General features: G+C 31.7%; 3 protein-coding genes across 5 annotated transcripts; 2 read left to right on the top strand and 1 right to left on the bottom strand.

The window, feature by feature from the left end:
- Nucleotides 1–12094: 12094 nt before the first annotated feature.
- Nucleotides 12095–15445, bottom strand: LOC115697453 (putative RNA methyltransferase At5g10620). Of its 3 annotated transcripts, none has more exons than XM_030624477.2 (8): nt 15292–15445; nt 15146–15177; nt 14923–15065; nt 14561–14627; nt 13964–14041; nt 13270–13415; nt 12544–12664; nt 12095–12474 (listed from the first exon to the last, which is right to left on the bottom strand). In XM_030624477.2, the coding sequence occupies exons 1-7, from the start codon at nt 15356–15358 to the stop codon at nt 12625–12627; spliced, it is 573 nt and encodes a 190-aa protein (XP_030480337.1). In that variant the 5' UTR covers nt 15359–15445; the 3' UTR covers nt 12095–12474; nt 12544–12624. The 3 variants fall into 3 exon arrangements, with proteins under 3 accessions (XP_030480337.1, XP_030480328.1, XP_030480345.1); XM_030624468.2 differs by having other exon boundaries at nt 12095–12357; XM_030624485.2 differs by having other exon boundaries at nt 12095–12357; nt 15165–15177.
- Nucleotides 15446–35638: 20193 nt separating this feature from the next.
- Nucleotides 35639–39139, top strand: LOC115697444 (probable plastid-lipid-associated protein 8, chloroplastic). The gene is made up of 4 exons (XM_030624458.2): nt 35639–35951; nt 36108–36231; nt 37142–37321; nt 38797–39139. Exons 1-4 carry the CDS (start codon nt 35733–35735, stop codon nt 38994–38996), a joined length of 723 nt encoding a protein of 240 aa, XP_030480318.2. The 5' UTR covers nt 35639–35732; the 3' UTR covers nt 38997–39139.
- Nucleotides 39140–40365: 1226 nt separating this feature from the next.
- On the top strand, nt 40366–42452 carry LOC115697437 (uncharacterized). The gene is made up of 4 exons (XM_030624446.2): nt 40366–40846; nt 41554–41650; nt 41752–41811; nt 42084–42452. Exons 1-4 carry the CDS (start codon nt 40620–40622, stop codon nt 42162–42164), a joined length of 465 nt encoding a protein of 154 aa, XP_030480306.1. The 5' UTR covers nt 40366–40619; the 3' UTR covers nt 42165–42452.
- The last annotated feature ends 29637 nt before the right edge of the window (nt 42453–72089 follow it).

Raw genomic sequence — 72089 nt, 5'->3', positions numbered from 1 at the left:
CTTGAGCTTACCAAAATCTATAAGAACAAAAGCAATAAAAAAAAATTTAACAAAAAAATGAAGGAAGAAAAAAGTGTCATAAACATTATTGAATAATAGCAATTGCCAACACAAGAATTTCAGCACAAAAAATTATATTTGACCCCTAAACAAGATTATCATCTTCCAATCCTAAAAATATAAATAATGAACAATACCTCATTAGTTATTCTAGGAGAATGATGCATGGTAATATCAAAAAATCATTGGATGATAATAATATTTCTCTAACAATGATAGCCTAAGTAAGTTAACCAAGAAGATTGTAGCTGCTTTTATTTTTAAGAGTATGAATAATATTAAGACAATTGATTCCACAATAAAGCTCTTATTCTCCTAATAAAAAAAACACATTAATATACATGTAAATGATTTTTAGTTTTACAATAATAAATTATTAATAAACTCACAATTTCATAAAATAATAAAGTAGTAATTTCAAACTATTAGTTGTAATTATTATTTCCAATTTTATAAAAAAATAAATATAATTTTTTTTTTAAATAATTGTTAGAAACTTGCCATAAAAAGTTATTAGATTGTTACCTTATTAATTTTTTGTAGTTCCCATCAATGGGTATTACCCATTAAGAAGTGTCCCATATATAAGGGTATGCTCTTAATGGGTATTACCCATGCATGGGTATTTTATTCTTGACCATTGGATCAAATATCTAATGGTTGATATTTATAATCATTAATTAAATATTAAAAAATTAATATTTCCTATTTTGTTATTCTCTATATTCCTAAAATAGATAAAACTATTAATAGAAATAAAAAATTTATAAATGGAATTGTTATTTAAAAAATAAAACACATTAAAAAAAACTAACAAACTATTTTTTTTAATAAAAATCATTCTAAAGATTAAGAAGAAAAAAAGTGTATATTTATCTAAACTAGAATTCTAAATTGCATTACTGAAAACAAAAAAATAATAATTTTAAGCTTTAAACTGTAATACATATAAAATGTATAAGATTTTTTCTAAAACTAAAATCTTTAATTTCATAATAATTAACAATTATTTATATGTTTTTATTTTTCAAAAAAAATACTTGAGCTTACCAAAATCTATAAGAACAAAAGCAATAAAAAAAAATTTAACAAAAAAAAAAATGAAGGAAGAAAAAAGTGTCATAAACATTATTGAATAATAAAGAATTGCCAACACAAGAATTTCAAAGACAAAAAATTATATTTGACCCTAAACAAGATTATCATCTTCCAATCCTAAAAATATAAATAATGAACAATACCTCATTAGTTATTCTAGGAGAATGATGCATGGTAATATCAAAAAATCATTGGATGATAATAATATTTCTCTAACAATGATACCTAAGTAAGTTAACTAAGATTAGCATTGTAGCTTTATTTTTAAGAGTATTTAATAATATTAAGACAATTGATTCCACAATAAAGCTCTTATTCTCCTAATAAAAAACACATTAATATACATGTAAATGATTTTTAGTTTTACAATAATAAATTATTAATAAACTCACAATTTCATAAAATAATAAAGTAGTAATTTCAAACTATTAGTTGTAATTATTATTTCCAATTTTATAAAAAAATAAATATAATTTTTTTTTTAAATAATTGTTAGAAACTTGCCATAAAAAGTTATTAGATTGTTACCTTATTAATTTTTTGTGTTCTATCAATGGGTATTACCCATTAAGAAGTGTCCCATATATAAGTGGTATGCTCTTAATGGGTATTACCGGTATTTTATTCTTGACCATTGGATCAAATATCTAATTGTTGATATTTTAATTAAATATTAAAAAATTAATATTTCCTATTTTGCCAATTTTATTATTTTCTATATTCTTAAAATAGATAAAACTATTAATAGAAATAAAAAATTTATAAATGGAATTGTTATTTAAAAATAAAACACATTAAAAAAAAACTAACAAACTATTTTTTTTAATAAAAATCATTCTAAAGATTAAGAAGAAAAAAGTGTATATTTATCTAAACTAGAATTCTAAATTCTATTACTGAAAACAAAAAAAAAAATAATAATTTTAAGCTTTAAACTGTAATACATATAAAATGTATAAGATTTTTTTCTAAACTTAAAATCTTTAATTTCATTATAATTAACAATTATTTATATGTTTTAATTTTTTAAAAAAAATACTTGAGCTTACCAAAATCTATAAGAACAAAAGCAATAAAAAAAAATTTAACAAAAAAAAAAATGAAGGAAGAAAAAAGTGTCATAAACATTATCAATAATAGCAATTGCCAACACAAGAATTTCAAAGACAAAAAATTATATTTGACCCCTAAACAAGATTATTATCATCTTCCAATCCTAAAAATATAAATAATGAACAATACCTCATTAGTTATTCTAGGAGAATGATGCATGGTAATATCAAAAAAATCATTGGATGATAATAATATTTCTCTAACAATGATAAATGCAAGTAAGAACTAAGAAGTATAGAACAGTGCTTATTTTTAAGAGTATGAATAATATTAAGACAATTGGATTCCACAATAAAGCTCTTATTCTCCTAATAAAAAAAACACATTAATATACATGTAAATGATTTTTAGTTTTACAATAATAAATTATTAATAAACTCACAATTTCATAAAATAATAAAGTAGTAATTTCAAACTATTAGTTGTAATTATTATTTCCAATTTTATAAAAAAATAAATATAATTTTTTTTTTAAATAATTGTTAGAAACTTGCCATAAAAAGTTATTAGATTGTTACCTTATTAATTTTTTGTAGTTCCCATCAATGGGTATTACCCATTAAGAAGTGTCCCATATATAAGGGTATGCTCTTAATGGGTATTACCCATGCATGGGTATTTTATTCTTGACCATTGGATCAAATATCTAATGGTTGATATTTATAATCATTAATTAAATATTAAAAAATTAATATTTCCTATTTTGTTATTCTCTATATTCCTAAAATAGATAAAACTATTAATAGAAATAAAAAATTTATAAATGGAATTGTTATTTAAAAAATAAAACACATTAAAAAAACTAACAAACTATTTTTTTTAATAAAAATCATTCTAAAGATTAAGAAGAAAAAAAGTGTATATTTATCTAAACTAGAATTCTAAATTGCATTACTGAAAACAAAAAAATAATAATTTTAAGCTTTAAACTGTAATACATATAAAATGTATAAGATTTTTTCTAAAACTAAAATCTTTAATTTCATAATAATTAACAATTATTTATATGTTTTTATTTTTCAAAAAAAATACTTGAGCTTACCAAAATCTATAAGAACAAAAGCAATGAAAAAAAATTTAACAAAAAAAAAATGAAGGAAGAAAAAAGTGTCATAAACATTATTGAATAATGGCAATTGCCAACACAAGAATTTCAGCACAAAAAATTATATTTGACCCCTAAACAAGATTATCATCTTCCAATCCTAAAAATATAAATAATGAACAATACCTCATTAGTTATTCTAGGAGAATGATGCATGGTAATATCAAAAAATCATTGGATGATAATAATATTTCTCTAACAATGATAGCCTAAGTAAGAACTAAGAAGTATTGTAGCGTTTTATTTTTAAGAGTATGAATAATATTAAGACAATTGGATTCCACAATAAAGCTCTTATTCTCCTAATAAAAAAAACACATTAATATACATGTAAATGATTTTTAGTTTTACAATAATAAATTATTAATAAACTCACAATTTCATAAAATAATAAAGTAGTAATTTCAAACTATTAGTTGTAATTATTATTTCCAATTTTATAAAAAAATAAATATAATTTTTTTTTTAAATAATTGTTAGAAACTTGCCATAAAAAGTTATTAGATTGTTACCTTATTAATTTTTGTAGTTCCCATCAATGGGTATTACCCATTAAGAAGTGTCCCATATATAAGGGTATGCTCTTAATGGGTATTACCCATGCATGGGTATTTTATTCTTGACCATTGGATCAAATATCTAATGGTTGATATTTATAATCATTAATTAAATATTAAAAAATTAATATTTCCTATTTTGTTATTCTCTATATTCCTAAAATAGATAAAACTATTAATAGAAATAAAAAATTTATAAATGGAATTGTTATTTAAAAAATAAAACACATTAAAAAAAACTAACAAACTATTTTTTTTAATAAAAATCATTCTAAAGATTAAGAAGAAAAAAAGTGTATATTTATCTAAACTAGAATTCTAAATTGCATTACTGAAAACAAAAAAATAATAATTTTAAGCTTTAAACCGTAATACATATAAAATGTATAAGATTTTTTCTAAAACTAAAATCTTTAATTTCATAATAATTAACAATTATTTATATGTTTTTATTTTTCAAAAAAAATACTTGAGCTTACCAAAATCTATAAGAACAAAAGCAATAAAAAAAAATTTAACAAAAAAAAAAATGAAGGAAGAAAAAAGTGTCATAAACATTATTGAATAATAGCAATTGCCAACACAAGAATTTCAGCACAAAAAATTATATTTGACCCCTAAACAAGATTATCATCTTCCAATCCTAAAAATATAAATAATGAACAATACCTCATTAGTTATTCTAGGAGAATGATGCATGGTAATATCAAAAAATCATTGGATGATAATAATATTTCTCTAACAATGATAGCCTAAGTAAGAACTAAAGATTGTTTTGCTTTTATTTTTAAGAGTATGAATAATATTAAGACAATTGGATTCCACAATAAAGCTCTTATTCTCCTAATAAAAAAAACACATTAATATACATGTAAATGATTTTTAGTTTTACAATAATAAATTATTAATAAACTCACAATTTCATAAAATAATAAAGTAGTAATTTCAAACTATTAGTTGTAATTATTATTTCCAATTTTATAAAAAAATAAATATAATTTTTTTTTTAAATAATTGTTAGAAACTTGCCATAAAAAGTTATTAGATTGTTACCTTATTAATTTTTTGTAGTTCCCATCAATGGGTATTACCCATTAAGAAGTGTCCCATATATAAGGGTATGCTCTTAATGGGTATTACCCATGCATGGGTATTTTATTCTTGACCATTGGATCAAATATCTAATGGTTGATATTTATAATCATTAATTAAATATTAAAAAATTAATATTTCCTATTTTGTTATTCTCTATATTCCTAAAATAGATAAAACTATTAATAGAAATAAAAAATTTATAAATGGAATTGTTATTTAAAAAATAAAACACATTAAAAAAACTAACAAACTATTTTTTTTAATAAAAATCATTCTAAAGATTAAGAAGAAAAAAAGTGTATATTTATCTAAACTAGAATTCTAAATTGCATTACTGAAAACAAAAAAATAATAATTTTAAGCTTTAAACTGTAATACATATAAAATGTATAAGATTTTTTCTAAAACTAAAATCTTTAATTTCATAATAATTAACAATTATTTATATGTTTTTATTTTTTAAAAAAATACTTGAGCTTACCAAAATCTATAAGAACAAAACCAATAAAAAAAATTTAACAAAAAAATGAAGGAAGAAAAAAGTGTCATAAACATTATTGAATAATAGCAATTGCCAACACAAGAATTTCAGCACAAAAAATTATATTTGACCCCTAAACAAGATTATCATCTTCCAATCCTAAAAATATAAATAATGAACAATACCTCATTAGTTATTCTAGGAGAATGATGCATGGTAATATCAAAAAATCATTGGATGATAATAATATTTCTCTAACAATGATAGCCTAAGTAAGAACTAAGAAGTATTGTAGGCGTTTTATTTTTAAGAGTATGAATAATATTACATAATTGGATTCCACAATAAAGCTCTTATTCTCCTAATAAAAAAAACACATTAATATACATGTAAATGATTTTTAGTTTTACAATAATAAATTATTAATAAACTCACAATTTCATAAAATAATAAAGTAGTAATTTCAAACTATTAGTTGTAATTATTATTTCCAATTTTATAAAAAAATAAATATAATTTTTTTTTTAAATAATTGTTAGAAACTTGCCATAAAAAGTTATTAGATTGTTACCTATTAATTTTTGTAGTTCTATCAATGGGTATTACCCATTAAGAAGTGTCCCATATATAAGGGTATGCTCTTAATGGGTATTACCCATGCATGGGTATTTTATTCTTGACCATTGGATCAAATATCTAATGGTTGATATTTATAATCATTAATTAAATATTAAAAAATTAATATTTCCTATTTTGTTATTCTCTATATTCCTAAAATAGATAAAACTATTAATAGAAATAAAAAATTTATAAATGGAATTGTTATTTAAAAAATAAAACACATTAAAAAAACTAACAAACTATTTTTTTAATAAAAATCATTCTAAAGATTAAGAAGAAAAAAAGTGTATATTTATCTAAACTAGAATTCTAAATTGCATTACTGAAAACAAAAAAATAATAATTTTAAGCTTTAAACTGTAATACATATAAAATGTATAAGATTTTTTCTAAAACTAAAATCTTTAATTTCATAATAATTAACAATTATTTATATGTTTTTATTTTTCAAACAAAATACTTGAGCTTACCAAAATCTATAAGAACAAAAGCAATAAAAAAAAATTTAACAAAAAAAAAATGAAGGAAGAGTAAAAGTGTCATAAACATTATTGAATAATAGCAATTGCCAACACAAGAATTTCAGCACAAAAAATTATATTTGACCCCTAAACAAGATTATCATCTTCCAATCCTAAAAATATAAATAATGAACAATACCTCATTAGTTATTCTAGGAGAATGATGCATGGTAATATCAAAAAATCATTGGATGATAATAATATTTCTCTAACAATGATAGCCTAAGTAAGAACTAAGAAGTATTGTAGCGTTTTATTTTTAAGAGTATGAATAATATTAAGACAATTGGATTCCACAATAAAGCTCTTATTCTCCTAATAAAAAAAACACATTAATATACATGTAAATGATTTTTAGTTTTACAATAATAAATTATTAATAAACTCACAATTTCATAAAATAATAAAGTAGTAATTTCAAACTATTAGTTGTAATTATTATTTCCAATTTTATAAAAAAATAAATATAATTTTTTTTTTAAATAATTGTTAGAAACTTGCCATAAAAAGTTATTAGATTGTTACCTTATTAATTTTTTGTAGTTCCCATCAATGGGTATTACCCATTAAGAAGTGTCCCATATATAAGGGTATGCTCTTAATGGGTATTACCCATGCATGGGTATTTTATTCTTGACCATTGGATCAAATATCTAATGGTTGATATTTATAATCATTAATTAAATATTAAAAAATTAATATTTCCTATTTTGTTATTCTCTATATTCCTAAAATAGATAAAACTATTAATAGAAATAAAAAATTTATAAATGGAATTGTTATTTAAAAAATAAAACACATTAAAAAAAACTAACAAACTATTTTTTTTAATAAAAATCATTCTAAAGATTAAGAAGAAAAAAAGTGTATATTTATCTAAACTAGAATTCTAAATTGCATTACTGAAAACAAAAAAATAATAATTTTAAGCTTTAAACTGTAATACATATAAAATGTATAAGATTTTTTCTAAAACTAAAATCTTTAATTTCATAATAATTAACAATTATTTATATGTTTTTATTTTTCAAAAAAAATACTTGAGCTTACCAAAATCTATAAGAACAAAAGCAATAAAAAAAAATTTAACAAAAAAAAAAATGAAGGAAGAAAAAAGTGTCATAAACATTATTGAATAATAGCAATTGCCAACACAAGAATTTCAGCACAAAAAATTATATTTGACCCCTAAACAAGATTATCATCTTCCAATCCTAAAAATATAAATAATGAACAATACCTCATTAGTTATTCTAGGAGAATGATGCATGGTAATATCAAAAAATCATTGGATGATAATAATATTTCTCTAACAATGATAGCCTAAGTAAGAACTAAGAAGTATTGTAGCGTTTTATTTTTAAGAGTATGAATAATATTAAGACAATTGGATTCCACAATAAAGCTCTTATTCTCCTAATAAAAAAAACACATTAATATACATGTAAATGATTTTTAGTTTTACAATAATAAATTATTAATAAACTCACAATTTCATAAAATAATAAAGTAGTAATTTCAAACTATTAGTTGTAATTATTATTTTCAATTTTATAAAAAAATAAATATAATTTTTTTTTTAAATAATTGTTAGAAACTTGCCATAAAAAGTTATTAGATTGTTACCTTATTAATTTTTTGTAGTTCCCATCAATGGGTATTACCCATTAAGAAGTGTCCCATATATATAAATATATATAAATAAAATACATGTAAGTAAGACCTGTTTAGTACGCATAATTAGACTAGATTGGACTGAAAATGATTAGACTGGATTATGCTCAAAGTAATCGTGTGTTTAGTTTAAGAATAGACTAAATTATTTTATTTATTTCCTTTAAAAAAAAAGCTTAAATTAAAATAAAAATATATAATATTAAATTAAAATTAAAATATATAATAATAGATAAATAAAAATAAAAAATAATTAAATTATAAAATAAAATAAAATAATATATCCTACAAGTATATATCAAAAATATATAATAAAATAGTTTATCATATTTTTTATTTAATAAATAATTAAAATAGTAAAATAAAAATACTTGAATAATATAAAATTGTTTATGTTAAACATTAATTTAATCACTAATTTAATATAAATATTAAAATATTAAAATATTTATATAAATTTTCTAGTAATTTAAAAATAATATATAATTTTATTGTTATATTGTTTCTCTTAGAATCAATTTAAGTAACTATTGTTTAATTAATAATATTTTAAAATTTGAAAACTTATGTATAATAATTTAAAATTATACATTTTCACTAATTTTAATGAATAAGTTTTTTATAAAAAAAAATTATAAATAAATGTGTGATAATTCTTTTATTTAAATTCTTATTAAATTTAAAATATATTAATAAAATCAAAATTAAAAAACGATAAGAAAAAAATCTCACCTGCACGAGATTATTTATCCCACCCTGCTGGATGGGATAAATAATCCTAGACGGATAAGATTAGCTAGACTAGTTATCCAGACTTCTAACATGCCCAAACACTGGATTGGACAAATTAGCCTGTCTAATCCAATCCAGTCCTGCGTACCAAACAGGCCCGTATTGTTATATGGTATTAAGTAGGATGTTCATCCAATCCAATCCGCACTATTTTGCTCATAGTGCATCCGATCCGCACTAAGTGCAGATTTCATTTTTTGGATCCAATCCAATCCGCACAATAGCTCCAGTCCAATCCAATCCGTAAAAGTGCGAATTGGATCAGTTATTTTGGATTAGTTACTTTTTAATATTAAATTATTTCATATATATGAAAAAAAAATATTTTTTTTTCACAGAACTAGCAACAAAATAAAATAAATTATAATTATTTTATGTCTCCAACAACACATTAAAATAAATAAAATAACAAATAACAAATTCAAAAGAAGAAAAAAAATTATATGTATAAAAAATATTTAATTTTATATTAAATTGTATGTAGAAAAATATATGGAAGAGGTTTCAATGGTTACATTTTTATTGTAACCATCATGGTTACATTTTTTTAAGCCATTGGATTACTATTGAATGGTTGTGGTTAATTTAGAAATTAAATAAAAATAAATAATAAATAACTTGTAACCTGAAAGTAACCTAATAATTTATTTCCTTATAAAAATTTAATTAAGATTAATTATATTTTAAAATTAAATTAATTATAATTATTAATTAATTTTTTGCAATTTATTACTATATAAGGATCTTTCAGCAATTTATTTTTTTGCACTTAAATTATTTAAAATTTTATAGCAAAATTTTTTATAATTTAAATTATACACATATAATTTCATACTTTAAATTTTATTATACTTGTAATCTTAATTTTAAATTATTACACTTAATTATTTAATTTTTTTATTTAAATATTTAAAAAGTAAAAAGTAAAATAAGTTGAAGAATTTTTGTTAAAAAAATGGCTACACTTGTTATCGATTGACTAGCTAGAGGTCTCCTACTTAGTTCATCTAATTGTAACAAAATAATTAATTATTTAAAAATTTATTATAAGGAGAATTTTAATTTGTGTAAAAAGAAGTTTAATTTTTGTAAAAAAATAAATTTTATTATAAATATTATAATTAAATAGCTTAATTGTTAAAATAATTAGAGTAAGGATTTAAATATAAATAAAAAAATATTTATAAATATTAATTGTTAAAAGAGGTTTTGTTAAATATTTAATTAAATATTTTAAGGAAATAGTTAATAATAATTAATTAAGTCTAAAAAAGAAATGTTTACCTATTAGTAACCTGCTATTACAGGTAAAAGAAAAATATAACCATGATGGTTACAATAAAAATGTAACCATTGAATAGTCACCTAAAATATATATAAGAATAAAATATATATTTGATCTATTAAGTTTTACAATATAATTGTATTATATGCATTAGACTTTTAAATTACTATTTTCTTTACATTAAAATGTTATTTATATATAATTTTTTCATTTTTTTATAAATAAGTGTGGATTGGATTGAATCACTTACTTTTACATGTCAATCAACATCCAATCCGCACAAGTGCAGATTTGAATTTTCCAATTCAATCTAATCCGCACAAGTGCGAATATCTACACTTTACGGATTAGATTGGATTAGATCGTGCGGATTAGATTGGATCGGCTATTTTATGAACAACCCTAGTATTAAAGTACTTACTCCTTTCCTTTTTTTAAAAAAAGTACTTACTACTTTTAAAACATAATATTTTATAATTAGTTAGTAATTTTTTATATAATTTTTATTAAATTAAAATAATTGATATTAAATTACACCAATAATAATATCATATTTCACAAGAGTATCAGACACTATAAATAACATTTATCATAAAATATGAGTGCTACCTTTTTAATATATATATTTTTTTAAAAGGAGCTTTAATACTTTTTAAGCTATGATTTTTTCTAATATATTAACTAAATATAATACGTTGAAATTCTATTTATATTTCATCAGTCTTCAACCCATTTATATATGTTCATATATGCTACAGACTTACAGTTGTGAACAACATCCTTTTTTCTTTTTTACTCCTTGCCTAGAGGAAGAGGAAAAGAAAAGAATAGAATATCCACCTTTCTTGAGAAGCAAACATTTTTATCTTCCTTTTCCCTCTTGCTTTTGAAAGATTCTAAATCTTGGTCTTGGGTAAAAATTTCCTTTTTCTTTCTTTGTTTCTTCTTTTCTTTCAAGCCAAATGAACTGGCTTTAATTGGTAAATTTTCAATAAATGGCTCAAAGTGAGAGGATTATACCCTTATTTGAATGTAATTCTTTCACGTGTCAAATTCTTTAGGCTAAATCAATCTTAAAAAAAGGCTGAAGCAAATATGATGATGAAGTGTTATAGAAAGGTGAGGTTCCTATCTCTTATTCATGTATTGAATGGGTAGTCTTTAATCGATATACTGTTTATTAAATAAATAATAATAAAAAAAAATTAAACATCACTAAAGAACCATCTCAACCCAAACAAATGAATACAAATAGTCAAAGACAATCAATTGGAGCTAACAAACATCAAAAAAATTAATAAAATCCAGAGAGATAGAACAAAATATGAGACTAAACTAAACAAAAAACAAAAATTGAACCCTAAACCTGTGTCTCTGATACCAACGTTGCCAAGCTCCATCGCTTGTTGTGAAGCAACTTTGATGCATCACGCAACTCCTCACCCACAACTACTATCGCACAACTCTGGTACCACCTAACTCCATCGTCGATGATCACACGATGTCGCTCCCTCTATATTCCTTACACTGTCTCACAAATTTTTGTCAAACTCTCTTACTTTTTAATCTCTCTCCATCTCATTTTTATTTTATTTTAATTTAAGTTTCTTTATTTCATTTTGTTTAACTGTGGTTTTATGTTTTGTTTAAAAGATTAGATTAGTGCAGGGTGGCAAACAACAGCAGCCTTCACAACATCTACACAATCTTCAAAACATGACAAAAATTCATTATCTCTCATGATTTAAACTCCCTATCAGCCATCAATTCAAATTCTTTCTTGGGAAAAGATTGCACAAACTGAACACAATGTTATCAACAACTAAAATTACAATCTATAAAATTGTTGTCTGTGATCTCAACAGGCTGCTAAAACTGCTTGGCTCGGTATCAAAAATTTCTGAGAAGCTTCAACTGCTCCAACTCTTATACCGTATAAGATAGAACTTCAAAAGCTGTTATACAAGAATAGAGTGAATCTGTAAGCAGCCATATTTAATCTAATTCTATTGTTACCCTCTACAGGTCACTATTTCCAGCCTTTGCATTGTTTGATCCAGTGATAAAATCACCTAAAAAAAATTAATCTATGTAAATAGCGAGCTACAAAAGCCAAAAAAATAGCATATGTTACACCCTACCTGTAGCTTCGTGGTGAGCTTCACAAAACAAGGAAGGAGTGCCCTGCCCATCTGTTACTGTGGTGCTGTGAACGAAAAATCCTAATGATGGTACTTCTGTCCTTTTAGAATGGTCCATGACCTGAAGTTGAAGTCAAACACAAAAATCATGTATTGATTTAAGTAATTAAATGAAGAGAAAATGAAGAAAGCATGATAAAACCGTTTGTTTCTGGATAGTAAGTTGTAACAGCTGAAAGGATGCAATACTATTCTGCTTCTTCCTTAAGATGATACATTCTTCTAGCCATTCACCAAAGATGTAAAGTAATTTAAATACTCAGCCCTACCGTACATGAAACATGTTTTTACCCTAGCCTTATGAATTAATAAGCAGCATTTAACAATAATCTGCTAGCTTTAGGTAGGTAACAAACTCTCATCTCTCTTCCCCTTATAATTCCAAGATTCAAGTCTGACATCATGTTTTCAAGATAAGCAGATGCCACAAACCCTCTTGGAAAGGTCATTTATTTTTGCAAAGAGATGATCAGTTGTTCATGACTTCATGCTAACTGACAATAGTTGTTTAAGAATAATGTCCCATTTTTCATACTAGGAGCCACCAACAAAAAAATGGCATACATAAAAAGTATCATCAATCTCTAACAAACATACCACAAATACCAAGTAGGCAAGTAAACACCGTTGGAGAGCTCAATTTTGAAAGGAGATGAAAGTTTGTACCTATAAAGCTGCTCCACAAGAACAAGTAAAGCAATCTGATGATTAAAGACCATGGATGATAACTTTATACATAAGTTGGCACGTTCCCTCAATCGTTGACCATGGCCATAAGGTCCACCAATGCAAAAAGATAATCCCGAAGCTCCCTACAAAGTGTATTAAATAATAATAATAATTTTTAATATTATAATGACCACACAAGTTTCAGCATGCAGTAAACAAAATATCCATGGCTTTATAATTTGGTACTCTTGACATTTAGTCAGAAGTATCTAATTTTTATAGTAATTTTTAAATTTAGAAGCTAGTTGCCATAATAGCTAGATGGAAATTATCAAGTCAATCTTTGATCCTGTTGGTTCAAAACAAACTCCAAGATATTAGCTTCATAGATGCAAAGCCACAGTTTATACCTTAACAGCTTAAATGAATACAGTACACCACCACTATCAAGATATAAATATGCCATCCCATCATGATAACCAATGAGGTAGCCATTGTGAAAGTCAGATAGATGTTACATGGTTATCTCAACGATAGAAATGCAAGCTGTTACCAGACACAACAAAGAAAGAACAAGAGGAACCAAGCATTTCAAGTAATTGATATATTTTGACAAGGACAAAAATGAAGCTGTTTCTTTTATTATCATGAAAGAAAAGGAGATAGTATTTAGAATGATAATAGTTCGTACTGTATTCCCTGCATCTCCCAATAAGTCTGCCATCTCCTCGGACCCCAAATCTCGGCCACGCTCATCTAACAGCACAACCTACACACGCACGTATAACAATATAGGATGTGTAGCAACAAGATGTAGTTCTTCTTCAATATATAGCAACTATCTATCCATGAAACCAAACGACAGATAAAAGCCCACACATTAAATGTGGAGCAAAGCACTAATGACGACAGTGCCACACACATTATTGTATTAGTTGTATTGTTAAGATGATGTCCCATTGCAATTCTCATTAGCTAAATAGCTTTAAATTAATTGTTTGGTGATTAATGAAGTTTCCAATCAGCAAGATGTTTAAAGTAACCAACAAGTTGCAATTCTTCCTTAATACATAGTTTAAATTAAAGTAGATTCAACTATCTATCCATGAAAAAACAAATGACAGATATCTGCACACACATGTTTTTATTAATTGCAGTACAAAGCACCATGATGATGGTGCCACACACATTTTTGTATTAGTTGTATTTCAAAGATGATGTACTTAACTACCCATAGCAATTCTCAGTGGCTAAATATCTCGATTTGGTGAATAAAGTAAGTTTATACCCAATCATTAGGCCTGATAAGATTCATGACAGCATTGTCTTCATCCTCAACCTGAACCTTCCAATCACTACAAAGCACAACATTTATAACGACATCAATTCTAACCTATACAAACGCGCATATACATAGATACATGGTTAAACATTATTTAGGGCCACCCTGGTCCTAAGTTGATTAACGCATAATCCAATCTAACGTAGACTAAATTCACAGAGAGTTTTCAAAGCTATTTACACGAATTCCAGTCCTTTGCCATACTTACACATACCGAGTTTAGAGAAGAAGCTTAATAAAAATCTAAACTTTAAAATATCATTTAACAGCAATATCAGTATATTCTGAACATTTCAATCATAAATTACCGTGAATTTTTAGGATTTGATCGTATCTGAACTTCATTGACAGTGCAATAAAGCTTGATCTTTTCAAAATACTCATCAAAAACCAGTTGTGCTCCTTGTGATCTCTTTTTGCCAACCCATAATATCCGTATAGGAAGTGCCCGCTGCCCAAAAAACATAAAAAAATCCTCGTAAAATTACCAAGATTGGGAAAATACGAAACAGAAAGAAGGGAATAGCTTACAACTGACTGGCCTACGTACTTGCACCGTTTGCCTGAAAAGTTTGAACAATATATATTAAGTTCGAAGATTTTAACAGAGTAAAGATTGGTACATTGCAAGCCATAATTCAGTTTTTCTTTTTCTAGGGTTCTGAGTGTGTAAGAACCTGAAGAAGAGGAGGGAGAAGTATCTGAACATAATATGCGAAAGCTGGGAGCGAGAGAGGTAGCCATTTCAGATAATAATGGCGTTTCAATTTTGTGCCCCTGCTATGCGAGCGGAAATTTGAGGATATTGTTATTTATAGGGGGAGTTTATTTGCAGAAAAATTACATAAAAAAATAAAATAACATATATAAAATAAGGGCTTTTATATAAAGCCTCACTTTTTTTTTTTAGATAAATATAAAGCCTCACTTGAGTTTGAGGTTTTTAGTACAAAGTGGTCTTAGATAATATTGTATTGTATAGTATTATATTAAATTATATTTTATATAATATTTTTATGTAAAACTATATATAGCATTAATTTTTATGGACAACTAAATATATAATATTTTAATATAAATTAAAATTTAACAAAATATAAAAATATGATATATAATCCAATTTACTATAAGTATTTATAAAAATTTATTTAATTAAAATTTTTACTTATACACTTCTGTATTGATACTTTCCTCCATATATATTTTATATAAACTATATGTATTTTTCTTTTTACGAAAAAAAAGTATATGTATTCTTCTTTTTTTAGAAAAAAAAAAATTATTTAGTGTTATTCTTTAATTTTATTATTAATTATTTGTAAAATTCAAACGAAACCATAAATTTGATGGCAAACAAAAAGAGAAATTAATTATAAAAATTATATATATATTTAATCACATTAACGTAGTATTTATCTAATAATATAAATAATTTTTAACTATATAAATTATAGAAAATAATTGTAAAAAATAATTATTGATTATATAAATTTGAATATACAATTTATTATTATTTAAGTATGTATCCTCTAACCACTTGAGGTTAGCTCAAGTGGCCATAAGTGGGTGTGTGTGTCTTGGAGGTCTTGGGTTCGAGTCCCAAGTAAAACATAATTGTAATATATAAACGTTTAAATAAAAAAAAAAAATATGTATCCTCTAATTATTAGTAATCACTAATATAATAAAATATAAAATGTGAAATTGATACATATATTATCAAGAAAATAGAAAATAAATTTATATTATGAATGTTATATTACACTACTTTTTTTAACAAATTATATTATATTACGTAATTAATCATAATTTTGATGATATAATTTATGGGGAATTTTTAAATATATACATAAAACTAATAATATTTATGTATATAACGTCAACTATTTTAATAACTCAGGTAACGTCCTTAGTTTACCGAAAGTATAAATTAATCTATACTCATCCACTTCCATTCTTATTCACTTCCCGTTTTACTCATCATATCATTTTTTTTTTCTTTTTCATTTTTTTCTCTTTCTTTGTAGCCTAGCCAACTATTTTTTATTTTATTGTTTAATAAAACACAAACACAAGATAATATGCCAACAAATTGTTTTAATGTTTTTCTATCATTATTTATTTATGTATTTATATTTCTCTCCTTTATAAATATGAACATCTCTATATGTACAATTTCATAAAACTTTTTAGTTTCTTTTTATATACTATATGCTATAATTAGAAAATAAACCACTAACACAAATATTTTTTTTTTAATAAGTGTTCCTTTATAATTATATTATTTCATATAATTTTCGTTATTTAATGAAACTAAATAATGGTTTAATTTCAAAAAGAAAAAAAAAAACTAAATAATGACTTTTTTTAACAAATTAAATAATATCTTAAACATTACAAAAATTTATTTTAAGTAACAATATACTATCTTATTATTTCTTTTACATTATTTTTCTTTCTAGCACTATTTCAGTTATACCTTCAAAAACCTATTCAAGAATTTAATAAGGTACAGTAAAAAATAAGTATTTACCACATATCTCTTATTAGTAAAGTTATTAAATATAATAGTTTTTATAATATAGTTAGTTCTATAATATTTAAAATACTATCTAGTTACAGAAAAAAAATATTTGTTTTAGTCCAATTCAAATATTAATGGACAAGATATCTCAGATCCTCTTTTGGATTGGACTGAAAACTCGATTATGAGGTGAGTTTCTTTTTTGTTTTGAATTAAATCTTTCATTCTTTTTAGATATTATATGAGTTATGAATTTTAGAAATATCTTTTCGAACCCAAAATCTTTAATATCCTAAATTTTCTTGGCCCGTGAGACCCCAATTTCTCCATAGGAGACGGATTTCTAAAACATAGTAACACTATTCCTCTAGTTTATATTATTTTATTTTTCATTTTTGTGCCACAGATTGTATATACATACAGTATGTGAATCTAGATAACACTAGTCCTTTAGTTTTAGATTCATTAAGATTGTCTGTAGTTGGTTTGTTTGAGAATTTATGCTTGTTTCTTTTTGAGTTAGTGAAAGACTTATAGATTTTAGAATTTTTGCTTAAATGTTTGCACAGTGCGATGAAGTTTTTGAATTAAATTTTTTAAATTTAGTTTTGAGCCTGGGAGATCTCAGTCAGTGTCGTGTTGGGTTGAAGGCTGAAATGGTGGATAATTGATTTCATCTTGTTGTTTGTTATTGATTTTGTTCTTTTTTGGGTGAGCTGATATAATAGGATATAGTGGTAATTTTGTTTGTTTGTTTTGTATTGATTTTGTTCTATTTTGTGCCATTATTTATGGCTTTGGCGCCTTACAAGGCTTTAGCACCTATTATATGGTTGGGCCCCTAATTATTTAAGGTAGTTTGTTTAAATTTTCACGTTTTCCAGTATTGAATGTATAAGAAAATTTTGACAGAATAATATTTTAAAGTTAAAATTATGCACTATACAGATTTATTAGTCGGACTAAAAGGATTATTTGGGTTAAGGTATGAATTAAAGAATATTTTAAACTGAAATAAGGTTTAAGAGGGTTTACTTTAAATGCTAATTCCTATTAGCTATATTTTGGTTTATATTTTTTAGGAATTTTCGTGTTTGAAATTTTAGTATTCAGATTTTAATATTATAATTAATTAAATAAATTGAAGAATAATAATCTTGAGGATCTTGTAATAAAGGGAGGTGGTAATACCAATGGTCTAATGAGAATATATTGCTTCAGATATATTTGGAAAGTCAAATTATTATGGAATTTTGGTTTGTTATCAATATTATGGGAATGCACCAAAATTATTACATTATTTGTATTTTTAAATAATTTCTGGATGAGTGGTATTAGTTTTTTTATGGAAGAAATAGAAGTACAAATTTGATGGATGAGCTGCGCCATTATTATGGCTTTGGTGCCTTTTAAGGTTTTCACCCTTGATTTATGGTTGGCCCCTAATTATTTAGGGTAATTTGGTTCAAATTACAAGATATCATTAATTATAAAAATATTATAAAATTTAATAGCTAACAATTATGGTATGTAATTATGAGATTATTGCCTTATTAGTTTATTATGGATAAAATAATATTAATTTTGTCTAGATAAATTATAAATATGAGTTTATTATAGATAACATAATATTATAAATAACATAATATTAATTTTGGTATATAAATTATAAATGTGGGATTTTGTAATTAATTGGAGGTAGGAACATTTATTGTGAATTGAGAATATTTTGTTTTATTTTATTTTTATTTTTGGAAAGATATTGAAATTAATGGGAAGTAAATGCTAATGAAGTATTGAGATTATTGCCTTATTAGTTGTATAGGAAGATACTAATATTAATGATTTTTATAATAATTTGAATGGTATAATAATTAGAAGGTTATCTTTTTAAAAAATAAATAAGGAAGCATTATGTCATAATACCGAATTCGATTAATTAATATTAATTTAATATTATTAATTAAATGTATGATTAAGAGGTATTAGGAAAAACGTATTTTTGAATGTGAAGAGTACAAACTTAAGTTTTAAGGATATTAATACAATTTTGGTTTAATTTAGGTTGAATAAAGATTATAGATACCATGTTTTACGCTATAAATAAAATAATAAACAATTTGACTTATGGTTGAGGTTTCAATGGTTACATTTTTATTGTAACCATCATGGTTACATTTTTTTAAGCCATTGGATTACTATTAAATGGTTGTGATTAATTTGGAAATTAAATAAAAATAAATAATAAATAACTTGTAACCTGAAAGTAACCTAATCATTTATTTTATTATAAACTTTAATTAAGATTAATTATATTTTAAAATTAAATTAATTATAATTATTAATTAATTTTTTTAAATTTATTACTATATAAGGATCTTTTAGCAATTTATTTTTTATACTTAAATTATTTAAAATTTTAAAGCAAAACTTTTTATAATTTAAAATTATACACATATAATTTCATAATTTAAATTTTATTATACTTGTAATCTTAATTTTAAATTATTACACTTAATTATTTAATTTTTTATTTAAATATTTAAAAAGTAAAAAATGAAATAAGTTGAAGGATTTTTTAGAAAAAAATGGCTGCACTTGTTATCGATTGATTAGCTTGAGACCTCATACTTAATTCATATAATTGTAACAAAATAATTAAATATCATTTAAAAATAATTAATTATTTGAAAATTTATTATAAGAAGAGAATTTTAATTTGTGTCAAAAGAAGTTTAATTTTGTAAAAAAAAAAAATTTATTGTAAATATTATAATTAAATAGCTTAATTATTAAAATAATTTAAGTAAAGATTTAAATATAAATATTAATTGTTAAAATAGGTCTTGTTAAATATTTAATTAATTATTTTAAGAAAATAGTTAATTATAATTAAATAATTCTAAAAAATGAATGTCTATTTAATTAATTATTTTAAGAAAATAGTTAATTATAATTAATTAAATCTAAAAAAAGAAAGTCTACCTATTAGTAACCTGCTATTACAGGTTAAAGAAAAATGTAACTATATGGTTACAATAAAAATGTAACCATTGAATAGTCACCCTTGACTTATTAAGAATTTTGACATGTTTTAGTCTAAAAATAAGTAATACTTTTAAGAAATAAATGAAAGAATTAGTATATAATATTTTGAATATTTAAGTAATAATGGGTATTAAAAGGAAAATTTTATTTATGTTTGTTTTTAAAAGGGTAAAGGTAATTTTCAAAAAAAAAAAAAAGGGTAAAGGTAAGGAATAGGGATCCTATGAAGGTTATGAAGTAGAATGCTATAATTTAGTTATTACTAGCCAAAGGGTACTCCCTTTGGCTAGTTCTAGTATTTTATAGGGAGATCTAGTTGCTTAGTCTTGGTGGTTAGTTGATTCTATTCAGTTTGAATAATTTTATACTTAAAGTTTTATTCTATTTTTTGATATTTTTCAGGTGGAACTTCAGTTTTATTGAGTTGAGAGCGTTGTTGGAAGATGTTATAGCTTTATTGTCTAAATTTTCGGGGGCAGTTTTGTCCCATGGGGCTCGTTCTAAGTTTTTAGCGGCCTATGGTTGGCAAAGCATGCTCTGCGGTTAGACGATGAGCTATCCTGGTTCGAGGAGGTTCCAGCGCCGGTGGCGGACGTGGGCGTCGTAAATTCATGAGTGATTTTAATCACTTTGTCAAAAAAAAAAAATACTATCTAGTTACTTTATAAGTTTTTTTTTAAGAAATATATTAAAATAGATATTAAGCAGACTTATTCTAAATATATTATTTGGTAACTTTTAAATATAAAATATAAAAATTATAGAGTAATTTATAATGTTGGTTTTTATATTGAATTTTAATATACTATGTGCTTTTCTTATATAAAAAATAAGATTCTAGTAACTTTTATTAATTCACAAAATTTGTTGCTATATTAAATTTTGTTTCAGTTTGATTGTTAGCTAAGTAGAAAATATATTTTAAAAATTTATCTACATTGGCTCATAGCAGTAACTTTCAAATATTAAATAAAAAAATAATTAATAAAATTAGTTGGTATATTTTATTTTATTTAAATTTAAATTTTTGTATTTTTTTTGGTTAATTAAATCAAAAGAAACAAAATGGTTACCTTTGATTTCGATTATTTTTTTAGGTGACGGTAAAGAAATATATGTTTTTCACACATCAAAATAATAATATTGAAGAGTAGTGATACAATTCTGATGGCCAAACGATTACCAGTATAGTTGAAAAGTATTTTTAAAATTATTTTTTTAATAAAAAAAATATCTAAAACTATTAAAAGAAAAAAATTTATAAAAATATAAATATTTGATAAATGTCCCATCAGAAAAGAATTATTATAAGGAAAATAAAATGTAGCAAGTATATGAGTTAGATAAAAACAAGGAATAATAGATAGATATTCAAGAAAAAAAAATTAGTATATCATCATAATAATACAAGAGAAAGAGGAGAAAAACAAAATAATATATGTAGAGTAAAGCAAAATAGGTTGGTACGTATACAATTGTCCAAACAAAATTAAAAAACTTAACGGTATATGCTATAATTAAATAAGCAGTGTTAATTGTGATATTTATTTCAAAATTAAGTTACTAAGTGTAAATTTCTCATAATTTATTGATGATTTTATGCACTGTTACATATTTATCAATTTATAATAAATATTTATTGAATAAATATAAATATCATTTTAATTAGCAGTTTTTATAATAATATAAATCATCATATATATAAGTTTAAAGACCGCGCGAAGCACGATTTCGTTCTCTAGTTTATAATCATATAATATATAGATTAAATATGTGTAATAAACTAATAATATGTAAATATGATAATGTATATTAGTTATCATCTTCTTATAATTTTTGAGAAGTTACTTGTTACTATGAGTAACCTCCACTATTATCACCAACATTAAGAGTGTAAAAAGATATTACACATTTTAATTTGAAATTCTTAATGCTATAGGAGTTATGGTGTGTGTAGGAGTTACATTTGAGTCCATAACATCTATGGAGTTTATGAGTTTAAATTTTAAATTGTGATATCCTAAACATTATATATAGAGATCTAATGTGCTCATTTTGAAGAGAAGTTTTTTTTTATCAAAAAAGCACTTTGCTAGAAAATCCTAAAAGGCTTGATAATTCCCAAAGCTATTTCCTAGAGAGTTCCCTTAGGGTATGTTTGTTTTATAGGAATATGAATTGTAATGGTAATCAACATGTCCATTACTTTGTTTGCTTTCCTTTTTTACATTTTGTAATCCATTACATTGTAATGGTTATTACATTGTATGAAGTAATGGTCATTACAATGAAAAACCATTGTAATGGTCATTACAATTACAAATCATTACAAAATTAATATAATATTATAATAAAAATATAATAAAAGAAATTAAAAAGTCTATTTTACCTTTTATTTAATAATTTTATAATTATAAAAAATAAAAGTAATAGGGATATTTCGGTCAATATACATTTTATTCCATTACATTCCTATACCAAACCAAACACAATAATTCTAATTACAATACTCATTCCAACAACAAACCAAACATTGTAATTAATTACCCTTACGATTCCTATTCCATTACATTACTATTACCATTACCATTACATTTCTATTACACCAAACCAAACATCACCTTAGTGCTTAGAGATAGGGGGAAATAAGCTTTTGGATAAAAATGTAATACTTTGTTCAAGTCATGGTGATCCCCACTAATCTACACTCAAGGTTGTGAGTGTGTGTATATATATATATATATTATTCTCTTGCTATATGTATATATATATATATATATATATTATATTACACGTGTTGCCCCTGATTTTGTCCAAAATGCGTGGACCAACCGGATGATGACACGTGGGTAGAAAGGGTTTGGCGTTTATATAATTCAGCTAAGTCTTCTTAAGCGCAGGGATCAACCTTAGACATGCCTCCCGGAAAAGGCATGTAAGTCTCACATACTCCCGGAGAGCAAGACTGCAGCAAAGCATCTCCGGGAGGTGTCAGATCCTATCTGAACAGTCATCTCGCATTTAATGCCGCATGGGAGGAGGCGTATTGAAACTGCCATATGTATTAAAGTCTGACGGCACAACCCCCACTCTGCACCTACTAGGCTATGATCAATAAAGTCTAGTGACGGCTACTCTGTGAGGAATCACATCAGTCAAAAAGGATAAAGGACTACATCCATAAAATCCCTACAAAGCCTAGGGATTAGACCGTGCATTTCCTATGATTTATTCATTGGGAATGTGTGGCTTTACTGATAGATACAGAAAGACATGTACCTCAATTCTAGGGATCACCCCACATAAACACTATAAATACCCCCCAAACTCATAAAAGAGGGGGTCGAAAATTCTGGGTTTCATAAAAACTAGAAGAGGAAAAATCCACCAAGAACATTCTCTGTAATAAATACTATCATAAATATATAGACTCGTGGACTAAGGCTCATTAACGCCCCAACCACGTAAAAATCTCTCTCTTAATTCCTTAAAGCTCTCTTAATTATTATTATATTGGTTGCCGAAAACCTCGGTCAACATTTTGGTGCTTTCATTGAGAGCTGAAGGAAGCGTCTGAAAGTAGACAGTACACAACAACAAAACAACAATGGTGGAGACTCAAAGCACACGTCAACCTCGCCCTCTTCAAGATGCTCAAGATCCAAATGATGAGGACGTGGCCTCAAGAGCAAATGTGGGTTCTGAGGAAGAAGAAGGAACCCCCGATGACGAGTATGAAGGAAACTTCAGCGAGTACGACGCCTATGACGAAGGCAGCTACTCAGAGCTGGTACTCTTAAGACAAAAGGCTGTCGATCATGAGGCTGAAATCGCAGCCCAAAAAGAGCAAAACCAAAAGATGCAAGAGGTGATGCTGGCCATGCAAAAAGCCATGGAGGTAGCAGGAATCCACGTGCATCCTAAAGCCATCCCTGATGGACTTGGAAAGGAACCAAAAGAATCCTCACCAAGAGCCCAATATCAGAAGTCTAGGGAACCTAGCCCTATAAGGTATCCCTCTGAAGGGAACCAAAAGAAAAACCCTGCCTCCACTCCCGGGAGAAAGAAAAAGGCGCAGGATCTGCGAAAGGTCCGCTCAGATTTCCCTAAAGGGAAAGGTTCGCAGAGGGGCAAACTCCAAAAAGGGAGTCTTGGCCCTCAGGATCGAGGGGACCGAAAGAGCGTTTCCGTGCACCAAGAGCCCGAAGGGAGAGGAAGAAGGGGCCAGAAATGCCCTCCCATCGATCTGAGAAATCAGATTAATGGGAACCATGGTGATCTTCGGGATCACCTGGACCAAAAGAAGTACGGACCCGCGATCTCTACGGGAACGTTAAACGAAGGTATCATGGCAGAACTTGCCATACTCCGAAAGGACATCGCCCGAGTTTCCCGGAGACAGAAAGGCGATGACTCCGACTCTGATTGTGAGGACCGGGAGCCGTGTCCCAAACACATCCTGGAAGCAGAGCTCCCCAAAAATTTTAAGATGCCCGAAATGGCAGTTTACACCGGGAACTCGGATCCAAGCGATCACCTGTCACGATTCAATCGAGTCATGACAGTCATGAGGGTCAGCAATGACGCCAAATGTTTGTGCTTCCCGCTTACTCTAAGCGGATCCGCGGAAGAATGGTTCAAGAAGCTAGAACCAGGATCCATGGATTGCTGGAATAAGTTGCAAACCAGCTTTCAGAGACAATTTGTCGCCGCAAGGAAGGTCAATCTGGAGGTCAGCGCCTTGACTAACACAAGCAGCTGCCTACGGAGACATTAAAGAATTTCATAAAGAGATTCAGGGAAGAAGCCTCAAAAACCAAGAAAGTAGATCACGGACAACAGCTTGCTCTTCTCCAAGCAGGCATCCGCACAGGGACCCCATTCTGGAACGAGTTACAGCAAGAAGGAGCTTCCAACCTTCAAGATTTCCAGAGAAGAGTCCAGAAATATATCAACCTGGAAGAGGCCCAAATAGTGGCCTATGGGGGATAATATCCTACCGGGATAGCAGGATACGCACCCGGAGCTCAGCTCCCAGGTACTTTGCCAACAACAACTCCACCCTTGAGCGGCATACAGTTTTCTGCCACTCCCGGATATAGTCAAGGCCAAGCCTTGGCCCCAGCATCTTCCCATTTTGGAAATCCCTCGGGGATAAGTGGACAAGCCCCGACCCACTCCGCTCCGGCCGCAAGTTTAGCCGGTCCTTCTCAAGGCTCTCGGAGCAAAAGGTCCTCTAAAGGCAGCAACCGGACGGAGGATAAGCGGCAGAAAAGGGGGTCTACTCCCCAATATACCCAATACACGGAGTTAACAGACTCCCAAGAACGTGTATATTTTGCTACTAGGCAAAATACGCACTACCGGAGGCCGCCTCCCCTGTACAAAGACAGCTCCCGGAGGGATCCCAATAAGAGATGCGAGTACCACAATGACATTGGGCACAACACCAATGAATGCAAAAATCTCAAAGACGAGATCGAAAACTTGATCCGATTGGGACATCTATACGAGTGGATCAAGAACCAGTTGCCCTATCTCAACTTGGGTCAGGCGACTGGAGTTTTGCCTCAAGGAGCGGCAGGGGGTGCAGCAGGAGCATTAGCCCCCGTTGCTCCCCCCGGAGATGCCCAGCATATTCCCGCCCTGCCACCAAGACCCAATGGAAGAGTGGCTATGATCTCGGGAGGACCCCACATCGGAGGAACTACTCGCAAGGAGCTCAAACGGTACGCAGGGGCCGTGAAACATGATGAGGTCTGGGAGGTTACTCAACTCCCAGCTCAAAGGCCCCGGCTAATGGATCAGCCCATTACGTTCACGGAAGAAGATGCTAAAACAGTGCATTTCCCTCACCATGACCCTTTGGTCATAGAGACTCCCATTGTCAATAAGATCGTGGCCAGAGTCCTGATCGACAACGGGAGTTCCGTGAATCTATTATTCAAGGAGGCCTTCACCGAAATAGGCCTAACGGACCGAGATCTCTCACCAAGTGGTTCCCAACTCACAAGGTTTAATGGAACTACGCTTATCCCAATGGGAAAAGTGAGGCTCCCAGTCACCTTGTGCCCGAACACACCCCAAAACACTTTCAAGTATTGCACCTTTGTGGTGGTGGACTGTCCAACAGCTTATAACGCAATCCTCGGCCGACCGGCCTTGGTAGATTTTGGTGCGGTCACATCAATACGGCACTTGTGCCTGAAATTCCCCACCCAAGAAGCTGGGGTAGGGACGGTGAGGGGAAACCAAGGGGAGGCCAGGCAGTGTTATAACGTTGCTGCCCACCTGCCCGTCTTGATGGTCCGAGAAGTTATTGAGCCAGAAATGGCAGAAGAGGATGAGTTGGATCCGAAAAAATTGTAGAACCAATGGAGGACGTCAAGGAAGTGTCGGTGTGCGACCTCGACTCCACCAAAGTCCTCCGGCTAGGAAAGAGCCTAGAGCCGGAGGAAAAAGAAAAAATAATAAAGACACTGAGGGGCGCCACAGATATTTTTGCTTGGTGCCAGGAAGACATGACCGGCATAAGTCCCCACGTCATCACCCATGTCCTCAATGTCAATCCAGACATGCCCTCGATCCAGCAGAAGCGACCTCCCCTCGACTCAATAAAGGCGGAAGCCTTAGAAAAAGAGGTGGACAAACTGCTAACGAGTGGCATGATTCGAGATGTCTACTACCCGGAATGGCTAGCCAATCCGGTACTGGTGCCAAAGCCCAACGGGACCTGGCGGGTTTGTATAGACTTCACCGATCTAAACAAAGCCTGCCAAAGGATTGTTTCCCTTTGCCAAGGATCGACCAAATGGTGGACGCCACCTCCGGATTCAAACTACTATCCTTCATGGACGCATAGTCGGTTATAACCAAATTAAGATGCACGTAGCAGATCAAGAATGCACTAGCTTCAGGACCGATAAGGGGGTATACTGTTACCTAGTCATGCCTTTCGGACTAAAAAATGCTGGTGCAACTTATCAAAGGATGGTGAACCGGATGTTCAAAGGCTTGCTGGGGCGAAACATGGAGGTATACGTGGACAACATGTTAGTCAAGTCAAAGGCGTGCACTAGCCACGCGAACAATTTAGAAGAATGCTTTGAAGTGGTCTGAAGATACGGAATGAAACTCAACCCGAAGAAGTGCACTTTTGGGGTTAAGTCAGGAAAGTTTCTGGGCTTCATCGTCAGTCAGAGGGGAATTGAGGCAAATCCAGAAAAAATTCAAGCTCTCCTGAGCATGCCTTCCCCAAAGAAACACAAAGACGTGCAGAGCCTACCCGGAAAGGTTGCTGCCCTGAGCCGTTTTATCTCCCGGTCCACAGACAAATGCATTCCCTTCTTCAACATTTTGAAGAAGTGTCAGAAATTTGAATGGTCCGACGAGTGCGAGGAGGCATTCAAGAAACTAAAAGAGCACATGGCTAAGCCACCAATCCTATCCAAACCCGTTCTCGGAGAAGACTTGTTCCTATACTTGGCCGTCTCCGAGAATGCGGTCAGCACAGCCTTAGTTCGGGAAGAAGAGAAAACTCAGTATCCCGTATACTATGTCAGCAAGCGCATGATAGGAGCAGAGACGCGATACCCAGTGATTAAAAAACTAGTTTTTTGCCTCCTGATGGCCTCAAGAAAGTTGAGACCCTACTTCCAAGCTCACCCAATCAAGGTATTGACCAATCATCCACTCCGGCAAGTCCTACAAAAGCCAGAAGCGTCCGGAAGACTCCTCAAATGGGCAATGGAGTTAAGCCAATTTGAACTGCACTACATCCCTCTCATTTCCATAAAGGGACAGGCGTTAGCAGGCTTCATCACGGAGTGCAATGGGGTCGAAGCTACCGCAAACATACCCACACCATCAGTCCCAGCGTGGAAAGTATTTGTAGACGGAGCCTCCAACGAGAATGGATCCGGGGCAGGGGTCGCAATGATATTTCCAAGCGGACTTCGACTCCAAGCAGCCCTACGATTTGACTTCTCAGCTTCTAACAATGAAGCCGAATACGAAGCCTTGATAGCAGGGCTGAGATTAGCAAAAACTGTGGGGGCTAAAAGAGTAGAAGTCTACAACGATTCCCAACTGGTAGTAAACCAGGTGTCGGGAGAATATCAGACACGCGGAGAAAGAATGGCCACATATGTGGCGGTAGTCCGGGAACTGCTCCACGAGTTCGCGGACTATAAAGTGGAAAGAATCTCCAGAGAAAAGAATGCCCACGCGGACTGTCTGGCTAAGTTAGCTTTAGACAGCGAAATCGAGAAACTGGGGGTGGTACCTGTGGAACGCTTGGTAGAGCCAAGCATCAAAATAAAAGAAGCCATAACAACGGTTGGGCAAGAACCCAACTAGATGGTCCCCAACGTCGACTACATAACAAAAGGTGAGTTGCCCCAAGAAAAGGCACTGTCCAGAAGGATTCAGTATCAAGCTCACTGTTATGTGATGATGGACGAAATTCTTTATCGAAGAGGACTCAACATGCCTTATATAAGGTGTGTATCGGACCCTGAAGCTAAGCATATCATGCTAGAGGTCCATGAAGGGTTCTGTGGAGATCATACAGGAGGACCAAGTCTCTCAAAGAAAATATTGAGACAAGTGTACTTCTGGCCAACAATGAAAAAAGATTGTATAGACTACGTTCATAAATGTAATTCGTGCCAAAGGTTCGCGAACATACCGAGAGCTCCTCCCAATGAGATTACCCTGATGACTAGTCCCTGGCCCTTTGCGGTCTGGGGAATAGATCTTATTGGGTCCCTGCCAACAGGAAAGGAAGGAGTAAAGTATGCAATAGTAGCAGTAGACTACTTCACCAAGTGGACGGAGGCCAAGCCAATGAAGAATATAACTGCTAAAAAAGCACTAGACTTTGTTATTAAAAACATAGTGTGTCGATATGGCTTGCCTCACAAAATAGTCTCTGACAATGGAAAACAATTTGATTGCGAAGAGTTCACTGACTTCTGCAACCAACACGGAGTCGTTAAAAGCTTCTTCGTGGTGGCAAGGCCGCAGACAAACGGACAAGCAGAAGCAGTCAACAAAATCCTGAAGGTCACCCTAAAGAAAAAGCTGCTGGCCCGCAAAAACAATTGGCCTGAAGAATTGCCAAGAGTGTTATGGGCCTACCGGACGACCCCAAGAACTACGACCGGCCACTCGCCTTTTTCAATGGCGTACGGTTGTGAAGCAATGGTCCCAGTGAAAACGTTATTCCCGTCCCACAGGAGAACAACTTATGATCCAGCTACGAACCAAGCCTTATTACAGGAAGCGTTGGATCAGGTTGAAGAGCTCTGGGACGAGTCTCAAATACGAATGGCAGCTTATCAAAAGAAGGTGACTAAGTATTTTAACTTTAAAGTTAAAAATAGAAAATTCACTATTGGGGATATGGTCCTAAGAAGAGTCTTCCCAGCCACTCAAGAACCCGGAGTGGGGGTACTTGGGCCAAATTGGGAAGGGCCATATGAGATTGAGGATGGACGGAACCATTGTGCCAAGGGCTTAGAATGCTGATCATCTCCGGAAGTATTTCCAATAGTCCAAATATATTAACTTAGGATTTGTTTAAAGAATTTGTACAGTCAAAGTGTATGTAACCTCTAAATTTTAAATAAAACTGAGTGCCTTAAAAACAAAGTTTTCATGCCACTCAGGGGGGTACTAAGGCATACCACACGGACAGATGTAAAACAGGCCAAAAGTAAAAACATAGTCAAGAGAAATATGTATCAAAGCGAGCATATATATATATTTAAAATATCCTGACCCAAAGGACAGGTCCAAAAAGAAAAAATACAAAAGGCCTGGGGACGGGCCATAATAACTGTCTCCTCTTAAAAAAAAATATAAACAACTAAATTAAAAATTGTCTTAAAGAAAAGAAAAATAGCTGTAAATAAAGAAAAAAGAGAGAGATAATTATGATGAAATGGGTTGGACTCCGCGGCCTAATCAATGCGAGGAGGAAGACGAGGGTCCCGGCGCGCCTCAAGCAAAGCATCTAGCCTTTTCTTCTTCTCCCGAAATTTAGCAAGAGCCTCTTCAGGCTTGGGATAGAAGTCAAGTTTGATGCTCTGGCCGTTCGACTGCCCGACCATATAGACGCCGTCGTCGAAGCGTTTGGCACAATGCTTGCAGGAGACGGGGGTTAGGAGTTCTTCTTTTTTGGCCTTTTTCAAGGCCTGATCTTTGAAGTCCCTCAACTCCTTCACCTCCACGGTCAGGTTGGCCGTAGACTGCAAATCTGCCTGGTGCAATTCCTCTAAGGACTTTACCTTGGCAGCCATCTCGTCCATAGCTTCCCTGGCCTCTTGAAGCTCACGCCTAGCCTTGGCAGCTGCCTAACCCTTCGCCTTCAGCGCCTCCCGGTACCTCGCCTCCGTCTCAACCTCCCTCCGCTTGGCCTCCTCTCGGAGCTTCGCCTCCACTTGGGCTTCCCTCTGTTTAGCTTCCTCCTTGAGCTTCGCCTCCGCGAGGGCCTCCCTTCGATCAGCCTCCTCCTGGATGGCCCGCCTTTTGGCAAACAAGTCCCGCAGGATCCTCACGGCCTCGTCTATGCCCCCAAATTCGGACATGACGAAGCCATGGTTAATTAAGGTCTTGGAAAGGCGGATGGTCTCCGCAGTAATCTGAAAAAGGAGATGAGAGTGAGATCGGATGCCTTAGACAAAATATCAAGGGAAGGAATAAATTACAAGTACCTACCGCAGCCATGGCAGAGCTGATGTCTTGAACCTGGTAGATGGAGTTCAGGGAGGCACAAGCGGCATATCTTTTAGGCGGGAACTGAGTCAGATGGGAGACAAACCCGCTAGTCATCTCCGAGGCAAAGGGAGCTAAGGTGGGCCCGAGGAAGCGATTGAACCAATCCGTCAGTGGATCCATGTTCAGGTCTCACGGATTCCGGAATGCCTCCTCGTTGAGAGTGTTTTGCTGCTCCTCCCGTAAGATTCTCTTCAAGGCCTCCACCTCCGCATGCCCCCGACTATACTCGTCAAGGGCGTAGTTATGCTTGGCCACACAGAGATTTTGCCTCTCCTCATCCGCAGAGACCGGGGTCAACACTATGCCGTGCAACACAGTGTATTCTTCCGCCTCGGAAGGAATTCCAGAGTCATGGCTCAGCGGCGGGGCTGGAGTGTCCCCCCTCCGGGTCCGCTTGGAAGGCTCTGCCTCCACCATCTTGCCCTTTCGCTTATGCTCAAGGGCAGCCGGGTCCTCCACTTCACCTTCTTCAACTTCCTCTTCCTTGTCCACCAGGACAATGGTGCTTGAAGGAGCATCAGAGGAGGACCTCCCGGGAGTAGTTAACTGGGAGACAGCCGGAGGTATAGAAGCGTCCGGACTGTAGGCCTCAGCAGGAGTTGCCAGGAGATCGTCCATGGGCCTGGCTGCTGCAATAAAGAAATAAGTGTTAGGACATTAATGAAAACAAACTACACTTAGCAAAAAGGCAATAAAACTAGTCCTACACTGACTCTCTAATTTGGCCCTAGCAAAGTCTCGAATCATGGCACTGGCTTCATCATCCCCGAGATAACTGTCCGAGGGAAGAAACCAGCTGGAAGATAGGTAGGCCGAGTGATCCAAAGGAATAGGCGCCGGAGGTCCCGAACCCATCCGGGACCGACTTAAATAATGGCCTGAGTGGGAAAGGTAATACTCCTTGGCATGATCCCCCCACTGGGAAGAAGACATTCTAAACCTACGGAAATGCTCGTCGAACGCTATAGGCCTAAGACGGGTATACTCACGGACGGGAGGAACATAATGTAATGATAAAGGGGACTTACCCGAACCCGAAGTGCTGGCATCGGGAGCTCCGGTATTTGGGACTGGGACCACTGGCTTGGGCCTACGGGTCCTCTGCTCCGGTGGAGCTTCCAGGCGAAGAGTCCTCCCGGCGGTCGCTTGGGTCTTGATGTAGGCCAGCTCTCGTTCCCTCCTGAAGAGGTACTTCTGATACTTGTCCTCCGCCGTGGCAATGATGTCGTCTCGGAACACCTTTTCTGCGGCCGAAGCCCTCACGTTCGGACAGATGACTTTAGAGAGATTGAAGTCATCCATCAACTGATGCCGCAAAATCAACTTGGCCTTCCGACAGTTCTCTGTCGTGACCAACTCCCCGACATCGAGGGCCTTCTTGTCGTAAGTGGCAAAAGTCTTGGCCCGTTGAAGAAATATTTGGGTAGGCTCAGTCCGCTGATAAGGAGGGATCCTAACCCACTCCGTGAGAAGCTCTGGGCGGTCCATGGCTTGGAAACTAGAGGAGAAGAAGAAGCGGTGACGATACTCCTTCACGTGCTTCTGCTGGTTAAAAGGGACTGGGCCCTCATTCAAAGGATGGGCCCGGAGGCCATAAAAACCGTCCTTAAGTTTGTCTCCCTTTTTAAGAATAGAGATGAGTTCGTAAAAATACAAATTTTTTGCCGGACTGGGCGAGCCCCAGCTTCGGGCAGCATAGAAAATAAAAAGGCCTGAAAGCAGGCGGTAAGCTTGGGGAATGAGTTGGTATAGTGCAAGGCCGACAAATACAAGGAAATTAATAAAGTAGTCTTGGAGGGGGAGCATAGCCCCGACCATCACATGCGTCTGGCTCCAGGCTCCGAAGCCCCCGTAGTTATGGTTGGGCGTCTCCTCGTCCCGTGGCAGTCGATGATAGGTCCCGAAGGTCGAGGGCTTGATGCCTGCCACCACCACGATCTTCTCCACCTGGTGGGCGCAGGTCAAAGTAGAATGGAGCTCAGTCGCTTCCCACCCGTTGGCACGGGACTTGTACCCTTCCTGGGCCACAGGACCCTTCATGACCTCCTCCAGGGTAGCCAAACGTACCTCTCCCTTCTTTGAAGACTTGGAACCGGATGCGGAAGTGGACATTTTTTGGTTTTGAAAAAGATCGAAAAAATCCAGCAGTTAGGCCCCAAACCAAACCATAATTCAAAAAGGGAATGGGGGTCCCCTAACCGCTGGAAAGATGCCCGCTCTGGACACTTGCCAAATAAGAAAAGCCCCAAAAGGTTTTCCTTGGCAAGGATCGGGTGCAAGAATCCCACAGGTAGTGACATTGCAAAAAAGTAAAGAGAAAATAAAAAGGGTAAAACCGAAAAGGCAAGGTTTACTCTAAGCCCTAAAGTGGTCATTACATGGAATAAAGATGGGTCCTCAACAATAACGCAGTAAGAAGAAGTGATCTAAATGCAAAAAGGGGGAATTTAATACATCGTACAGAAACTCACACAAAACCATTCCCAGAAAAAATAAATAAACAGTAAAGCATGCTATGTGAACAAACAGTTAACTAGTATACGAGATATGAAGAACTTACGTGAAGTTCGAAGACTGGAGGTTGGTGTTGATCGCCGGTAAAACGTAGACTGGCAGCGCCGAAGGAATAAGAGCAGGAAATCAATGGTGTTTGAAGTTTCTTTTCTCTCTGGAAAACTTTGAGAAATTTTGGTGAAATGCTGAAAGTTAACCAAATGAAGTAAGAAGGCTGACTTTTATAGGCCAAAACAGGCGTAGGACAGCTGTAATCAACCACCATTGAACGGTTAAGATGGCCATCGATTCGAATTCTACAGATCCAACAGTTGGATTAAATTATCATCAAGGCGGTAGAAAACGTTTGAGTGCCCATCTGACACCCATTTAATGCGCCGTATCAATTAATGGACAAGAAACGAATCGACGCCTGCAAAAAGCAAATAACTACAGTAATGGTCATTAATATATCCCCACACGCCCAAAGCACGTGCCAGGAAGCTAATAAGGCAACCGGAGGCACCTAAGCAAGCCTTGTTCACTTCATCACCAAACAAGGCTTGGGGGGTAAATGTTGCCCCTGATTTTGTCCAAAATGCGTGGACCAACCGGATGATGACACGTAGGTAGAAAGGGTTTGGCGTTTATATAATTCAGCTAAGTCTTCTTAAGCGCAGGGATCAACCTTAGACATGCCTCCCGGAAAAGGCATGTAAGTCTCACATACTCCCGGAGAGCAAGACTGCAGCAAAGCATCTCCGGGAGGTGTCAGATCCTATCTGAACAGTCATCTCGCATTTAATGCCGCATGGGAGGAGGCGTATTGAAACTGCCATATGTATTAAAGTCTGACGGCACAATCCCCACTTTGCATCTACTAGGCTATGATCAATAAAGTCTAGTGACGGCTACTCTGTGATGAATCACATCAGTCAAAAAGGATAAAAGACTACATCCATAAAATCCCTACAAAGCCTAGGGATTAGACCGTGCATTTCCTATGATTTATTCATTGGGAATGTGTGGCTTTACTGATAGATACAGAAAGACATGTACCTCAATTCTAGGGATCACCCCACATAAACACTATAAATACCCCCCAAACTCATAAAAGAGGGGGTCGAAAATTCTGGGTTTCATAAAAACTAGAAGAGGAAAAATCCACCAAGAACATTCTCTGTAATAAATACTATCATAAATATACAGACTCGTGGACTAAGGCTCATTAACGCCCCAACCACGTAAAAACCTCTCTCTTAATTCCTTAAAGCTCTCTTAATTATTATTATTATATTGGTTGCCAAAAACCTCGGTCAACAACATGTGTTGTAATCTTCTCTTCTATATATATGCAATATATATAGTGTATATATGTGTATTGTGTAACATATATTTAATCAATATTTTTATTGTCCTTGTATTATTTTTACAATTGAGTTGTATATATCTTGATTTATCTTCCATTGTAATAATATCTCTAACACTATGATATGTAATATCAATATATAATTTATAGTAAATATTATTTTGGATTTTTATTTTGCAAAAATTATTAATTGAATTTTTTATTTTGTTAAATGATAAAACAGATCATATATTTTCTAAAATAGTAAAAATAGAATTATGAGTTGAATTTTCAACAATTTTATTTTTTAATATAACTAACTTTAAGACAATTTATAACACGAACAAATATAGAAAATGTAACTAGTTTTGTCATTTGTACGATTTATAAATCAGTTTAGGATTTTATTTGTACAATTTTAGAAAATACAATGTCCATTTTATCATTTAACAAAACAGAAAATATTTTTACAAAACACAAATTTTAAAATAGTATTTACCTTATAACTTAATATCCACTCTCATATATTTTATTTTAATAAAAATTAAAAAAAACTCCTAATTAATTATAGAGGAATACCTCATAATAGTTAAGGCACCTTAAGGTCTACTAATTATCCATTTCCAAAAATAAAAAAGGGAAAACACTACTAATTAGTGCAAATATATAGAAGGGATAGATAAGGCTATGAAATTAAAATCTGATCACGTGGAATACTTACAGCCAATAGCCAAACAATAAGGGGGTCCAACGTTGATTTAGTATCCACGTGGCATCATCCTCCAATTATCTGATGTATATATTTTTTTTTAAAAATAATAAAAAAAATGCTGATTTCTATTATCCATCACCAGACACAGCACCAGCAACAACCATTTTTTTCTCTTTTTTTTCAGGTTCTCTGTAAATCTAACCTCATTTCCATGGCTTCTGCTTCTTCTTTTGCACTACTACCCTCCAAGTTTGGAGGGGTTTCTGAGATCCCAAGATCCAATTTTTTTGAGTTTCGCCCAAATTTAACCTCATCTCATCACCCTCGTTTTCGTCAGAGCAAGACATTGAGAGTCTCAGCTTCGGTCTCGGCCCCTAACCTGGAGCTCCGAACCGGTCCCGATGATCTTGTTTCCTCCATACTTTCCAAGGTACGCCAAATATCTCTCATTATTATTATCAAGCTCCTTTTAGTTTTAGTTTAGAATGTTTGTATTTGTTAATGAGATAGATGGGTTTGTTAATGTTCTATAATGATTTTTTATTTTTGAAAATATTAAGAATTAAATATTTGGAATTCGGACCAGGTTACAGAATCTGACAGAGGTGTTTTGCTTAAAAAAGAGGAGCACATGAATGTAGCTGAAGTGGCTCAAGAGTTGCAGAAATATTGTGTCAATGAGCCAGTGAAATGCCCTCTTATTTTTGGAGGTTAAGTACTCAAATCCGAAGACTTGAGATTTTTAATTAAATTATTACAAACCCAATACTAATTTGGATAAATATATTATGCTTACACCTATTTATCAGCTACTCTAGGAGACCAGAGAAATCTGATAGTGCAGGGAGAGAATTAGTCAGAGGGGGGACTTTATTAGAGTGTGGCTGGGTTTATGGGTTTATGCTACACCTTAAGTACTAATAGAATAGATAGAGAGCAGAGGGTTCATTTGTCGTGTGGACTGTGGACAATTAATTTGTATTGAGCAGTAGTATTGGGTCTCACGAATACCCAACACTTGTTCTTGTTCACTTCTTTTATCAATTAATAGAGAAAATTCCTATCAAAACCTGATGTAAACAATTGTATATCTGAGGTGGCAGTCTTATTAGTGAGCTGTCCCGTTAGTGCTGATGTGTTAGTTAATAATGCTGATATGTTAGTTAAAGACATTAAGTGTTAGTTAATATAAATAGGAAGGGTGATTTGATTGTTCTAATTGAGTAAAACTTACTCAGAGAGACCTCCAAGCTTCACCAAGTGCTTGGGAACTTTTGTAATTCTTGTGATAGCAATAAAGATTCAGGTCTCTAATTCTTTCAAGAAACCAGTTTGTACTGTTGTGTATCGAGTGGTTTTTTTTTCTTCTTCAGTAAGGTTATGTTTGGATTTTAGTGGGGAAAGAAAGAAGTAAGGAAAATATTGGGTAAAAAAAGTGAAAAAAAATAATCACTTGCTCATGTTGATGTGAAAAAAAGTTGATTCAACCAAAATTTTCATATCAAACATGAAAAATTGATTTTTCTTTTTAATTTTTTAGACACTTTTTTCTTTCCACAGAATTCCAACTTCCAAACATAGCCTAAGAGTTAACAAAAGTAGCTTTTTCTTCGTCTTCAGATTGGGATGTGGTGTACTGCTCGGTGCCAACATCACCTGGGGGTGGGTACAGAAGTGCATTGGGTCGCATTTTTTTTAAAACCAAAGAAATGATTCAGGGTATAGAATCTCCTGACATTGTCAAAAACTTAGTGACCTTTTCTTTTTTTGGATTCCTGGAGGGAGAGGTCTCTTTGAAAGGTTTGTCTTAAATCACAATCTCTCCTCTATCTATCTATCTACATGTATATATATATGTTTTATACTGTCTGCCACCAGTTTTACTTTCTGTTTATTATTCTATGGCTTTTGCCACACAGAAATTTGACCATCCATGCATTGCATTCTAATTAGTTTCCTACAATTTTAAATAAAGTTGTCACTCTCACTCTCTCTCTCAAACCGTTCATCTCTCTTTCTATCTAAACATCCATTGATTCTCAACCACCCTCACAAATTTGATCACGATTCCTTTCTTCATCGTTGAAGCGCTCACCAAAATATTCACTTGAAATACTTATTTATGAGTTTTGAACATTTTTGTACAAGGTTTAATTAGTTTTGTTTACGTTTCAATTTTGAACAAAACAATGCTGAAGCTATGCTCCAATGAAAACTGGATTTTTGAGGTCAAAACAATATACTTGTGACGTTACAACGCTGAAAACTTAATTTTTGAAACAAAAAACGATACTCGCATAAAAACTTGATCTTTGACGTCAAAACGATTCATCTGCGATGATACAACGATAATCTCATAAAAACTTAATTTGAGCATCATTTTTTCTTCAAAAATCAAGTTTATATGAGATTATTGTTGTAGCATCACAAATGCATCATTTTGACCTCAAAATTCATGTTTTCATGGAAAACATCATTTTTTTTTGCCTTAGAAAGTCAAGTTTTGAAGGAAGCATCACTAATGATTGTTTTGACCTCAGAAATCAAGTATGTTTGGGTGCATCGTTTTGAGACGAAGTGCCAAAAAAAGAAAAAAACAAATCCATATACTTAAAGGATTAAAATTAGTGAATTAGTATCTTTAAGTGAATATTTTAGAATTAAGTTTGAATTAAAATTTTAATTGTTAAATGATGAAAGTAAAAAAAAATCAGATTGAATTTGTGAGGGTGGATGGTTAGAGATAGAGAGGAAGGAAGGAGAGTGTTTGAATTGAGAGAAAGAGAGAAATGAAATTGGTTGATTCATCACCAAAAGGCAGTGGTCCCAAAAGTTTGGTATGCACCCTGGCCCTGCAGTACCAATCATTAGGAAATATTCCGTTGGTTGTAATTTGTATATAATTGCTAGAATATTCTGTGATGAATCTGATGATGTGTAATAATTTGCTGTAAGAGCCTCTCGTGTACCCTAAATAGAAAAGTTCTCACTCACCCTATCTTGAGCTCAGCATAGCATTTTCTTCCTCTTCTCTGTTTTCAAACTAGACATAATTTGCTTTTAATCTTTACAATTAATTAACAATGTCACATTTAAACAAAATGCACTAACATGTGGTTTGCTCTTAGACAAAGATTCAAATTCCTATCATTATGATAACTCTAATTTTCTAATTATTCTCTTGGAGACTTAAAGTTACAAACTTGTTTAAAATTAGAATTGTAATATGAGTATTTCTCTCTATCATCATCTATCTATTCCATTTTCATGGGCAGGAAAGCTGATAGCACTAGATGAAGAATGGGTCCAAGTGATATTTGAGCCACCTGAATTGAAGGTTGGAGCTTTGGAATTCCGGTACGGTGGTGAAAGTGAGGTGAAACTTCGGATCACATATGTTGATGACAAAATCCGGTTGGGGAAGGGGTCCAAAGGTTCTCTATTTGTTTTCCAAAGACGCAATACTTCTGTGTGAAAAAAAATAAAAGATTAATCATCATATTAATTGTTGGTAAATTATAAGTAGACCAAGACAGTTCTGTTCTGTGTCCCCTCCCTATATGTACAATAAGTTTCATCTATAGTTAATTAATGTGTAGCAATCATCAGTAAGTACAACTCTCTCTCTCTCTCTCTCTCTCTCTATATATATATAAAAATTTAAAGCAATTTAAGAATTCTCTTCTAGTTTGATCAGTTGATTTTGAATTAAATTAAAAAGGATCAAAGCAAGTTATATGGAATTCTCCTTTTTTTTTTTTGTTTTGCTGGGGTGCAACTTCTTTTGTATAATTTGCCAGTATAATGCCTCACTTAAAAATAAAATAAAAAATTGTAATGAGAAAAGACAGGAGGTTTCAAATTACAATAGCTAACACATACTTAATTTTATTACAATTTCATTCGATAGTAGAACATAGAAATACTAGTTCGAATATTAACATGTAGCATATCAGTTAGTAATGGACTGTATTTAGCATGTGACATGTACCGCGGCTAAACTAACCATGGGCCATGAACCATTTTGTATAGCCGAAGAGCCTATGAAGATAATGCTCATGACTTCATTAAAGGCTAGGCTAAATTTGGTTCAAAGACTTTCCTTCAAATGGTTTTCTGGTTTGTAATTAAGAATATATGTTGATTTTGGTTTCTGTAATTTCGAATAATGACCAATATTAAATAAAATATTAAGTGAAAGTAGTTTGTAGGCAAGGCCCGACTATAACTGCGCTCAAGGCCAGACAAGTCCTCCTCGGAGCTAAAGTGAACAACGACTACAAAAATAAGGGAAAACCCTAGTAACCCAAGAGAAAGAAAGCAATATTATAAATTATAATTAAATATAAAATATATTAGCAATTTAGGTTTCTCATCAATTTAGAGAAACCAGAGATAAAAAGTATATTGGGACTTTTTTTAATTTTTTGTTTTCCACTCATTATTTTTTTTGTTAATATAATTACACAAAACAAAATATTTATTCAATTACAAAACCCTATTTCCCACTCATTATTAAGCATTGTCTTTTGCTCTTACACCACACATGCATTTTCTTTTTCTCTCATAAATCATTTTTTCAGATTTCTCTTTCTATGTTTTGTTTTTAGAAATGTTAAAAGACACTAATATTGTGAAACACCTATTAGGTCCCACACATTAATTTAATAATAAGTATTAATGCTTAATATGAATGTTTTTTTTTTTTTCTTATACATACCAAACAATTTAATGCAAATTTTGTGTTGATTTTCGAGTGTGATTTTTTTATACCCCAAAAATTGTTAAATAAAATCAAAAGGTTAGTGAATGATCGAATTATTATGTATTTATTTAAAAGAAAAAGAAAAAAGAAAGAGGATTTGCCAGCTCTTTAGATAATGAAAGGGTTTGGGGGGAGTAGTCTAATCATACACCTACACAAGAAAAGAGCGGGAACTTGGGCACGAAAACCATCCTTACAGTACTATAAAAAGTGAGAGAGAGTGAGTGAGTGAAGGGGTGAGAGAGAAAGAAAGACAGAGAGAGAGAGAGAAATTTATTTCGTGGGTTTTGTCCAAGAACGAAGAAGCCCTGCTCTCTCACCCTGCAAGTGGAAATGGCGACCAAGAAAAGGAAATCAATGAAGAAAGAAGAGGAAAAGATTGAGGTGGCGGAAAAGGTTTATCCTCCTCCTGTCCCGAGGGTCACTCGTGCTGCGGCTCGTCGAGCTACTGATGGAACCATCGTCCCGGTACCTGAGGTGAAAGCTGAAACATCCACCAAGAAGAAGAAGATGAAGGTTAAGGTCGAACCCAAAATGAAGACCATCGTCATTGAACACTGGTTGGGATTTTCCTTTCTTGTTATTGTTTATTTTTCACTTATTTATTTATCATGTTTGATTCCTGAGAAAAAAAAAAGGTTCTTTCTTGCATTGCATATGTTTTGTTATGGCAGAAAGTGCATAACATCGCTCTTTGTTTCTTTTTTTCCTTTTTACATATATTTATTTTCTTGGAAAATGGTAAAGAAAGAATCAAGATCCCTTTTTTATCTCTATTTTTTTTTATTTTAGTTTTTGTCTAGGGTTATAAAGAGGAAAAATGACTAATAATAAATATTGCGGCTACTGAGAAAATGGCGGAGAAAAACAAGTGATTAAAGTTAGGGTTTTTATCAACTTTCTTTAAAGTTTTTTTTTCTTTCCATTCTTTAGGTGCTATATATTTTAAAAAACATAGCATCAATCATTTCTGATGTTAATATCTTGATAATGAGTTAGGTTGTGTGTGTGCTGTGTGTTTCTTGAGCTAAGGCACCTTTGAGTCTATGAATGTGTAAATGGTATTTCGTTTTTGGCCTCAACTGAATCAGAAAATTAGGACAATGGTAGAGATTTGCCTAATCAGGTGGAATTTTGTTCACAATCTCAACCATTGTATTGTGTATTGTATAGATTATAGATTAAATTTCTAGTTTGGCTAACTTAATATGTTTTATATCATCTGTATTGACCTTGTTTTTCTAATTTACTTTTTTGCTTTCTCTAGCAAACAATGCAATGCCTTTAAGACAAGGGCTCTCCAGGTGAAACAGGGGTTGGAGGATGGTGTCTCTGGAATCACAGTTGTGCTCAATCCAGATAAGGTATTACTTTTAAACACTAAACCTTAAGCTTCATCATGAATTACATTACCATTATTTAGTAAAATTATATAATAACAATGATTTGTTTTGTTTTTCAACAGCCTAGAAGGGGCTGCTTTGAGATTCGTGAGAAAGACGGCGAGACATTCATCAGCCTTTTGGTAAGTTTAATCGTATTAATTGAATTCTTGTGTTGCTGCATTGAACTTTATTCAATATGATTTGACTTGGGTTTTTGGAGAATAATTTCTACTAATAGAAATTAGATCATGGCTCTGCCATCTTGGTAGTTAAAGGGACAGAATAGATAAACTTGCAAGAGGTTTTTAATATAATAAAGACACAAGTGAATCAGTTATTCTGCTAATTAATAGTATTTCCTTATTAATAATCTCTTTAACTACTGTTGTTATACCTGTGTTTTAATTTGCAGGAAATGAAGCGACCATTTCAGCCGATGAAAGATTTGGACATGGACAAAACCATCAAGGACATAGTTGAGAAGATTAAATGAAGGTTACAGTTTTAGGGGCAGTTGTTTTTACAGTAATAGTATTTTATTGTTTTTTTGATTAGCTAAAGTTTGTCTTTGACAATAGAATACAGTGGTATAGATCTCATTGATCTCTTTTTGGTATTGCCATTACTGATTCTGACATGACTGAAGCTTACATTACATGTTAAGAGTAGCTGTTGTAGTTGGATGTTTTAGAGGTTTGTTTAGAGTTTGCTATCTTGTGTCTTTGTTATGGTGAAACTCTTTGCCTCGATGAATGAAAATTAGTTGTTATGTTTCTCTAAACCTAATTTAGATTTGCCTGTTAAGTCTTTTGTTCTTATCATCATGTGCTCATCTGATTTGTTTAACTCGTAACAGTATAATTTAGTCTCTAAATCTGCTTGTTTTATGTCACTAATTGAATATGGAATTTTCACACCATTCCACTCCAAAAGGATATCAAATTATATACCAAATTGGTGTGTAACTGTAAACACTATCAATGTTGTTGGATATTGAATCTACACTACATTGGTGTATAATTTTTTCTTTTCATTCTTTGAGAATATGATAATATTAAATTATTGAAGCTGTGTAGATTTTATATAGTTACTAATTTATCAATACTTGAGCAATCCCAAATATGAGGCAAAATAGATATGTAGCTAAATATTTAGTTAAAATGTGATTTTTGGTGCTCTAATAGAGCACTCATATTAGTAAACTAGTAAACGTAATTGCGTTTCGCGTAGTAGCGCAGTTATGTAATACAGTAAATATAAATTTTAATTATGTCTTTCAAAAAATTTTAGTTCTCTCTATTTAGTTAAATTATAAATTAAATATAATGTAAAAAGAATATTTTTACCTTAACATCAAAATTTTCTCTTCCTAACTTTCAATAATGATTGTGAGCTGATTTATGATCTAATTACACTGAATTGAATTACAACAAATTAATCAAATTCAATCTAATTATAAAAAATGGGCATCCAATTGCAGTTGGATTGTATTGGAAGTGAGTAGTTGTATTTTAATTGAATTTGATCGGTTTTTGAATGAAATTTTCAAAATTCAATTAAAAACCGATCTAATACATATTAAAAACATATTCTATTTATTCATATATAATAAAAAAAATTAAATTTTATCTTATTTGTTGTTTATTAATTTTAGATAAATCCTATTACATTTAATTAAAGAAATTCCTAAAACAAATTTTAAGAAAATTAAGTGTTGAATAGAAATAATATTTATGAAACCTACCCTTAGTCTAGAGTAAATATGTGATTTTTTTTTTTTTACTAAAATGTCAAATAATCATATTGTGAATAGTTGTTTTTTTTCCATTTATTATTTTATAATATATTTTTATTTTAATAAAACAATAAATAAAAAAATTATAACTAATTAAGGAAGATTAGATTGAATAATAAAAATATTTTAAAACTATTATTATATGTGACAAAAAAAAATCTAATTTTGTGAAATTACAAATGAAAATTCATAAACTTATTTATATTACTAAGTGAGGCTATCACTTGCCTAGCTTTTATTGTTTCATTTCATTTATATTTTTGTCTGTGTAATTTGTGTAATTTTTATTTCATAGATAATTGTAAAAAAATTTATATAATTTATTTTTTACATCTCAATTATAGTGTAAATTATAAAATATATATTTAAAGCATGTTTAGTTTAATATAATAAGAATTGTAATAGCTTTACATTGCAATTACATTATATATTGTAATCTCATTACATTATAAAACTAATATAAATAATATTTACATGGCAAGAAAATACTTTTTTGCTTTTTTTTTTTGGGAAATTAACATCCATTACTGCCTTTTTCATTTTTTTTTCATTTATACTGTCGCACGGAGTATATAACTTTTATACTGTTTTTTTTCTCTACTGTGTCAATTATTTTTACAATGTCTTTCATTCTTACTTTAACATGTTTATACTATTCTTCTAAAGATTTGTTCTTCGTAGTCTTATATAAAATATGTATTATGCATTGTTGTCATATTTATGTTTTCATCATTTTATAATAATAATAATAAAATAGGAAATAATGAGTAGTTGTGTCTCCCCACATCAAATTTTTTTTTTTTTTGTTTTATTAAAGTGATTAATTTGGACGTGAGATGCGACAACACACTACTCACTAAAGCAACCATCTCATCAACTTTATTTATTTTTTTAATTTTAATTTTCTTTTTCATATAACTCCCTTCATATTTACTCTTTGTCTGTAAAAAAAATCTGTTTCTCTCTCTCTCATTTATCCTTGTGTCTCTATTACTATATGGCATAAGATCTTGTTTAGTGCTTCACTAGTAAAACCCACCTCCTAAACTCTTTCACTTCCTCTCTTCTTTTCCTTCTCTCTCTATACGTTTCTTTTTTTTTTCTTCTTGACTGTCTTTTTGCTGTAGTAAACTTGTTCACAAATATTTCTCTATCTCATCCTTTTCTCCATCTGTATATAAGGGGTTTAAAAGAAAAACTTAATTTGACATTAGTTTTTCTTTAGATCAGTGAAGATAGACAAACATATATATAAAAGATGCAAACAACCAAAAGAAAGTTCAAAAGTCTCCCAAATCTGATAAGGTTTTCTATTGTTCTTGTGTTGTTTTAAGAGTTTTTTCAAGTTCATTATATTTCCTATTTTTTTTTCTTGCATGTTTTTTTTTGTTAGTCTTATTTTATAGTTTTCTGTTTGTTGCAAACAGCCGAAAGAAAGTTCAAAAGTCTCCCAAATGTGATAAGGTTTTTTTTCTATTGATCTTGTGTTGTTTTAAGAGTTTTTTCAAGTTGATTATATATTTTTTTTTTCTTGCATATTTTTTTTTGTTAGTCTTATTTTATAGTTTTCTATTTGTTTGACTCTGTGTCTTGTTGTTGTTTTGGTTTTATTTTGTTAACTCTTAGGGAAAAAGTAAATACCAAGTGAAGATTGTTCAATCAACTGATCTGTTCGAAGACATAATTAGGAAAGGGTTGTCGAGGTGTGTCATTTCATTATTTTAGTTTTAATGTTTTTTTATGCTTGTTGTTTATGTTCTTAATTTTTTTTTTGTGTTGTTTTAGTAGTGTTTTCTTATGTTTTTTTTATAGGATAGGAATCCAAGTACACCCGATCGAAATACTACCATTCCAAAGTTTTTTTATGCTTGTTTTTTTTTTTTTTTTTTTTTTTTTTTTTTTTTTATATTCTGTAGTTTTTTTGTGTTGTTTTAGTAGTGTTTTCTTATGTTTTTTATAGGATTGTTGTTGATTTAGTAATTAATTTCTCTTTGCCAGATTTTATGATTTTTTCTTGGTGTTTCTATGATTCTGGTGTTGATTTGTCCGTCCCCAACCACGAAGGAGGTGCCGTTTGTGCTTTATTAATGTTAACAGTATAAAAGTAAATATTTTAGGTCTGGACAGTATGAAAGAAAAAAAAAAGGGTCTTGGACAGTAAAAAAGAAATTATTGCCGTGTGGCAGTGTTATTATAAAAGTTGGGAAAAAAAAAAACAGTATTTTTATAAGTTTCCTTTTTTTTTTCCACTTTTGGTTAATTTTTAAATAGTAAAAATAATAAAATTAAAGGAATTTTTGTCAATACACCACTTACTTTATTTGATTACAATATTTATAATAAAATTAAACTAAACATTATAATACTATACACATTACAATTCTTATTTCATTACATTACCATTCATATTACAATTATCATTCCCATTACATTATACTACATCAAAGCAAATATCACTATTATATTAAAGATACAAGACAAACTTAAAAAATAGACATCTTAGTTATATATATTTATATATATATATATATATATATATATATCTAAACATAGAAGTGAAATGATAATTTCCTTCGAGGTTGGCTTAAAAGAGATAAATAGAAAAGCTCTTATTTCAGTAATTATATTAGTTTACTAAAATATCATCTATAGAGGATATTTGATTATTGAGATTAGAACAATGGATAATTTCATAGCGTATCTATATCGTGGAACATATAGAGCGCTCTATATAATTAAGAGTGCAATTTCGAATTTAAATTGGCGCAAGGAGGAATTAATAAGTTAGGAAATTTACTTGATAAATTCTAGATCTGCTTATTGGAAGCTTGGTTATATTAGCCCATGGTCCCCACACTAGTTGAGATAATACTGCTTGTAAGACTCAGTTAATTGATTTTAATTAATTAATCAATTATAATTCTAAAATTAGACTATGTCTTATTTATGAATTTTCACTAAGCATTGGCTTAATTGTTAAAAAAAGAGGTTTTAGGGTTTATTTATTAATTAAGAGACTTTAGTAAATCTTATTAATAAATAAATTAAATGGCAATTTTATTTGATAATTAATTTTAGTTATTAAATAAATAATTTTGACATTCAAGCGATTTAAATTTGAAATTATAGCATTTGTGAAAGAAATGATAAATTGTTGAATAAAATGGCAAAATTCTAACTAGTGGGGCCCATCTTATGGTCGGCCACTTAAGGGTAATTTTAGCCAATTTTTTATTATTTTTTAATGACATATAATTTAAATCTAATCCTAAGAGAAATCCTATAAAATGAATAAGATGGTTCTCATTCTATCAGATTTAAGTTTACCTAGTTTTCATTCTTTATCAAACAACTAGAAAACTTGAGAACCTCCTATAGAATTTGAATCTCTCCTATTTTCCTTCATAATTTCGAGCCTTATAGTGACAGAGTACATGCCCACCCATAGCAATTCTAGTACTCAATTATAGTGTGTAAGATTGTGAAGAATCCAACACCTAAAGGAGAATTGGCTTCAGATCTTGATAATACTCTGCGACAGAAAGGAACAAGGGTTAGAGATCTCAGTGGAAGGAGACATATAATTCTGCTGCAATCAATGTAAGATTTCTTGAACTTCATATGTGTTTAAATTCCATTGTTTTAGATAATTTATATTTAGGGTGTTAATCAACATACATGTTAGTAAATCTAGATCCTAATAAAATAATCACCAACATTAAGCACTCAGCAGGGTCTCTAACAAACCCAAAACACCGAGCAGAGTCCTATACAAATAAAAAATCCTACTTTTCTAATTTCAAAACATTCTTACTATTCTTTGCACCCGAAAGATCAAAATCTCAAAATAAAGCGCAAGATTCAATCTTTTTCATCAAAGAGTTATACATTATGCATCCTAAAGCTATTGAATAGATTATAGTGCATAAGAACTTTCTTAAGACATGACAATCAAGAAGTTCATAAAAGCTCAAAAAATTCATTAATGGCAAAAATTCAAAGGACAAAAAAGAGAGAGAAAGCTTCAAACTTTTTGACTGAGAAGATGCAAGGAGGCTCGATCTAGTCTGCACAATGAGTGTGGGCGTCAGATGCTTGCGAATTCACGAATAACTTAAGCTCACAAGGTTTTGGCTCTGTGGAGTCTTGGAGAGATTTTGTGCTCAGAGAATGTAAAAGAGAAAGAATGAAAAGAAAAAAGAATGAGGCACTTATATAGTTTCTAGAAAACATTTCCCCCCAAAAAATTTAATGGGGATTTAATGCCACAAAAATTTGCATGCATGGGAAAGAGAATGCCAATTGTTTTAACATGGGAAAATGTGCAACTGTCACACGATTTCCCACATTGATCGATGTAAAATTAATAACTGCCATAAAATCACATCAGATGAAGAGTCCAATATCGGGCCATGCATATCTGCATGGGAAAGTTGCATTACAATACCAGATAGAGTATAAAGTCCCTACCCGACTAGACGTTCAGATAGGAACTTTGGGGATAAATGCTAACCCAATTTTTGTTCACCTGACCTGGCACTTCCACATGACAAAAAGCGGAAAATACATTGATGATAGGTCAGCACTAACCAGCTAGGTTAGTGCCGTGTAGCCCTCCAACTTGCAAGATCTTATGGTTGCACGGTAGACACAAGCAAAGATAGAAATGTACAAGAATTGGCAGATCCTAGCTCGACTTATAGCTAGCTAGCCAGGGTGGATAGGCTCCATAAATTGGGCAACCTTATAATAAGGTTGGCCGGACAAGCATACATGAATACCCCAACACTTGTGTTTTCCCCACAAGCCTTCCAATTCATCCCCAGCACTCCTACGACTTCAGAGCAACTCAAACTGCCCACGATCTAGGGAATCTTCATTACAAATAACAACCCTATTCTTTAGAAATTATTAATTATTTATATTGCATTTCAAATATACGATATAAATTCCCTATTTTAAAGGGATATTTTCCTACTTGTTAGACGTAGCAGCTTGTAACCCTAGTACTATATAGAGGGCAAGGTGCATACACTCAAGAGCTCAAGCTAAATTGTTCATGCAAATACGCTTAGAAGCACTAAGCATAGAATTCTCTTTTTCTCATACTTCTCATTTGCAAAACACATTCTCATTGTAATACTGAAGAGAGCCAAAGCTAGAAATTACAAGGCTTCAGCCTGTAATCTACTTGGTATTATCTCAAGAGTGAATACAACTAAAATGGGAGTAGGTCATTACTTGAACAAAGGGGTCGAACCTCTGCAAATCTTTGTCTCTCTACATTAATTATTGTTTCGCACTTGATAATAATAAGTGAAATCTAATCCTAGTCAGACTCTGCGTCGGTTGGCTAAATCTATAGTTAACAGCATGCATCAGAAGACACCCAAGACCCTGTCTGGAGGCATCACAATGTACCACAAACTTTTCTTAATTTGATGGAAAGGCTAACACTGGAGCTGTAATCAATCATTGGTTTAATTTTTGAAAATTTGTCTCACACTTTCCTATCCATACAAACTTTTGATTCTTTCTAGTCAAGTCTATCAAGGGTGTAGAAATCTTGAAAAACCCTTCTACAAAATGACAGTAATATATATTAGACAGGATTGATATTGATAGAAGAATGGATCTTATCATTATATCACTTAGTTTATCATAGATCATTTGATCTTAATCCTAAATTGATTAAGCTTTAGGTTAATTTTATTATTCGAGTTATTTGACTTGTTCGTTACCGACTTACTCTAAGGTCTAGCCCATGCTTGCATCATGGAACTCAATAGCATAATTGAGTGGAAGTATTAATTATAGATATAGAAATCTATAGCTTCTATATTACAAGTTAAATGATAATTTCCTTTGAGCTAAGTTGAAGTATTTAATGATAGAGCGCTCATTTCATTGATTGTTCACTGAAATATCATTAAGTCAACTAAGTGTTTTAAAGAAAAAAATATAATTAAAGGGCAAAACCATGATTTGAGTCCTTATTATTATAAATTGACTATAGAGGATCATTGATTGATATGATAGAAACTATATGAATAATATTATAACATATCCGTACTTGATATATAGAGCGTTCCATAAAACCAGGAGTGCAATTCAAAGTCTATAGTGGAGTCATGAGAAATTAATAAGCTAGAATATTTATTTGTTAAATTTTATATCTATCCTATTTGTAGATTAGATTGTATGAGCCTATGGTCCCCGCAGTATCTAGAATAATATTTAACAGTAGCTTACAATAATTGATTATTTAATCAATTAACATTCACATTATTTGTTTTATCAATTTTGAGAATATTCCACCAAATTGGTGAAAATAAAAAGGAACGAGATAATAAAGATTTTATTATTAATTAGACATTATTTTGTTAGGAATTAATAGTAAGCATTTAAATAATGTTCTATGAAAAATAATTATCTTGATATAATTATTTGATGAAAATTAGTATTTAAATGCATGGAATAAATTAATTATGGCATCAATAAAAAAGAATGCATTATTTTAGTTCATTGAGCTTGGAAATAATGAAGAGCACAAAGAGAGCCCAAACTCTTATGAAGAGCACAAAGAGAGCCCAAACTCTTGTGACCAAGCATTGACTTTCTTGTTTCTCTTTTTATTTATGTAACTAATTTTTAAGAAAATTGCTTTGGAGTTTCCTTTTCAGTTTCCTTTTCCTTATAAGACATTTGGCTATAAATAGAGAGCTTAAGGAGAGACTTTATACACTCATTTTCTGTAAAAAAAACTCTATCCCTCTCTCTCTCTCTCTCTCTCTCTCTCTCTCTCTCTCTCTCTCTCTCTCTCTCTCTCTCTCTCTCTCTCTCTCTCTCTCTCTCTCTCTCTCTCCTTGTATTTTTTGAAACTCCACTTAGTAGTGTAAGAATTTCTCACATAATTTTGTTACAACACCTAGATCTTTGTAGAAGATTGTGAAGAAATTGAAGATTCAAGATTGAGTTCTTGTTCAAGTGAATATCTAAGTTTAGTGATTACTGATACTTTGCAACATAAGAGAAAAAAGATTAGATCACTAAACGAAATCAGACATAATTTATTGTGTCACATCTCTGTAAGCATTCTATTCTAAATTGATGATATTGGTATTATTGTAGATTCATATATATGTTAAATATTTATTTACATAAAAAATAAAATTGATCCTACTAAGCATGTTTTCCCAACACTATCCTCGTGGGACAACATCTTTGAAAGAAGTCACCTTTATGAGACAAGCTAGGGTTGAAAACGTCTTAGCGAGACAAACTTTTAATAAAGACTTCTTTCTTGTGTGTTATGTTAGATCCCTAGTAGATTTTTTTTGTGTGATAACTCTTCATGATACAAAACTCTCTTTTTGATGAAGGAGTTTTGACACTTTAAGCCTTCTTAACATCTTTTTGATTTGTGTTATTCTTTAGCCAAGGGAGTGTTAGTTTCTTGAGCTTTATTGACCTCTTTCAAAATATGTGGCACTTTAAGCCTTCCATGAGCTTCCGTAACCTCTTTCTCATGTGGTTACTCCCTTACGGATCCTCTTTTCACTTAAAGACTTTTTCATGAGTTCTCTCTGTAATCCCAAAATTTGTTCACCTGATGTGGCATGTCCATGTAAGCCAAGATAGAGTACATGTGGAATACAACCTTGTCAATAGTGAAATAATGCCTCCTTATAAGGTATGGCAAAGCCGTTAAGCAGTAAACGAAAGGAGTTAAGCGAGCCGTCAAGCAGTAGTACAAACATGTTTGGCCAGCCAAGGAGAGTCTATAGGCTGGCCAGGATGAGCTTGCATGGCTGGCCAAGGTTTAAGCATAAGTTGTTTGGCCAAAAGTGACTTTCAGACCAAGAGAGTTTCCGTTCAACCAAGGGAGGCGGACTTCTGCATGGAAAAGATGTCCAAAGGCTGGCCTCCACCTACCAGATCTTGACGAGAACATGACCTGCCAGATCCTGGCAAGAACATGACCTGCCAGATCTTGACAGGAACATGACCTGCTAGACCTCAACCTGTAGACCTTGTATGGCCGGCCAGCCCGCATCCTGTAGGTGCATGGCTGGCCAACTTTTCTTTTGTAGGTCATTAATGTGCAGCCTTTATCCGTGGACAACAAGCCAAGCTGCGAGTTGACCCTTGATAGCCCACGAAGATGCTACGAAAATATCTACATTCAAGGGAAAATTTGGTGATTTGTATTTTTTAATTAAATATGTAAATAATAGCTTTATTTTACCTATTCCTAAGGATATTAGGCATGTAAGCTGTACTATATAAAGAGCATTAACCTATCTCTAAAATCCTAAGTCATTAGCTCTCAAGTTTAAAGTCTGAAACCCTAATCCTGAGCTTTATCAAATTCCACCTATAGTGATCTAAATAGTATTATCTTTAGGTATTAATACAACTAAAAGGAGAGTAGGTCATTATCCACTAACTAAGGGGGCCAAACCTCTATAAAAATTCTTGTGTTCTTTTGCTTTCTAGTTTTAATTGTGTAACACGTGGCAAGCATTAGTTTAATACAACTCTGCTATCGGTTGGCCAATTTCTGAGGTCAATAGTTTGGTACTTTCATTGAGAGGGAGTTGATATCATATCTGGTCAAATGCCATGGTTAATGTTAGCCCAAGATATGTTTCCAAGAGGGGGGGTGAATTGGAAATTTAAACTAATTTCGGTAAATTAAAACTTTTGACACAAAATTATGCAATTAGTCACTTAATCAAATAAAATCAAGTAGTATGGCAAGCAATATATTAAGACAAATAATTAAACTTGTAAAGTAAAGAGTTTAAGGATTAGAAAATGCAAACTCTCGATTTTTACAAGGTTCGGTAGAGCTATGCCACCTACGTCCTTGGTCTTCAAAGCTATGGACCTAGCTTTGAGTTCCAATATCGAGCCAAGTTAACGGGCTTGACTAACCCTTACAACCGAGAAATTTTCACCAAGGTATTTCCAAACCTCTTACAATAGTTTCGCACTCCCGAGGACTATTAACCTCTTTCTCGGATTGTTGAAGTGCCAATCTCACTATTACCGGGTTGTTTACAATACCGGTGCCAACCTCACCTCAATCACAATATGGAAATGTGTTTGATATTACAAGCTAAAATCACTCTAGAGATATGATGATACAATGGAAACCTAGAGTGAAAAGCAAGCACACTCAAGATGAATAAAATCAAATTTTGGCTCAAAGTGTGTGAAAAGCGTTTGTTTGGATTTCAAACTTGGAAGCTCATTAATCTCACTTAGATAGGTTAGATATTTGAAATAAATGCTCAACCAATATTTATTTTTGAGTGAAAAACAAGTTTATATAGTGTAGGAACAAAAACTAGCCGTTTATAGCCGTTAGCACATTTTTCAAAAAGAATCCTGGGAAAAACGGACTACCTATTTTAAAACGGACTACCTTTCTGCGAAAAACGGACTACCTATTTTAAATAGGTAGGCCGAAAATCAGGCAGGTTCAAAACTTGCATTTTTCGGCACTAAAACGTGCATAACTCTTTACTCGATTATCCGATTTCAAAAATTCCAATTTTGTTCTCTTAGTTAAACAAAATGTGATTTAGAAATTCAATCAAAAAATTTTTGGACTATCATGTGAGAAAACTTGTTGCACAAGTTAGTGAATGGGCCAAAATTTAAATTTATAAAACTTTGTGTGCTATGCAAATCACTTTAACAAGACTAAAGTAAATTTATACCATTTGATTTTGAGTAGTCTTGATGTAGATGAGCCTCCTAGCTTGATTTTCATGTTTTTGATCCCATGTTGACTTTTCCCGAGAGTTGACTCTTGACTTTGACTTTGACTTTGACTTTCGGGTTGACTTTTGACTTTGGCCTTTTGAAGACCTCTTTTGAATAGGGTCTTGAGTTGTTGATCTCTTGATGAATCTTTTGCTCTTGATATGCTTGTTGAATCCATTTAGGGTTGCTTTAAAAAGTTTGGTAAAAATACCAATTTATTTATTTTCTCTTTTAATTTTGCTACAAAATCAACAAATCATTAATAACAAATAATAATCAAATATTGGTTAATCATCAAAACAAGGAGATATAAAAGTTTGAGTTAACAATCTCCCCCTTTTTGATGATATCAAATATTTGATTATTTTGAAAGGGAAAGAAAAATTTAAATAATGTATAATGGATTAGCTCCCCCTTAATGTGTGCAAAAAAAAAAAAAATAATACCTTTTAATTTTACCTTGCATGTATTTGTAAACTCCCCCTCAATTTTTACTTATGATTAAAAGATTAGATACAAAAAAAAAAAAATTGAGGTTATGCCAAAAAAAAATAATCAATAGATATTTTCTCCCCCTTTTGATTCATCAAAAAGGGTGGCAAGGAAGTCACAAAATATAGAAAAAAAATAAAAACAAAGCAACATTACCCATGCATTAAAAACAAAGTCATATCATCCAAAATAACATTCAACACACAAAAAAAAAACATAAAAAAAATACCAAATAACACAAAGTCAAGAGGCATGAAGCCTTTGCACACAACCAAAAACAAAATAAAAAAAAAACAAATATGCAAAAAAAAAAAAATATGCAAGAAACTAGTTTGGTGGAGGGCCAAAACGATCCATCTAAGCCATCCATTGTGCCATCTCATCTTGAACATTTTCAAATCCTTGGACCATGTCACTCCTCATGGTGTTGATATCATTCCTTAAAGTTTGAAATTGAGTGTCAAGAGATGTGTGAAGTTGAGCAAAAGCCTCTTCAATATTGAATTGAGGCATGGGAGGCGCTTGAGGATTGACTTCTTCTTCATCTTCCTCTTCTTCTTCTTCTTCACTAGCACTAGGAATTGCTTGGCCCCCTCCTTGAGCTTGGGAATCTTGCTTGGTGTAAATCCATCTTTCTTCATCGGTATCAAATTTGTAGGACATACCCTTGATAGTGATTTCCCCTAAAATATCGGAATCCTTAAATTCTAGCACTTCGGTTTCATCATTGGTAGGAATGCCTAGAAGAGGAAATAGGTAACTAAGAAGGGCACCAAAGGGTAAGGCCTTTTTTTTGTCTAGGCTTAAACACTTCATTGATGGTTCGAATTATAAGATAGCCTAAGTTTATACTCTTACTTTGGACAATGATATTGAAAAGGAGAATTTGGTCAAGAGCACTAACGCTATCTTTATGGCCCTTCCTAGGTACTATATTGTTGCAAATAAAGGAGTGAATGAGTTTTCCTTGAATAGTAAGGTTATGGCGTTTTGGTTTGTCAAGGACATCTTCTCCTACACAAACTATACTAGTAAATGAGGCATGGTTATAGTAGGCATCATTCTTAAGTCTAGGCCTAGGATCAAGTAAAAGACCTTCATTAGGGGCATTTAGGAGTTCATTTAAGGAATCAACGGTGATAGTAAGTCTAACTCCTTTAAGAGTTCCCTTAATGCAATAAGGATCACAAGCAATTTCAATGCAAGCAAAGAAAGCCCTCACTAGCCTAGGATAGATATAAGTGTTAATTCCTATCAAAGTTTCCCAACCCATTTCTTCAAAAAGAGTGCTAAAATTAATAAAGTTAAGGGCATCCAAATCACATTTCTTACCAATGAGTATGTCCCTCTTTGAGAAATCCTCTTGAAATTTTCTTGCCCATTTTCCATAGGAGAAGAGTTCATGCCTAGCCTTGCTCCTTAGCTCTTCTTGTTGCATGGAAGTTCTTGTCCTCTTTCCTTGTCTTGATGATGAAGCCATGGAAGATAATTGATTTTGGAGAGAGGTAGGATTTTGAAAAGAGAAAAGAGGGATTAGGTTTTGGTAAGAGAAATGTTGATAGAAGAGGGTAGGAGAAATTTGTCAAATAGGGTTAGGAAATCAGAAATGGGGTTAGAAAAAGGTTTGGAATGGTTTTATGGAGAGAAAACCGAGTTTGGAAAGACCAAAAGGCCCATGCCCACGGTTCCTGTAGAAAACGGTAGTCCGTTTTCTCTGGTACTGGGAAAAACGGACTGCCGTTTTCTCAGCACAGTGGGCCAAAAAGGGGCCTAACTTGGGTTTTAAAAATCCGTTTGATCTCAAATCTTTTCTAATAGCTCAAATATGATAAAATAAAAATGCTCAAACAAGAAAAACTAAAAAATGATGAAAAATGACGATTTACGGTAAGCTTTTCGAAAATTGCCAAGAAAACTAGAACCTTACCGAAAATGAGTTTTATGCAATGAAATTGAAAAATTATTTTTCTAGCAGTTTTATGAAGTGAAATGTGAGGTGTACAAACTTACGGAATCGAAAAATGTTGAAAAATGAGAAAGTTTGGCGAAAAACACTCTTTTAGGCCTAAAAATCTATAAATTCAACAAGTGAGGTACCAAAAATTTGTTCAATGCAAATTTCAGTCAAGACAAACCTATAGGCACACTAAATACATTCAATTTCACATATTAAAGCATATAGACACATAAGAAAATCAAATATGCAAAAATTCACATGTTCACTTGTTTAAAGACAAGTCCAAAGTTCACCAAAAATCCACATTATGACCTATAATCTTGAATTTTCAACAAGTATGGTTCATATAGGTCAAGTATCAATAAATTTTCTCATATATGCATATAAATCTCATTAATATCATATTTAGAACAATTATGCATAAATAAGTAAGTAAAGAGATATGAAATTTTTCATAGCTAACAAACCTTATATTTCATTTAAGTTGGTCATGCCTAGCTCTCTTCTAATGAAACTAAATCTCTCATCACTAAGAGGCTTGGTGAATATATCCGCTAATTGGAATTCGGTGCTTACAAAGTCTAGCATAATATCACCTCTTTGGATATGATCTCTAAGGAAGTGGTGCCTTATGTCAATATGCTTGGCTCTAGAATGCAATATTGGATTCTTAGAGAGGTTAATGGCACTAGTGTTATCACACTTTATGGGTGTACATTCAAAATCAATATCAAAATCCTTAAGAGTTTGTTTCATCCAAAGTATTTGTGCACAACAACTACCCGCGGCTATATATTCAGCTTCGGTTGTGGATAGAGCTACCGAGTTTTGTTTCTTGCTAAACCATGACACTAAGGAATTTCCTAGAAAGTGACAAGTTCCACTAGTACTTTTTCTATCCGTCTTACAACCGGCAAAGTCGGCATCCGAGTAGCTAACTATTTCAAAGTTTGAGTTCTTGGGGTACCAAAGTCCTAGATTCATTGTGCCTATCAAGTATCTAAATATTCTCTTAACGACACTCAAGTGGGATTCTTTAGGACAAGATTGGTACCTAGCACAAAGACCAACACTAAACAAAATATCCGGTCTACTAGCGGTTAAATATAATAAAGAGCCAATCATACCTCGATACTTGGTGATGTCCACATTCTTACCGCTTTCATCTTTGTCCATCTTTATGGATGTGCTCATGGGTGTATTCATGGACTTTGTATTTGCCAAGTCAAACTTTTGAAGAAGATCCTTGATGTACTTAGTTTGACCTATGAATATGCCATCCTTTTGTTGCTTGATTTGAAGTCCAAGAAAAAAGTTGAGTTCTCCCATCATGCTCATCTCAAACTCACTATGCATACACTTAGAAAATTCTTCACAAAGAACATCATTAGTAGCACCAAAGATAATATCATCAACATAAATTTGTACTATAATAATGTCTTTCGATTTTCTTTTTATAAAAAGTGTATTATCCGCTTTACCCATTGAAAAACCATTTGAAATAAGAAAAATGCTTAATCTTTCATACCAAGCTCTAGGAGCTTGCTTTAAACCATATAAAGCCTTTTTCAATTTGTAAACATGGTTAGGGTATTTATGATTTTGAAAACCGGGTGGTTGAGAGACATAAACCTCTTCCATAATGTACCCATTTAAGAATGCGCTTTTTACATCCATTTGGTACAAGATAAAATTCTTGTGGCATGCAAAAGCTAACAACATTCGAATGGACTCAAGTCTTGCTACCGGGGCAAAGGTTTCCTCATAATCAATTCCTTCTTCTTTATTGTAACCTTGAGCCACTAATCTAGCCTTGTTACGCACAATGACCCCATGCTCATCTACCTTATTTCTATAGACCCATTTTGTTCCAATCACCGATTGATGTGACGGTCTTGGAACTAACTCCCAAACATTATTTCTTATAAATTGATTTATTTCTTCTTGCATAGCTAGAAGCCAAAATTCATCAACTTCGACCTCTTTAAAATTCTTTGGTTCAATTTGAGAAATAAAAGCAATGAAATTACACAAATTTCTAAGGGAGTTTCTAGTAGTGACACCTTGAGAAGGATCACCTAGAATTTGGTCTATAGGATGAGCACTTTTGAATTTCCACTCATGTAGAAGGTTAGAGTTCATACCTTGGCTTTCATTTACCTTTTCCACGGTTGGTTCCTCTTTGGGAGTTTGTGAAGGAGCATTGGAAGTCTCTCCAATTTCGAGATTTTGAACCTCATCTCCCAAACCTACAACATCATCATCTAAACTTTTGCTTGTAGGCGGGTTAGTCTCATCAAAGGCAACATGAATAGATTCTTCAACAACATTAGTTCTTTTGTTATAAATTCTATAGGCTTTACTATGTGTTGAATACCCTATAAAAATTCCAACATCGGATTTCGCATCAAATTTTCCAAGGTTGTCCTTGGTGTTTAAAATGTAACATTTGCATCCAAAAACTTTAAAATAGCCAATGCTGGGTTTTCTTCCTTTCCAAAGCTCATAAGGGGTTTTATTCATGTTGGGCCTAATGAAAACACGATTCAAAATATAACAAGAGGTATTGACGGCCTCGGCCCAAAAATATTTTGGTAATGAAATTTCATTTAGCATTGACCTAGCCATTTCTTGAATTGTTCTATTCTTCCTTTCGACAACTCCATTTTGTTGTGGAGTTCTTGGTGCCGAAAAGTTATGGTTAAAACCATGTTCATCACAAAACAATTCTAAGGCATCATTGTCAAACTCACCACCATGGTCACTCCTAACGGAGGTAATAGAATATCCTTTTTCATTTTGCACACTTTTACAAAATTTGACAAAATTTTCCAAAACATCACTTTTAAGAGTCAAGAAAATAACCCAAGTAAATCTTGAAAAATCATCAACAATTACAAATGCATAGTATTTACCACCAAGACTAGCAATTCTAGAAGGACCAAATAAATCAATATGAAGCAATTGCAAAGGTCTAGTGGTTGAAATCTCTTTCTTGGAATGAAAAGATGTTTTAATTTGTTTTCCAAATTGGCATGCATCACAAAGTTTATCTTTAACAAACGGAATAGATGGCAAACCAATAACAAGATCTTTTCTAACCAATTTTGAAATAGAATCCATACTAGCATGTCCTAATCTTCTATGCCACAACCAAGAATTATCATTCATAACGGTTAAACATTTATTTTTACTATCAAAAGAATCAACATCAATAACATACACATTATCCTTCCTTACTCCAAGGAAAATAACTTCATTGGTTGAAACATTTTCAATGGAGCATTTTGAGGATTCAAACACAACACGAAAACCTATATCACATAATTGACTTATACTAAGCAAGTTATGTTTAAGATTATCAACAAGAAGCACATTTTTAATACATGGAGAGTATATGTTACCAATATCACCAATGCCCAAGATTTTTCCTTTTGAATTGTCTCCAAAGGTGACAAAGCCACTTTCCTTGCTTTTAAAGCTTGAAAATCTTGATGGATGACCGGTCATATGCTTTGAACATCCACTATCCAAGAACCATAAGCTTTGACTCTTTCTTGTTGATTCCTACAAAAACAAGTTCATTTGTTGGCTTTTGGTACCCATATAACTTTGGGTCCATTCTTGTTAGTTCTAGAACCCTTTGGTACCCATTTAGTCTTGCCTAGATATGCAAATTTCTTCACATGACAATAGGAAATAGTATGACCATCTCGGTTACAATATGTGCATGTAAAGTGAGGTAGACTAGATGATTTCACAAAAAAGTTTCTCAAAAACTTTTGTTTCTTACTAGGATCATAACCAATACCATTTTTTGAAAAACCACATGATTGGTTTCCCACCATGAGATCATAGCCTTCCTTACCTCTAGTGAAGGTATATATGTCATTTTTTAGGCTTCTCACATGGGCTTTCAATTCAACAATTTCTTTCTTATGTGAAGCACATGTAGCACATTGAGATTTAGCTATAAGTTCTTTTTCATTTATTTTCAAAATCTCAATTTCTTTTAAAAGCATGTTGGTCTTCTCTCTAAGGGTTTGGTTTTTAACAAGCAATTTACCAAAATCATCAAATAGTTCCTTAAATGAATTAGACAACTCATCATATGACATATCTAAGTTATCATCGTCATTTTCGCTATCACAATCATTTTGGTTAGAAATGCTTACCCCATCATCAAGTGCCATCATGCACATGTTTGCTACTTCATTCTTTTCTTCTTCTTCGGAGTCCTCTTCGTCACTATTGAGCCAATCCGCCAACATTGCCCTTCCTTTGTATTTGTTCTTCTTTCTCATTGGACAATCCATCTTCATATGTCCGGGCTTCTTGCATTCAAAGCAAATTGGTGGATCATCTTTGCTTTTTCTTTCTTTTGAGTCACTCCCTCTTTGTGGCTTCTTCCCAAAGTTCTTTTTGAATTTCATGAACTTTTTGTATTTCTTAGAGAAGAGTGCCAAGTCCTCCATGTCACTGTTGGAAATTATTTTACCAGGATCTAGATTTACTAACAAGTTTGTTGGATTAACAACCTAATATGAATTCTAAAACAATGAAAATAAACACATATAAAGTTAGAAAACCTTACAGTGGGTGCAGCGGAATAATATGACACCTTCCGTTCAGATCTCTAGCCCTTGATTCCTTTATGTAGCAGAGCATCACCAAGATCTGAACCTAGATCTTCTTTTCTCCTTCTTTGATGCAGAAATTCCATAGTCTTCCATACTATGATTGAGATACCACTTGATGTGTGTGGGCACTACTCATCTCACAAGGATTTCGAAAATTCTCTCTCTTTTCTCTCTTAATTTCGTGGCTTTTCATCCATACAAGAGAAGAGAGCAAGGTTGCTTTATATAGGGAAAAGGGAGAGCACAACTTTCCAAATAAAACAGTTTCCTTAATTACTGTGTAATCAATTAACTGCCTTATTTAGTGTGATCCACCGCTTTCCTATTATAGCTAGGCTTTGATTAGCAATTACATGGCAATTAAAAATGAAAATAATAATTGGGAAACACAAAGGGGAGTGCTCGGCCATAGAGGGAAATGGGCCTCACTTGGATTTTGCAGTTTCCTCAATTTTATTTCTATTTCTCCAAAAATGCCATTTTTCCAATTCTAATCATTTAAATGCCAAAACTAATTATTTAATAACTAAAATAGATTATTAAATAATATTGTCATTTAAAATAATTATTAATTAGACATACAAAGTCTCTTAATTAATAATTAAACCTAGAAACCCTTTTCTTTACGATTTCATCCTTAAACTGTGAGAATTCATAAAGTAGACATAGTCTAACTTTTAGAATTATAATTGATTAATTAAAATCAATTAACTGTGTCTTACAAGCAGTATAGCCTCAACTAGTATGGGGACCATGAGTCTATATAACCGAGCTTCCAATAAGTCGAACCGAATTTACCAAGTAAATTCCCTAACTTATTAATTCCTCATTGAATCCACACTTAGAACTTGGAATTGCACTCTCAGTCATATAGAAACGCTCTATATGTTCCACGATATAGACACGTCATTAGTTATCCATTGTTATAACCCTAATGTGATCAATGATCCTCTATATAGATGATTTACATTGCACAGGATTAAATTACCGTAACACCCTACAATGTATTTTATCCTTAAAACACTTAACCCTGTATAAATGATATTTCACCTAAGTGAAATGAGATCTCCACCATTTATCTTCGTTCGGTTAAGCTCGAAGGAAATCATCCTTTACTTCTATTTGCCAAATAGAAGCTATAGATTCCATATTTATGTTAGCGCTCCCCCACTCAATTGCATTACCGTGTTCCCAAAATGTACGTATCACCCTGATACAAAACTAGGCTTAACTAACAAATCAAAGAACACGAGTAACACTCTTGAAATTGAGCCTAACCATATCAGGATTTCGATCATGTGATCTAGGATCAACTTATGATATTGAATTGAATAGATGTTTACGGTAAGTTTCAAAATCTAATTCAAAGTTCAATATCGGTCCATTCCAATGTATACTCCATACATCCGATACTGGTAAACTTTGCCAATGTCCTGGAAAGGACATAACACTTTTCCAAGGTGTAAGAATACCTATCGCTGATTATACCATGTCAGTCTAAATCCAGTGTTCTGACAAATCAGGGAATCAACTTTTGAACATACAATAAAGATTATATTCCACTGTGCTGACAACACTATAATCTTTAACCAACTCATATGTTCTGGACTTAAAAAGAATTCATACATTATATAAACATATAATCATGAAATAAATCATGTGAACCATGCAACATAAAATGTTATTTCTGATCTTTATTAATAAGTAAATCTGATTATAATGAAATGAGTTTTATTTAGGGCATAAAACCCAACAAACTCCCACTTGCACTAATATAAAACAAAAAGTGCATTTCAAATAATCATTAACACCTTGATATACCAATCAAGTGTAATAGTAGTAAACTCCTCGTAATAGGATCTGATAGGTTGAATTAAGCACAACCTCTTCTCCACCATTACTCTTCCTTAATCACAAAATCCTTGATAATGTGAAATTTCTCTCTATATGTCTACTCTTTTGGGATACTGGATTCTATACTTTTGGGCAACTACTCTTTCGTTATTCAGGAAGTAACCCTAGTAGTTAAGGCAAGTTGGAACACTGCCACAAATGTATAGAACTTTCCTTAGACTGAATAAGTATCTTTCCTGCAACTTTTAACATTCAGTCTCTCTCTGGTAGACCAAGAGATTTCAGATAGGTTTTTACACTTCTCATAAATCGCTACTCCACCCCCAAAGTAATCACCATCTCATCAGCAGACTTTCTAGCACAAAGGCAAGTCTTGAAATCTGATGTGGTGTAGTCTAAGAGTTTCAAAAAACACCCTTATTGACTAACATATAGTTCCTCTTCTTAATCTTAAGATTTACTTGATTGTTTTCCAATGTTCTTCTCCTGGATTAATCTGATACCTACTCATTACTCCCACTCAACAATAGGTGTCTGGTCTAAAGCATATCTGAGATCTCTCACTGTTGATTTAAGAATTCTTTCATGGCTTTATCTTTTCTGCCTTAGATAAATAAAATCTATATCTAAGAAGTTGTGAAGCTTCTATAGATTTCCATTGGAAAGAAAATGCTCCAGCATCTTACTAAAGTAAGTTGCTTGCATTAAAGTAAGTAATTTCCAGGTATACCACAAGCCATAGGTTTAGATAAACTCAAACCTACAATACTAGGAATAGGAAGTTTTGTTAAGTCCATTGAATAGACTTATGAACGAAAATTTCCTTTCATGTCCTTGTAATAGAAAACCTTAGGTTACTCCATGTGAATGGATCAAACCATAGTTCTCTTGGCTTTCTTCTTAGTTTCTTATCTTGACAATCCATTACTTGTTTAAACTCACAATGGATTTTAATCACTAGTGTCTTCCAAGTTATAAGAAGGTGAGTTCCTAGAAACTCTCCCACTACAACAAGGTACCGTGAATTATGTCAAAGAAAACTAAATGGTATAGACCTCTTCAGTTGTGTTAAGACAACAGAGGCAGTGGGATCATCTTGTAAAATAAGATGATAGAACACTTTTGGAATCAAGAAAAAATATCTCCTTTATTTGCTACTTTATTTTCAGACTTAGTCATTTTCTTAGAAAAGCAGTATTTGTTTAAACAAACACTTTCTTATCTAATGACTATGGGATGCTCCACCCCTAATCACTTAGAATAGCTAACAAACATACAAACCAAGGTTAGCAGTTCTAGCTTTTCTTAAGATTTCGATTAGGTCATCCATGAATCTAGTAATGATTTACATTAAGTATACAACCATTACATCATTCTGAAATTTTATTTCCATAGAAGGATTTAGGCAACGACTAGTAACTAATCATCAATATGCAACTCGAATTTCTGGGGAGGTAAGTTTGGATATAATTCAAAATCAAATTAATGATCTTTGAACTGCATATCTACTAACTTTTTCTCCACCCCTATCAGTTCGCAAGATCTTTAACCACTTACCTTCACTATTGCTAGAAATTCATGAAATTTTTCAAACATTTCAAATTTCCTTTGCATAAGGTAAAATCTAGAGTGATCGTTTTAAGAATACAACGAAAACTCATATCCACCCCTGAATGTACATCCATCTGCGAATGAGATGAACTTACTTTCAGTGGATATAGGCATATTAACTCTTTGCAGAGAATGATCTTGTCAAAACCACTATGAACAAGCTACAAATGCCATAGATTTATAAAATGTGTGGTTGTATCTTTTGATGACTTAAGTTTAGTTACATCAAAGAGTTCTTAGACTAGTGCAAGTGGATTCTGGTCACAGAATACTAAACTCATACAGTTTAAATCCATCGATAGAAAATGGTTATGAAACACTTGTGAAAGTGTAACTGTATAATTAGTAATTCTTTCTTGGACCACCACTACTAATTTAACTCTATGATTTGCCTATACAAGTAGGAGATATCTAAGATTGAGGATTTATATCATTTAGGGATAGAATTCCGGGAATATAATCATATGCGTCATCTAATTTCTTAAGAGAAAATAAGACTTTATATGATTTATAGACCATTCATCCAATGATATGTCATTAAGCTAATTCGAAATGAATAAGCTAAGAGGAATTAGGATAATTTCATTTTAAATAAGAATCCAACGATGCTCCGATTAGCGAGAGTCAAAGTAATCTTATTTATACAATCTTCTTGTTTCATATTGTAAAACATTAGTCTAAGGTGTCATCAATTGATGAACAGCTAGATGTTGCATATACAATATTTATCTTTCGAGATCTAACACTATTATGTTAGTCTAATGGTGAAAATCCATTAGGGATTTATCTCATTAGAAAAACAAATCAAGTTAGACCAACAATGAAGATTCGAAATTAAACTACAATTTAATAACAGAAAATAACATGGTTCAATACAAATTCATACACAATTCAGAAATTATGAAGCACACAGCAAGTAGGAATGACAAGTGAAAATACTAAAACATACAATCCTAAATAATTTCCAAGGTTTTCAACAAACTGATATCAGTGTCCCGTTTAGGCGAGAGTCAAAGCTATCATCCATTGAATAGAGTTGTCAGCTCATCTAAAATGTCAAACATTCTAGCAACCTTTTATTCGATCAAGATTTGAATCCGCGTTGTCCCGTTTAGGCGAGAGTCAAGGCTATTCTATCTTATGAGCTTCCACCATTGTTTCATATTCTTGCAAGTCTTATACAGTCGCCACCATTAGGGTGATCATAAACTATATAAAAAACTTACAAGATTACTTATCTTTTGAGATTAAACGGTGCTAACTTGCTAATGAACGTTCCTCCATTAGGGAGGATTACTCACTAAAACAATAGCTATGTAAAACCAACAATGGAGATCGAATATCCTTATAATAAAGCTCATTATTTAATGAAGGGTTGTATTTTCTTCTAATATTTATTTTAATCAATTTATTTTAAATATATATTTATTTAATTAAAATTTCCAATTTAGAATGAAAAATTCCAAATATAAATTTTAATTTAATATTTATAAATTATACTTAGATAGATAAATAACGTGAATTATTTCCATCTTAGTAATAATTTCCATAAATATTTAGAAAATTATTCAATTTAAGTTGTTTCAAAATTAATTTGAATTAATTTACAACTCAAATTTAATTTTCTATAAATATATATTGCATTTTCGAAAATGCTTTAAAATAAAATAAAATAAAATAAATCCTGGAAAATTACTCTAATTTTATGTTGGCCCAAAATTAATTAATAAAAATTAATTTTCAACAAAAAATATAATTTTCCTATTTAATTAAATATCTAAGAAAAATTTCAAATATTTAAGTATCATGATTAAAAAATCAACTTAAATATTAATTTTCTATTTAATTAAATACACTAGAAAAATACTTCAAGCAACACAGATAATATCTATCTAAACTTTCATTGACTAATTAATCCAATTTCTAATTATAATATATTTTAGTTCATTTATTTTAATTAACCATTAAATGAAAAAGTCATTGATTTAAGTTGGTCCAAAATTAAATAAATAATTTTCAACTTTAATCTATTTTTCAAATAAAATTCGAAATTTCTGCATTAAAGAAATACAATTTCAAAATTTTGGGAAATGATTAATAAAATAAAATAAAATATATTCTGAAAATTATTCAGCTTTAAGTTATTTTGAAATAAGATTCCAAACTTAAAATAATTTTCAACTTTAATTAAATAACATGAAAATAACAATATTAAAGTATCATGATGAAAATCAACCTAGATATTGAAATTTTCAATTTAATTAAATGTATTAAATTCAAGAAACAAATTATTAAGTAAAGAGGAAACTTAATTATTAATTCTAGTTTAATACTAAGAAAATATTCTAAACTTAGATTGTACCAAAATTAATTATGAGAAACAATTAATTTCACAATCTATGATATTTTCCTATTTAATATTAGAAATAATAACTAGTACTAGAAATAACTATCTAGAATATATCATTGACTAAGTGTTTTTCTAAAATTAACTTTAAAATATTACATGAAAAATAAATTTCATATATTTTAAAAGTTAATTATGTTGCTAATTCAATTTTAATTAGGTTAGACTAATATAATTAACCTAATACAATTATTTAAATAAGGCAAATGGGCCTTCACAATTGGGTAGTTCATGTGAGGGGGAGCTGGGTTCAGTATGTCGTACCCACTTCTATGGCCCCCAACTCTCACATAAGGCCCAAAAGAGAGGAATTTAACCTTAAAATAAACAATTGTTATTCATTGAATAAGCCCAAATCTAATTGGGCCTAAATAAATTTCCTTATTTCAAAATTTATTTTAGCAACCTAGTCCATTTACTTAGTAAAAACTTAAATGGGCTCCCTATATGTATCTAAGCCCAAAAGCAAACATATAGGCTCACACAGGTCAAATGATTTGGATGGACCCTATCATGTTACTAGGTTTACACAGATGAAAGAAGTACAAAATTTACCTGTTACAAATTATTTATAAGATCTATCGTCAATTGGACTATGATTAAAATCAGATCATTGGATCATGATCTGTCAACAAGTTAATCATAGCAATTTAGATCAGATAAATAATAGGTTTGTTAAAAAGAGTTTTTGAATAAACAATATAAACAAACATTGTCCATGTAACAGATGTGAAATAAGATATTAATATAATTAAATTATTATTCTTAAACTAACCAAATAAAGGAAACTAATTTTAAAATATCTAGGTTTATTTGAATCAAATTAAATTAAATATCTAATAAAATCAATGATTTAAAAGGAAAGAATCTCCAATATCACTTTCAGATCTTATAATTTAATAAAATAAACCAATTTTAAAATAGATTTGGTTAAATAATAATTACCATAATTATATGTCAAAATATCTCAAATTAAGCAATATTCAAATCTCTACAAAAATATCTATGTTATTTAAATATTTAAGATATGATTTATAAATTTCTAATAAGAAAAAAATGATATACATATAGAAAAAAATATCATTTTTAAACTTATAATTTACAAATAATTAAATATTTAACAAAATAACAAATTTTTGAATTTGAACAACATTATGGTAAGTATATCTATAAAAATATCTATGTTAATTTCAAATTTATTAATTATTTAATTTGCCATATAAGATAATTTTAATATAATATTTTAAATAAAAAGACAAAGTTATCTTTTAATTTAAAATATCTTAAATATCAAAATATCTAATCTTATAATTAAATAATAAATAAATATTAAAGAAGTTAACAAATTTTTAAATCTGACCATAATAAGAAATATTTAAAATTGGAAACATTCCAAAATAGAAATATTTAAAATTGGAAAAATTCCAAATTGAAAATATTTAAAATTGGAAACATTTCAATTTAGAAATATTTTAAATTGGAAAAATAAATTTTGGGAAACAATCCCATGAAAAAATTGGATTTTTGGGGAAAAACCCCAAAAATCGCAATTTTTGGGAAACTGTCACTAGGGCTGCATGTGCAGCCCAGACAGGCTGCAAAAAGGGCCTTACGCGCGCGGATGAGGGGAATTGCAGCCCCATCTGCCGAGAAAACTCGGCGGGCTGCAGGATTCCCAGGCGAGACGCACGGGCGTGCTCCTGGGTGATTGACCGAGGTGTGCGGGCGGATGGGAAGTTGTCCGAAGCACCTGGTGCACGTGTGCACCTAGCTTCCACAGCCATCATTCCCGATTTTCCAAAAATCATATCTTTCTCAATTTTTATCGGAATCAAATTCCGTAAAAATGAAAATTGCTCAATTTTTCACAAGGAATCCAAATAAAATATATTCAAAAATTGAAAAAATATTTTTCATGGAAAACGAAACTGTACAACATCAACATTCATCATAAAACACATAAACCAACATGAAACCATCCAAATCAACACAGAACATGCAATCATCGTTTTAGTTCATATTACATGAAAGTAAATCATTACCATGGCTCTGGTGCCAGTTGTTGGAAATTATTTTACCAGGATCTAGATTTACTAACAAGTATGTTGGATTAACAACCTAATATGAATTCTAAAACAATGAAAATAAACACATATAAAGTTAGAAAACCTTACAGTGGGTGCAGCGGAATAATATGACTCCTTCCGTTCAGATCTCTATCCCTTGATTCCTTTCTGTAGCAGAGCATCACCAAGATCTGAACTTGGATCTTCTTTTCTCCTTCTTTGATGCAGAAATTCCATAGTCTTCCATACTATGATTGAGATACCACTTGATGTGTGTGGGCACTACTCATCTCACAAGGATTTCGAAAATTCTCTCTCTTTTCTCTCTTAATTTCGTGGCTTTTCATCCATACAAGAGAAGAGAGCAAGGTTGCTTTATATAGGGAAAAGGGAGAGCACAACTTTCCAAATAAAACAGTTTCCTTAATTACTGTGTAATCAATTAACTGCCTTATTTAGTGTGATCCACCGCTTTCCTATTATAGCTAGGCTTTGATTAGCAATTACATGGCAATTAAAAATGAAAATAATAATTGGGAAACACAAAGGGGAGTGCTCGGCCATAGAGGGAAATGGGCCTCACTTGGATTTTGCAGTTTCCTCAATTTTATTTCTATTTCTCCAAAAATGCCATTTTTCCAATTCTAATCATTTAAATGCCAAAACTAATTATTTAATAACTAAAATAGATTATTAAATAATATTGTCATTTAAAATAATTATTAATTAGACATACAAAGTCTCTTAATTAATAATTAAACCTAGAAACCCTTTTCTTTACGATTTCATCCTTAAACTGTGAGAATTCATAAAGTAGACATAGTCTAACTTTTAGAATTATAATTGATTAATTAAAATCAATTAACTGAGTCTTACAAGCAGTATAGCCTCAACTAGTATGGGGACCATGGGTCTATATAACCGAGCTTCCAATAAGTCGAACCGAATTTACCAAGTAAATTCCCTAACTTATTAATTCCTCATTGAATCCACACTTAGAACTTGGAATTGCACTCTCAGTCATATAGAAACGCTCTATATGTTCCACGATATAGACACGTCATTAGTTATCCATTGTTATAACCCTAATGTGATCAATGATCCTCTATATAGATGATTTACATTGTACAGGATTAAATTACCATAACACCCTACAATGTATTTTATCCTTAAAACACTTAACCCTGTATAAATGATATTTCACCTAAGTGAAATGAGATCTCCACCATTCATCTTTGTTTGGTTAAGCTCGAAGGAAATCATCCTTTACTTCTATTTGCCAAATAGAAGCTATAAATTCCATATTTATGTTAGCGCTCCCCCACTCAATTGCATTACCGTGTTCCCAAAATGTACGCATCACCCTGATACAAAACTAGGCTTAACTAACAAATCAAAGAACACGAGTAACACTCTTGAAATTGAGCCTAACCATATCAGGATTTCGATCATGTGATCTAGGATCAACTTATGATATTGAATTGAATAGATGTTTACGGTAAGTTTCAAAATCTAATTCAAAGTTCAATATCAGTCCATTCCAATGTATACTCCATACATCCGATACTGGTAAACTTTGCCAATGTCCTAGAAAGGACATAACACTTTTCCAAGGTGTAAGAATACCTATCGCTGATTATACCATGTCAGTCTAAATCCAGTGTTCTGACAAATCAGGGAATCAACTTTTGAACATACAATAAAGATTATATTCCACTGTGCTGACAACACTATAATCTTTAACCAACTCATATGTTCTGGACTTAAAAAGAATTCATACATTATATAAACATATAATCATGAAATAAATCATGTGAACCATGCAACATAAAATGTTATTTCTGATCTTTATTAATAAGTAAATCTGATTATAATGAAATGAGTTTTATTTAGGGCATAAAACCCAACAGTCACTACATAAGCTTTCCTCATCTTCTTCACTAATGGCATGGGAGGAGGAAGACTTGAATGCAATAGTCTTCTTTTTCTTCTCAACTTCCTCTTCTTCTTGAGCACTCATGAAAATTTCATGGTTCATGAGTGAGCCAATTAGTTCTTCCAAGGAAAGTGTTGAGAGATCCTTGGCTTCTTGAATGGCAACCACCTTTCCTTGATAGGCCTTGGTGAGACTTCTCAAAATCTTGGTCACCATATCCTTTTGAGTAAGTACCTTGCCAAGAGAGTTCAAACCATTAGTAATTGTAGTGAAGCGAGTATACATATTAGCAATGGTTTCATCCGCTTTCATCTTAAAGTTTTCATATTGAGTGGAATAAATTTGAATTTTAGTTTCCTTCATAGCACTAGTTCCTTGATGAGTAACTTCAAGCATTTTCCACATATCATAAGCGGTAGAGGCTTGTTCAATATTTTTAAAAATATCTCTATCCAAACCACATATAAGAGCATATTTAGCTTTAGCATTTTTAGAAAGCATTTTCTTATCATTTTCATCATATGCTTCATAAGTCTTAATTACTTCAACACCATTTAAGACATGTTTAGCAACATAAGGACCACTAGACACAATATGCCACAAATCATAGTCAATAGATTGAAGGTAAGTTTCCATTCTAATTTTCCAATAAGGAAAATCTACTCCATTGAAGTATGGTGCTCTATTTGTGCTAAAACCTTCTAACATGTTATTTTGTGAATTACTTGGAAACGCCATGCTCTAGATTGTGAAATCTAATCAAATAATTTGAGCCCTCGCTCTGATACCAATTGTTAGCCCAAGATATGTTTCCAAGAGGGGGGGGGGGGTGAATTGGAAATTTAAACTAATTTCGGTAAATTAAAACTTTTGACACAAAATTATGCAATTAGTCACTTAATCAAATAAAAGCAAGTAGTATGGCAAGCGATATATTAAGACAAATAATTAAACTTGTAAAGTAAAGAGTTTAAGGATTAGAAAATGCAAACTCTCGATTTTTACAAGGTTCGGTAGAGCTATGCCACCTACGTCCTTGGTCTTCGAAGCTATGGACCTAGCTTTGAGTTCCAATATCGAGCCAAGTTAACGGGCTTGACTAACCCTTACAACTAGGAAATTTTCACCAAGGTATTTCCAAACCTCTTACAATAGTTTCGCACCCCCGAGGACTATTAACCTCTGGATTGTTGAAGTGCCAATCTCACTATTACCGGGTTGTTTACAATACCGGTGCCAACCTCACCTCAATCACAATATGGAAATGTGTTTGATATTACAAGCTAAAATCACTCTAGAGATATGATGATACAATGGAAACCTAGAGTGAAAAGCAAGCACACTCAAGATGAATAAAATCAAATTTTGGCTCAAAGTGTGTGAAAAGCGTTTGTTGGGATTTCAAACTTGGAAGCTCATTAATCTCACTTAGATAGGTTAGATATTTGAAATAAATGCTCAACCAATATTTATTTTTGAGCGAAAAACAAGTTTATATAGTGTAGGAACAAAAACTAGCCGTTTATAGCCGTTAGCACATTTTTCAAAAAGAATCCTGGGAAAAACGGACTACCTATTTTAAAACGGACTACCTATTTTAAATAGGTAGGCCGAAAATCAGGCAGGTTCAAAACTTGCATTTTTCGGCACTAAAACGTGCATAACTCTTTACTTGATTATCCGATTTCAAAAATTCCAATTTTGTTCTCTTAGTTAAACAAAATGTGATTTAGAAATTCAATCAAAAATTTTTTGGACTATCATGTGAGAAAACTTGTTGCACAAGTTAGTGAATGGGCCAAAATTTAAATTTATAAAACTTTGTGTGCTATGCAAATCACTTTAACAAGACTAAAGTAAATTTATACCATTTGATTTTGAGT

This window comes from Cannabis sativa, chromosome X (assembly GCF_029168945.1).
Source record: "Cannabis sativa cultivar Pink pepper isolate KNU-18-1 chromosome X, ASM2916894v1, whole genome shotgun sequence".
NCBI lineage: Eukaryota > Viridiplantae > Streptophyta > Magnoliopsida > Rosales > Cannabaceae > Cannabis > Cannabis sativa.
The sequence above is the reverse complement of the archived record's forward strand: the minus strand, read 5'-3'. Positions and strand labels throughout refer to the sequence as shown.

Coding starts and splice junctions, on each gene's coding strand:
- LOC115697453 (XM_030624477.2), bottom strand. CDS start 15,358: ATGGCTACCTCTCTCGCTCCCAGCTTTCGCATATTATGTTCAGATACT. Junction 14,628..14,922: donor TCAAATCCTAAAAATTCACG/GTAATTTATGAT, acceptor TGTGCTTTGTAG/TGATTGGAAGGTTCAGGTTG. Junction 14,042..14,560: donor TTATCAGGCCTAATGATTGG/GTATAAACTTAC, acceptor GTGCGTGTGTAG/GTTGTGCTGTTAGATGAGCG.
- LOC115697444 (XM_030624458.2), top strand. CDS start 35,733: ATGGCTTCTGCTTCTTCTTTTGCACTACTACCCTCCAAGTTTGGAGGG. Junction 35,952..36,107: donor TTTCCTCCATACTTTCCAAG/GTACGCCAAATA, acceptor AATTCGGACCAG/GTTACAGAATCTGACAGAGG. Junction 37,322..38,796: donor GGGAGAGGTCTCTTTGAAAG/GTTTGTCTTAAA, acceptor TTTCATGGGCAG/GAAAGCTGATAGCACTAGAT.
- LOC115697437 (XM_030624446.2), top strand. CDS start 40,620: ATGGCGACCAAGAAAAGGAAATCAATGAAGAAAGAAGAGGAAAAGATT. Junction 40,847..41,553: donor ACCATCGTCATTGAACACTG/GTTGGGATTTTC, acceptor TGCTTTCTCTAG/CAAACAATGCAATGCCTTTA. Junction 41,651..41,751: donor TTGTGCTCAATCCAGATAAG/GTATTACTTTTA, acceptor GTTTTTCAACAG/CCTAGAAGGGGCTGCTTTGA.